Source organism: Lytechinus pictus, chromosome 10 (genome assembly GCF_037042905.1).
Source record: "Lytechinus pictus isolate F3 Inbred chromosome 10, Lp3.0, whole genome shotgun sequence".
NCBI lineage: Eukaryota > Metazoa > Echinodermata > Echinoidea > Temnopleuroida > Toxopneustidae > Lytechinus > Lytechinus pictus.
Window position 1 is genome coordinate 17,620,855 of NC_087254.1, and position 60,948 is coordinate 17,681,802.

General features: G+C 36.1%; 1 protein-coding gene across 2 annotated transcripts; it reads left to right on the forward strand.

Moving 5' to 3' along the window:
* Positions 1-16,542: 16,542 nt before the first annotated feature.
* On the forward strand, positions 16,543-58,873 carry LOC129269186 (centrosomal protein of 112 kDa-like). 2 transcript variants are annotated; one of them, XM_064105450.1, is made up of 27 exons: positions 16,543-16,658; positions 18,661-18,753; positions 19,112-19,178; positions 19,999-20,116; positions 21,222-21,403; positions 21,822-21,918; positions 23,793-23,894; positions 24,403-24,654; positions 25,316-25,415; positions 26,677-26,795; positions 27,663-27,806; positions 30,182-30,336; positions 31,883-32,012; positions 32,792-32,884; positions 33,887-34,026; positions 42,430-42,565; positions 43,613-43,720; positions 45,056-45,238; positions 46,598-46,741; positions 47,966-48,052; positions 49,473-49,535; positions 51,011-51,063; positions 53,385-53,481; positions 54,204-54,293; positions 55,760-55,825; positions 56,739-57,038; positions 57,223-58,873. In XM_064105450.1, the coding sequence occupies exons 2-26, from the start codon at positions 18,663-18,665 to the stop codon at positions 56,865-56,867; spliced, it is 2,946 nt and encodes a 981-aa protein (XP_063961520.1). In that variant the 5' UTR covers positions 16,543-16,658; positions 18,661-18,662; the 3' UTR covers positions 56,868-57,038; positions 57,223-58,873. The 2 variants fall into 2 exon arrangements, with proteins under 2 accessions (XP_063961520.1, XP_063961521.1); XM_064105451.1 differs by having other exon boundaries at positions 16,565-16,658; positions 18,653-18,753.
* The last annotated feature ends 2,075 nt before the right edge of the window (positions 58,874-60,948 follow it).

The window sequence follows — 60,948 nt, forward strand, 5'->3', positions numbered from 1 at the left end:
GGGGGGGGGGGGCGTGTGTCAAAGAGTGAGAATATGTCCGATCGTAAGTTTTTTAATGGTTTGCCATTTTAAGTTAATGCCTGAATCTCCCTTTTTCGTATGATTCCAGTTGATTCTTAAAAACTATTAAATGTTTGTAATGAGGCGCTGGTTGGGGAGCAAGGGGGGGGGGCATATTCCCACCCCAGTCCTGCCCGCAACCATTCAATCACTTTGTGCATGATTGTCAGAAAATTCTTGAGTTGCCAAGTGTTTCCGAGAATGGTTACCATTTTTTATTGTTGTATTTTGCTAGTCAAAAAAGTCTTCCGCCCCCCCCCCCCCCCCCCCATTCTGCTAATTCCTGGTAAATTGACCCCTTTTCTTTATATCTTGTAAAATTTCAATCTCCATTGGTTGGTGTTGATTCCAACTTAACTTCATGATTTAATTGATTGGCGTGCATTGCGAGTTGTAACTTTTTATTCAATGATAATTCAATCTCCCTGGTTTTGATTTGTATAAGATCTACTGGAGCTATATAACTGGGATCCATTTCATTATCCGAATATGGTAACGGGGTTCGTGCCCGGTTCGTGCTCTACAATAATCCACTTTTTCCCACGATATAAACAAATATTAAAGACTCACTATAAATCAGGCCATCTGGACAAGAGACGGATCCAACATTTTCCAATGGGGGGGGGGGGGCACATTTTTCCCGATGAAAAAAAAAAGTTTTCACGGAAAATGAAGGGTATTTCGTCGACAATAACAGTTTGTCCTCACTTTTAAGGGGGGGAGGGGGAGGGACATTACTGTTTTAACGGCATTTAATTTTCCATTTCAAATTTTAATTGTACCTCTCAAAAGAGAGGCTGTACCCCCCCCCCCCTGGATCCGCCAGTGATCTGGACCCCTGCAGTGGCAGATCTACCTCTTTGCTAAGGGGGGTGACAAGTTGGTTTGACACAACGAGCTGCGACGAGTAATGCGTCCTACCTCCCCCCCCCCCCCTTCTGTTCGCGCAACTGTCGTAAAGACCCCTCAAGAGTGAAAGGGGTGTTGAAGTTTGATCCTACACCCCCGGTCCTATACTCCGTTATTATTATTATTATTAGGTGGTCTGTCAACGACAGATCACCTATTGATTTCGCCAGAATTTTCTTTCTTTATTTATTTTTATTCTTTATTTATTTTTATTTCTTCCGTACACTTTTTTGTACACACGTTCATTCGAAATTGACATGATCAATTTCCTTCAAATTTCCGTCAGTCATCAAGCCGTATGATTTCTAGTAAAATCAACTTTTTCAAGGTCATTAGGTTATCGTGACGTCATCCAGGCGCCATTTTGTAAAATCACATTGTCGATCATATCTCCATTATCAATTATCAAAAATCAATCAAATTAACATCACATCAACTTCAGGTCAAAGGTCAACAAGTCATGTCATCAAAGGTCACCTGGAGGTCACGACGCGCGCGTACGCGCTCGTCAAATTTTTAAAATGCTCAAAATCACTTTTTGACCAAAGTAAAGTACGTTTCAGGTCATTTCAAGCATTTCAAAAATTTGCGCGCGCACACGTATGCGCGCGCGTTTCCGCGCGTAACGCCTTCAACGCAACGCAGAAACGCAGTTTTTTTTATATCATTGCATTTATAATATAATTCTGAACAATGTGATACCTTGATCAACCTTCTACGACAAGTAATAACGAAATTATCACCCGTTAAACTTTGCAGCACGTGTGCGCGCGAGCTCTCACTACAGGCCATATATGGGCAAAAACATGTCTATTGAAAATTCACTGTAGCTCTTTAAAATGTCCGTTGACCCCAATTTTTTTTTCATATATCGATAGAGTATAAGTTGTAGATTTGATTTCATGTCACCATTGTCCCTCAATTTGATCATGACGTCATCAAAATTGCGCCTAAACTGAAAATTTCATTTTTTCAAAAATGACGTCATCAAATTTATGCAAATTTGATCATAACTCCGTGAATATTGATCATTTTTCGCCCAGATTTCGATATGTTGTAGATTAGAATGTAGTCTTTCTCGTCAGTTAACATGAATTTTCATTTTGAAAAACGCATCATGGTGTAAAATTGCGATGAAAAGAGGCATGTCATTTTTCCTCATTTTACGTGTAATCTCTATGGGACATGACTTTTTCTCAAAACTAGATTCTACATTCCTCTATTTCGTGAGCTATATCTCCATTTTTTCTTGTTAGTTATCCCTGAGCTTTTGGTATGATGTAGCTGAGATTCTAAGCTTTCGGAAATGTGCCCTCTATTTTTCGATCAGATGCCAGGATCATGCCCGTTTTTCGCTTGCAAAATTGGATTTGTAATTCTCAAATTTGCTTACGTGTAATCTCTATGGGAACGTGTAATCTCTATGGGGAATATCGTCGCTCAATGGATAACGCACTTGACTTGAGTTCTCGGGGGCGCAGGTTCGAGTCCTGGGGGTGAACAAGATGATTATTTTTTTTTTCTTTCTTTTTACCACCTCGTACATGATCCTTTATGATAATTAAAAGGTATGAAAGTTAAAATTTAGCAAGATTAAACAGATTATAATAACTTTTTTCATATCACATGTATTTTCATATATCAAAGAGACCCTTTTCACAGTGCTTTATCATCTCCCGTCTTTCACAAGTATTCCATCCATAATGAACATTCCGTTGTCATCATGAAGATCATATTGATCTGCTTGAACATGGTAATAGTGATCATGATGGCGAGAATAAGGACAGACCACCTAATTCGTCCGCATGACGAATTAAAATCTAGTTATTATTTAGGTTAGCCCTGGGCTGGCCGCCACCCCCCCCCCCCCCAGATCCGCTATACCGCCCTGGGAAAACGCTCATTTTACATGAAGCCATCCTCGTATCATAATTATGTCACTCATTCATGCATGCCCCCATTCTGACCTCTACTCTCATTCCAGACTAAATGTAAACAATGGCCACCTGCATACTATCTTGACCGCCGGTCACCATGGTAACTGACATTCCAACGTATGCTCAGTCGAAGTAGGGTCCGTAGTTGAATGATCTCGGTCAAAATGAGCAAAATATTTAGAGACGGCTCTTTTGTTGGATTTACTGAACGGTAATTGGATTTACTTGGAATATTAGAGACGAAAAGCTTGTGGCTTGTTTGCCCCTCGTCACTTTGGATAATCTCTGGTAGGGTAAAAATTTGAGTGGACGGTTTTTCACGGGGGGGGGGGGGGGGTTCATACCTCTCAAAAGCTTATTTGAACATGCAGATACTTAGATTGTACATCAGGTGAGATACACGAAGACGTACGGGAAAGTGATGATTTTTAGTTATTTTGTGACCGTGACTGTAAGGGTGCAAGTTGGTGTCGAGGGGGGGGGGGGGGTGAATTTACAACGGTGCATGCGATCTGCATTGTTTAGAAATGCTCTTTTTTTAACAAGTGAAGTAATATTGACATTAACCAAAACTTTATTTAATATGGCCATCATTTTGTATTTTTTGAATAAAATGTAATTTTTTGTTCATAGCTGAGTCGGTTGCTCCGGCATCAGCGGATGCAGACCAATGGAACATCGCCGGCCGACTCTTCAATATTTTGTCTTGTGCAGGTACTTCCTTGGGCTTCCTTGGTATTTCACAACGATGGTTTTTTAATCATATTCTTTTCTTATTCTTTTGATAACATAAAATATCGTTTCATGTCAAATACCATTTCATTCTTATGAGAAACTATTCATATTTCAATTCCTTTTTTCGTAGCTGCATTGTACTGCTAACGTTACACATGTTCATACATTTTCAGCGCACAGAAACGCCTTGACAGCGATACGCGTTTATTTATTATTATTTATTTTTTTGCGTATTATTTATTTATTCATTTAGCGAGCTTTAGGGGTAATTCATGTAATTAATTAATGCACTCTTTTATAAGCCTGTATTATCTTCTTTTTTTCACCTCTGATACTTCCTCTTTCATTTTTATTCTTTGCTTATCTTTTCTTTCTTTTATTCGTTTCTTTTCCTTTTATTTCATTTCATTTTATTTTTTTTCTTTGCAAGGCGGCATCGACATGTATTTTCTTTATTTTTCTTTTTTTTGATGCATTCTCATTATTTTTTTTGGATGGGGCCCCTTTTCTCCACCGCGGCCTCATTTTTCTTTGTGCCGGTCATTGTGTTTGTAACAACAAAAACATTATGATCTCGGGAATTTCATTCTTCTGTTCAGTGCCGGTCCGCTGCTTTTCTTTTTTTTTTTTCTAGATTTCTTATACGCTTATTCAAAGCTTTGTCATCAACAACATTTCCTACATCAAACATCAAACATAAGCCTACATCGGCGAGAAGCCGCGAAAAATGCTTATATGAATACCTTGTTTTCGGGACCACCTATACAACTCGAAAGCAACACCATTTGTTAAATATTCCCATCCCATTTTGTCTTGATTCAATTCCCCACACATTGCCATCTGTAACTCCCCCTCTGTTCCCCTACACTGGTTACAGTGTTAACGACTTCATTAACGACATTTCCACCTTTACCACTCGAACACATTTTTCTCATTTTTCTCATTTTTCTCACAGGGTATACATGTAAAATCACAACACGAAATACAAGTACCGATGAATCACTGTTTATAAACACATATTCGTGAGTGAGAATTCCCACGTTAATTTGTACACAAAATTACTATAGCAGCACGCACAACACCCGCGACCTTTTTCGTATCTCGCGCCGGCTCTCACACGTGATCACGTAGCGCGGGAGTGCTTGTTGCTATGCGCGTCCATTCATTAGTCACGCCTCTATTTTCGATGCTCTTTTTGATGACGGGAAGGGTAATTTGAAATGCATTTTGTAAGTTGATCCCAGGGGGTTAGCGAAAAACTAACTGCAGATTCGTATTCTACGTGACTGAATCCATATACGTACACATGGGGCTGTTATTGTACTTTTCATAGTTGGTGTGAATGGAGGGTCTAACGATTGCTTTCTTTTGTACCATGGAATTTATCACCGTGATTTAAATGCCCCTGGTCGGTATATGTTGAGAAAATTTTACTCTTTTCGATTAAAACATTTTTATATTCTAAATTTATTTGGATCATGGTGTAAAATCACCTGAAAGTGTGATTTTACCCTGATAATCTTGACCATTTTCTTGAGATGCGCGATGCCATTGAAAATGCGTGTAGAAGAATGTCTGCGTCGCCGCGACCGATCCAAACCGCATTTTTAGAGTAAAATTCATTAAATGAAATGGAAATGAAACTCATGCTAATTTGGGGGGTAATTGTGTTAGTAAGGTCAGGAAAATGAGTGCTGTGCTTGTGTTTCAATTATTTTCTCAATTATGACTCTCTGTAAAAAGTTATTGTAAAATTACTGGAGGCATGTTTAATCTGTGCTGACCATTGTTATGCGCGCAGCAGTGCATTACCGCATATAGGCGGAAGTTTTTATTATGAGTCCGGACACCCTACTAGTAGTAGTAGGATCGATGGCACCCAAGGGTTCATTACATGCCGCCGCGCACAGAAAATTCAAGCAATAGAAGTCGTGTGTTGTGGACCCAAGAAGTGAGATCCCAGCACGCGCGACCCACTAACTAGTTAGAAATCCACTGCCAAACGCGGTTCGTGGTGCGAGGTTAGTATATGATGGGGGGACCTAAAGCTACGCACTTTGTTTCCAAATGATAAAAACTATGCCAATTGTAATATTTGAACAATTATTTTTCACTAATTTGTAATATTAATAAATATTCTAAATATCCTTAACCAAGAAGAAAATATCACAAAACTCACTAATACGAAAATCCCGCCGTGTTTTCCGAACACCTCTTAATTTCGCCGCCCGATGTAGAACTTTAGAAGGGGTCCTAAAGCTACGCACTCAATTTATCATGCAAAGAAATAGTATTTCCTGTGCCTCAATTTCTAAAATATGTCGTATTATTATAGGAAAATATGAAATCAAAGTGAATATAACTCCGAAATTCCAAACATTTGCTGGTTTTCTCTGCATTCAAGGATTTATTGCAGCCTCTGTAGAAAAATTGAATAGGGATCGTTCGTCACAGCTTCACACACAGAGCTAGAGTGCGCATTTATTTTGCCATTGGAATTGCATGCGCGATGAGTGGTGCGTAGCTTTAGGACCCCCAACCATATATGATGGGGGGACCTAAAAAGCTACGCACTTTGTTTTCAAACGATAAAAACTATGCCAATTTCAATATTTGAACAAATTATCTTTCACCAATTTGTGGCAAATATTCTAAAGATCATTAACCATGAAGAAAATAACGCAAAACTCACGTAATACGAAAATCCCGCCGTGTTTTCCGAACCCCTCTTGATTTCGCCGCCCGATGTAGAAGGGGTCCTAAAGCTACGCACTCAATTTATCATGCAAAAAATAGTATTTCCTGTGCCTCAACTTCTAAAATATGTTCACATTATTATAGGATATATGAAATTAAAGAGGGTGGATAGTTTTGGTAATTCCTCAAAATCGGCATGTCACCATTCTAATTAATTTGTATATTATATGAATGTGTATGTCCTAAAACAGTCATGATGTGGATGATATGAAATGAAAAGGTGTTTTTCATGATAAATTATGCTCTTACATGTGTGGATTTTACCTTGTCGGGATACCCAGGTTTTTGAAACGTAGCTGCATGCAGACACTCAAAGTGCGCACCACCGCCTCTGCCGTGCGTGTGCTACGCGAGAACGATAATGTAGTCCTCGCTACACAATTGCGTTGTCAATCAGTTTTACCATAGAGCTATTACAGCTCTATGGTTTTACGAAGCTCATAGTCGTAGATACATTGCCGTTTCCAGACTTTCCTTGCATGATTGCATCACATTACAACGAACGGCAGAGCAGACTTTAGATCTAAACAGCCTTGATCGATATTAGGAGTACGTACCTCATTCCTACCTTCCTTGAAGTTTGAACTTGCCCTTGGCTGGGGGCCGCTTGCATATAACAAACCTCGACCGTCCCATCTTTCCCATTAAAAAAATGCAACCACGATATTAGCTGTTGCAAATAAGTATCTGCTCTCTGATTGCTAATATAACACTGGAACAATTTATAAATCAGAATGAATATAACGTACAGCACAGAATTAGAATTGGAAAAACTTCTTTTTTTGGTTCTTCTCCGACTTCCCGCGTATTAGCCTCAGCTCATGTTGTTTCAGATTGACAAAAAGTTTTATTTTACGATTCTAATGATTCAAAAGAAAAGAAAGGAAAATGAAACCAACAGAAATAACCCTTACATTCAAAGAAAATTCCAAGATTGTGCATCCTGTTTATGTTTTGGAAATGCATTGATTTAATTCTCACTAAAATGATATATAAACAGTCTTTGGGTTAATTGTGTCTGAATTCGTAGACTAGTACAGTGTGCACGTTGGATGTATGTTCTGTGTATGCAGCAGGACTGGCCGGGAATTTCATTCACTTGTGCGTGGGTGTACGGTATGAGTGTGTGTGTTTGTGTTGAATAGTGCGTGTGGAGACGTTACGTAATAAGGTCAACGGATACATTGCATGCAATGATCTTGTATACCGGGCCTCCTAAAGGTCATGAAGAGTTCAGTTCACTGGTCATGTACATGGAGAGATCCTGCGTGTCCCAAGATAATTTGATTCAATCGAAACCATGGGCCTAGTATACAGCTCAGCATGCCGAGTTTCAGAAAACTGGCTATCCTATGGAATAAGTAATTTATTGGATAAAGTTCTGTAAATAATGTTATTCAGTTTGATCGTATATCTTTCCATAATATGGCCATTTCACATGGTAATAACCACTATCTCACTAACTAAATAGGCCTACCAAAAGAACAATAAAAATAATAATGTGGGTCGGGTGTAACGTCGATATAGGGCCTCGATATCATTTTATATATTTCCCCATAATTTTATTTTTTTTCCTGAATATGTGGAATAACCGCTGAGGATTATATCTATGGTTCAGTCAAGTTGGTCCTTATTTTCAAATCTCTAATTGAAATATAATTCAAACAAGCCAGGGGGGCGGTGGGGGCGGTCGCCTCCCCCCCCCCAAAAAAAAAAAACGTCCCCAAAAAGAAAAAAAAGAAAAAAAAGAGAGGAGAAAAGGAAAAGGGAAGGGAGGAAAGGGAAGAAAGGTAGCTTTGAGTTTTTTTTTTCTTTTTATTCTTTTTTTTTCTCAAAAGAGAAACTCCTTCACTCTTGATTTAGATTTATATATGAATTTTGCTTCCGCGCTGCGCGCGGTTAAATGACAATATTGAAGATCTCCATTGTTCCCCCCACCCTTTCTCTAACCCTGTTTTTCCACCTCAGCTATATATGTGTTTCTTGCCGGGTAAAGTTCAAATGTATACATTAGGGCATGGTTAGGCCGAAGTATATGAAGTTATCTTTTTTTTTAATTGATCGCGCAACTTCTGGTCGGGTCGGCTCCGGTTGGGTGAAATCTTTATATCAATTTCTGCCGTCACCTCCATAAAGTCAACTTCTCCCGCTTTTCAGCTCATTACTAAACAACCATAATTTTTGGGGCAAACAGGTTCCTAATTTAAAAAGAGGAAGGTATAAAATTCGTATCTTATTAAATAAAAAAGTACAATATTTTTTATCAAATTCTATTAAACTTCATGTCATTTCCCTGCACATTCATCTCCTGTCCTGTTTTGCGCCCTCAGTTTGAAATTTTGAATGACACCAAAGTTTCTTTATAATTCAAAATGAAGCGCTTCAGGATAAGTCAAAGAAATTAGGTATCCTTTTTATATAGTTTCAATAAATCACAGAAGTTTCAACTTTTTGCGCACTATTTTCCTTGTAATGAAGTTCAATAATCTTAGAAAATTAATTGAATTAGAGCCGATCGGGTATTGGAGATATCTGCATTTGATGAAACGTCTGCCCTTTGAAATTTCAGAGTTTCGTTGTTCTGCGCGGGGAGGAATATCTTCCTCCCGGCATATACACTTCTTCTCCTCTGTTTTGCGAGTTAAAGATATGCACTGTCGCTAAATTGTTTGTAATCAAATCTGATCTTTCCAAGGGAAGTATCCAATATGTGTTTGAGAATACCGTTTTCTCGGGACCCTTTTCATGGCAAAAAATTGATAAAACGCTTTAGTTTCCGCGCTTCGCGCGGGGTTATTATCATTTTAATTTCCTCCATTGTATTCCTTTTTTGTGCGTTCACAATCTTTTTTGAAAACAATGTTCAAAATCACAATATAGTCAACTGAATTGGAGCTGATATATAGGTACTAAAGACAAGAGAGATGGCTCCTTTTCATTTTAATTTATGAAACACCAAAAGCTTCGCAAGGGAGGGGGAAACTCCCCCTCCCTGCACCCACCCCCTAGGGAGCGCGCTTCGCGCGCTCTGTAAGTGTTGGCACGCTTCGCGTGCATTTACTGCCCCCTCCAAAATGAAATCCTGGCTACGCGGTTGGTAGTGATCGAGGGACATCATCAACTCTCATTTGCATAATACTGAGTTGTGCATATAACTATTTTGTGAAAAATATAGGCTATGTGAAATTTGGAAATGCCATACTGATTTACTCATTTTTACATCCAATTTTGATGAATTTTTCAAAATTATGCTTGTTGGATTTTTTTCTATTGATTCAAATCAACATTTTTTTTTCTGGGGTGGACTTGACCTTTAATTAAACATTGAACTGTGGGAGAGATGCAAAAAAAATGGCAGGGACAATGATTTACAAGCCAAGCACTGATCGATTTTCAAGTCATTATCAGAAAAAGGAGGTGAAAGAACGGGAAGGGGAAAAAATGCAATGAAAGAAAGAAATTATATAGAGAAAGAAAGAACGTAGGGGAGGGGGGTTGGGTGGGGATCGAGCTGCATGGGAACGAGTCGTTGGGAATTTGTCTAGTCTGACTAACTTTATTATTGCAATTCTTTGTTTCTAACTTGACAACCAAACGATACACGTCCCTCATGAATAACCGGATATATATTGTCACTCGGACTGTTATGAGTGAGAGAAAAGCAAAAAAACCCAAAACAAACATGTTGCGATATCGGCCTAAATTAATTGCATCATAATTCATAGTGCATTGAAGTAATATTATTTCTTCACGCACACTTTCTTGTGAAAATGCCTATTTGTTCAACTGCATGGCCTATCCCTTCCCCAATAGGCCTACCCCCCCCCCAACCTCACCAATCGCATAGGGTGGACAAAATAATACTGCACGAGCAAGTATTTGGCCTTCGGCTGTATAAAACGTGTAATTTTTGTTTGTCAACGAAACAAAGTACGAATCTCTTGTAATGAAAAGATCTCTGACTTCGTAATTTTATAAAGTCAAAACTTATTCCCAAAATATTTTATGAATGTGAGAAAGACCAGCGGTCGAGAATACAGCATATACGCCAGTTTTCCCATAATTTTTCTTTCCACATGTAAATTGGCGGATCAGGGCTGGGGGCGACCAAGGTATATTTTGAAAATTGCTCATAGACATACATTTTTATTTATTTACTTTAATAATTGTATGCATTTATTCATTCATTCATGCATGGTCATTTATCATATATTCTGTTTCATTTCCCCAGTGTAAGAGAGTCTTGCACAATAGAGCTAAATGTACGAAAATTGCCATTATAAAATATGGGCCCGTCTGTTTTGCTGTTTCCACCAATTTTTATTTCAAAATCCAAAATGATACATTTTCTTTTGTTCCACGTTCCAATAAATAAAAAATCTTACTTGACATCTAACACGAAACGAGTGACCATTTTTGAACTTTCTTCACAACGTAAAATTTTATAAGAATCTTTTTACTATAATTGGCGACCTTGCCTGACACAGTCCAATTCGATATTGCCATAAACTATATAAATCGCTCTTGTACCATGATTGGTATACCCTGGCCAAATGGCACTGGATGCATGATCAGTTTCAAGTTTCCAATTTGCACCTTTCTAATGAGTCTGAGCAGAAACACAAGTAAAGAACTGTATATAGCTCCTTTATAGAGGCATATTTACAAATGATATGTTGGGTACAGGGGCGGATCCAGCTTCGCTGATATGGGGGGGGGGGGGGGATTTTTCAGTCACATTTTCCACAATCGGCCGCTCGAAGTTGATTTATGTATGTTTATTTGAAGGGGTAGTCCATTAGCTGTATTCCTATAAATCAACATAAATATTTAATAATCTCATAAGCCTTATATAAATAGTTCGAGCGCGAAGCGCGAGCTAATTTTGTATTTGAAATTTTAACATTCTGGGCAATGTTTGTGAGCCTGAACGAATCGTGTATATATGCAACTAAATAATTACTGCGAAGCGTGAACAGAAATTTTAAATATACGTTTTGATCTGATCGAAAAGGAACCATGCACCTGTCAAGGACGTCTTGCAGTTAGCCATGAATGCGTTGCATATTTCAACAATCAAATAGAAGTACATTTTTACCTAAAGAAGGGAAATTCTAAGCTTTTTTGTAAACGTAAACAGGATATGTATATCACTGAACTATTGATGCGAGGGCGAAGCGCGAGCGTAAAAAAAAGAGATTTAGACTAAAACGGGACACATCATTCATGTTTTGTAAATAATGAAAAGGATGAGTAATTTGGGATCTTTCTAGATTAATAACATGAATAATGCGAGCGCGGATCCAGGGCGAAGTTTCCGGGTCCCTCTAGGAGTGGGGAAAATAAAAAAAGGGAAAAGAGAGGAGAAAAAAAGGAGGAAAAGAGGAGGAAGACAAATGAAAAAAATAAGGTGAGAAGAAGACTTGGAAAATACAAAAAAAAAAGGAATCTTTCATATCACTATATGAATTTTTCGCTCGCACTTGCATGTTTGATATCGAGATACAAATAATCCTCAATGGGCTGATATGGAGCTTAAAATATCACGTTGCTTGATTTACAAATTGATTTTTTTAATGTGCAGCCGTAGTCCGTTTATGGTCTGATCGAGTATCAATGCAGCTCGCGCTACGCGCTCGCATTATTTGTCAAGTACCCAATCTCTAGTCTTCGTATTTACAATAAATTCTCAAAATATTCTTATTCAGGTCTGATTGTCAAAACCTATCAGCTAGCGCTGCGCGCTCACATTTCGATTGGTTAGTTATTTATCTCTATAACAAACTATTTAAAATCCCTTTTCATGACAATTTATTTTAAAAAAATCGGTTCGTGATTTGCGCTCGCATTAATTGTTAAAGATATATCAACCAATGCCTTCTATTCATAAATAGAAAAATACTTAGAATATCCAGTTTTCAGAAATTGATATTAACAAATTTCTCGCTCTTATTGGGCTTATTAGAGTAGTAAATAAGATAATAACAATAACATTTCATGAATTGCTAATAACTATATTGTCTTTTTTTATAATTGAAAGAATTTTCATCTCGCGTTTGGGGACACTTAATAGGTAGATAATTTCTATTTTCATATGACAAAATGTCCTTAGAATGTTCCCGTCCTAGGTCAGAATAATTTCCGAAAAATATCCGCTCGAGCTTCGCGCTTGAATCATTTATTGAGTGCGATCCACATCCAGTCAGTTTCATTTTCAGTGTTTGAAATAGTTTTCAGATTAGAATTCTGCTCGCACTTCCCGCTCGCATTACGTAGGAAGATGCCTAATTACCCATCTTCACGCCTTACAAAACATGAACTAGTGTCCCGTTTTTAGCTCTAAATCTTAATTTTCCCCATCGCGCTTATCGCTCGTATTGTCTAGTTATATACCTATTCAGTTCAGGATTAATGCTTAGAATGTCAATTTTCTTGTTGGAATGTCAAAAAATGTTCAGCCCGCACTTCGCGCTCGCATTATTCCATTCTTGAAATAGGCCATCATAATTATATAGGCCTATGTATCGTCTTCATGGCTACTACAATCAGAACAGGTCCCTTGTTTATCAGGCCAGAATATATATGAAAAAGAAATCTGCTTGTGCTTCGTATTTGCAGTATAGTTATTAGTTAGATGTTTTATTTTCAGGACAAAATATGACATTTACGAAAAATTTTAACTCGCGCATCACTCGCACTATATTGACTAGTACGTATAGGATTATACATTTCAGGGGTCGCGGAAGCGAGGGGGGGGGCTCCAGCCCCTGCTTTTTTCCATAACCGTGTTCAAAAAAGTAAAAATGACCATTTGATTGTGATTTTTTGCATGGTCACCCCCCCCCCCAAAAAAAAAAAAAAACATTTGACTCAGCCCCCCCTCACTTTGAAAACCATTCTGCGGCCCCTGCATTTATGTTGTTTTATAAGAATAAAGCTGACTGTTAGGTCTACACCTTCAAAGAAAGAAACAAACAAAAATCAACTCAGAGCGGTCGATCGTGGAAAATAATGGGTGAAAAATCCCCCCCCCCCCCCATATTCGTGATATTGGCCGCGAAATTGATCTGCCTCATGTTAGCTCGTTCCATTCTTATTTCCTGCTTCCCTTGCCTCATTTGTTCTTTCTTTTCCTTTACTTGTTATCCTCTTTTTTTTACCTTTCCCTTTCTTCTTTTCTCCCTTTTCCCACTTCCAAATTAATTTCCCTTCCCCAATGCATGCGCTGAAATATGACGTGAAAGACATGAACACATCGTACACGCAAAACTGTGTATGAACAGAATGCATAGAGTTGGATAAAGCGTGAGAGAATGCAGGCCGAAGCGCCGAGCTGAGCGAGCGTGACCAATGTCCATCGCATCGCATCGCATGCAGCATGCAGTATAATGTATCTCGCAGTTTCAAGAACCATGAACCAATCTTGTCGCACGTGGAAATTTGTAGCCAAAATTTTGACAGACTCATCTCTAATACGTTTTCATGAACGTCAAAATAAACTACTGTAACATGTGAACTACAGGTTGGAGGGACAGCATAAGGGGTAAGTTAGTCCACATTTTTTAAAATAATTATCTAACCCATCTAACAAAAATTCAACGGTTTCCTGTGCTCCTCGCCGAACTCGCTGGGGGAGAAACTCGACGGAGGCCATGCTAAAACTAAGGAACAATGATCGACGAGCGACGTACACGGAATTAGCAGACTACGCTCGCAGGGATATTTCGGTTTGCTAAAAGTGGAACGGCTAGTGGGCGCTATATAAGTGCGCATAAATTCAGCGAACTGTCTTTGAAATTCAGCCGAGGAGAATGATTTTATTTCTCGGAGTTTATTTAAAATTTAATATTTCCAAGAAGAAATTCTGTCAATTTCGCATTGAATCATCATCAGCAATCGTTATTCAATAGGAAAGATCCATTCAACTGGAATTTTTGTATCCTTTACCAACACTATCCACGAGCTTTAAAGTGAATATAACTCCGAAATTCCAAACAGTTGTTGGTTTTACTCTGCATTTAGAGATTTATTGCAGCCACTGTTGAAAAAAAAATGAATAGGAATTGTTCGTCACTCTGCAGTCACAGTTCCACACACAGAGTGCGCATTTGCCATTGAAAACTGCATGCGTGATGAGTGGTGCGTAGCTTTAGGACCCGCGTAGCTTTAGGACCCCCTACCATACTAATACTAACCTCGCAATACGTGTGAGTGGATCGATGGGGGGTCAGGTGTCCGGACACTTTATATTTTTGAAGCCTTCTATTTTTGTCTTTGGATTACACTAAAAATACGAATTCACTAGTTGTAATCATCTTCTATTTTGTTCTCTATAATATTTCCTGACATTTTGTACTAAAAATTGATAAAACTTCCCTTGTAAGTTGTATTTTTGTAAATTTTTCCAAAATAACCAAATGACTTTCTAAAATTGATCGTCCGGATGCACAACCCGTCCGGACACACAACAACTGGGTATACGAGGTTAGTTACCTCAAGTCAAGTGATGTTCGTGGAGGCTCCACTTCACTACCGCTACACCTACCTGAACATCAAGGTCCAAAACTCGCTCTGTCACTCCCGAGTCCGAGTGGCAAAGCCAAAGGTGGGAAAAATGCATATTTATTGTAAAAATTGTACGTTGAAACGGCATCAAAAAAGAATAAAGGTGAATGATGGGATGACCATTTGCGCACATTTTAAAAATTCATAATGCATGGCAAGTTCCCCTAAGTCTGCGCTGTCCCCCTAGCTTGCGCATCCGCGTATCTGCCTGATTCTAGTAAAAGAAGATACGCGACGACCACAGACTTTTTAAATTACACATGCAATACATAGAAAGATATTCATCAAAAATCTGACTCAAAATGGTGGGAAAATAATGAATTTTGGGCATTTCATGTGAAGGCCTAAAAATGCAGCCTTTTTCATCAAAATCCCTGAATCATGCATGTCACGCCGTGATCATACGTACCTTTTTACATGTTTTGGGCGCACGCATGGTATCCACCTGTCATTCTGTCAATATGGAATTCCCCCCCCCCCCCCCGAGGGATCCTGTTCTTTGCTGGGACTGTTATCATTCTAATATACTTGTTATAAGGATTGCAGCAAATCCACCCCTACAAAAAGTTGATTTGAATATATAAAGAGAAGACTCCGACAATATGAACACTGGAAATTTCATCAACTTAATTCTGATTTAAAAAAGTTTTGATACTTCAAGTTTGGCTGAATTTGAAGGTCAAGTCCACCTCAGAAGAAATGTTGATTTTAATCGATAGAAAAAAATAAACCAACTGAAGCATAACGCTGAATTTTTTCATCAAAATCGGATGTAAAATAAGAAAGTTATACGATCGACAATTAAAGTTTTGCTTATTTTTTCACAAAACCGTTAATAAACACAACTCAGTGACATGCAAAATTAATGCGAGAGTCGATGATGTCCCTCGCTCACTATTTCTTTTTTTTATTGTATGAATTATACATTATTTTAATCCTTACAGATTTGACAATAAGGATTAACTTGACTGAACCATAAATAATACCAAATGTTCAGGTAGGAATAAAACCTTTATTCACAGGACAAGGGGATGAAAATTTGAATATTTCATATAATAAAATACAAAAGAATTAGTGAGTGAGTGATATGTCATCAAGTTCCCTTAATTATTTGCATACCGACCAAGATGTGAATATGTTGAATATAAATTAAGCAAAATTTTAAAATGTCATAACTTTCTTATGTTACATCCGATTTTGATTAGGATTTCAGTACGTGTTATGCTTGTTGGATTCTCCTTTTATTCAAATCAACTTTCTGTTGGGGTAGACTTTTCCTTTATAACAGAACATTATATGCACTGTACTGTACTGCGTGCTGTAATGTACTGTGTAACGCAATATGGACAAGCATGACTATCTGGTCTTTCCAAGTAAAAGTGGTCATTTTCAAAATTCTTAGGCCTATGGATTCAAATGCAAAGGGAGTGGGGGTCAGTAATGATCTTCTTGTAGTAGAATCTGAACTATATATATAAGTAACTTTTAAAAAATCTGTCGGATCTTTAACTTTAGATCTATATTATTTTTATCACCGGTACCGGGTACTGATCGCAAGTTAAGGCCGAGGGTAAACCGGCACCACCAAGTTTTCAACCTCCTAGTTTCAACCAAGTCCAAGCACCGGCTTTTTCAAAAAGAATAAACAAACAACTTGTTCCATTGTCATTGAGGCTTGAGCCAAATAATTGTCGAGTAAGTTAGGTATTATTAAGTTGCAGGATTTTGTCTGATTCGATTCGTCTTGAATGATATGAGTAAAAATCCGTAATTTCAAGTGGAAAACAAATATTAATTCGCCAGGCCAGGTGTGGCTGGCTCTCGATCGGCTCGACGCCCTTGACGCCGCGGATAGCTCCGGCAGACCTGTGACGGTACGCCGGTAGCACTCACACTAGTAGTAGTAGGATCGATGGCACCCAAGGGTTCATTACATGCCGCCGCGCACAGAAAATTCAAGCAATAGAAGTCGTGTGTTGTGGACCCAAGAAGTGAGATCCCAGCACGCGCGACCCACTAACTAGTTAGAAATCCACTGCCAAACGCGGTTCGTGGTGCGAGGTTAGTATATGATGGGGGGACCTAAAAAGCTACGCACTTTGTTTTCAAACGATAAAAACTATGCCAATTTCAATATTTGAACAAATTATCTTTCACCAATTTGTGGCAAATATTCTAAAGATCATTAACCATGAAGAAAATAACGCAAAACTCACGTAATACGAAAATCCCGCCGTGTTTTCCGAACCCCTCTTGATTTCGCCGCCCGATGTAGAAGGGGTCCTAAAGCTACGCACTCAATTTATCATGCAAAAAATAGTATTTCCTGTGCCTCAACTTCTAAAATATGTTCACATTATTATAGGATATATGAAATTAAAGTGAATATAACTCCGAAATTCCAAACAGTTGTTGGTTTTACTCTGCATTTAGAGATTTATTGCAGCCACTGTTGAAAAAAAAATGAATAGGAATTGTTCGTCACTCTGCAGTCACAGTTCCACACACAGAGTGCGCATTTGCCATTGAAAACTGCATGCGTGATGAGTGGTGCGTAGCTTTAGGACCCGCGTAGCTTTAGGACCCCCTACCATACTAATACTAACCTCGCAATACGTGTGAGTGGATCGATGGGGGGTCAGGTGTCCGGACACTTTATATTTTTGAAGCCTTCTATTTTTGTCTTTGGATTACACTAAAAATACGAATTCACTAGTTGTAATCATCTTCTATTTTGTTCTCTATAATATTTCCTGACATTTTGTACTAAAAATTGATAAAACTTCCCTTGTAAGTTGTATTTTTGTAAATTTTTCCAAAATAACCAAATGACTTTCTAAAATTGATCGTCCGGATGCACAACCCGTCCGGACACACAACAACTGGGTATACGAGGTTAGTTACCTCAAGTCAAGTGATGTTCGTGGAGGCTCCACTTCACTACCGCTACACCTACCCGAACATCAAGGTCCAAAACTCGCTCTGTCACTCCCGAGTCCGAGTGGCAAAGCCAAAGGTGGGAAAAATGCATATTTATTGTAAAAATTGTACGTTGAAACGGCATCAAAAAAGAATAAAGGTGAATGATGGGATGACCATTTGCGCACATTTTAAAAATTCATAATGCATGGCAAGTTCCCCTAAGTCTGCGCTGTCCCCCTAGCTTGCGCATCCGCGTATCTGCCTGATTCTAGTAAAAGAAGATACGCGACGACCACAGACTTTTTAAATTACACATGCAATACATAGAAAGATATTCATCAAAAATCTGACTCAAAATGGTGGGAAAATAATGAATTTTGGGCATTTCATGTGAAGGCCTAAAAATGCAGCCTTTTTCATCAAAATCCCTGAATCGCGTGCAAAGTGAATGGGTGCGCAGACATGGGGTACCATTTTTTGGTTCAATCTGAAATTCCACCCGAGGTTTATTTCAAGAAAATCATATATTTCTTTAAATTTTTATGAGATAATTGGTACACTTATGATAAGGAACATTATCATCTCAAAGATTTTGGGAAATAAAAATAAATTCATGTTAAATCTTAACTCAATTCGTTAGGTGCGCAGACTTGGGGACCACCATCATATACAGAGTAAATGAAAGGTGAACTTGCACTAAATATGTCAACTTCCAAGTTCCAGACCTATGTGTATTAAAATTGTTAATTCTCTGGGATGTTCTTCAGGTGTTCAGCAATGGCAGATGAGAGTGAAGTACTGGACAATGAATTTGATGGATTCTTGGCTGAAATGAAGCCTTATATGCTCAAGTTGCCTAATAAGTTAGGTGAGTTTATCTGGTATATGACTTATTTTTATTGTAGGCCTACAACAAATAGATTACAGGAAAAGTATTCAATTCTAGATGATGTTGTTTGTTTCATTTACAATTTTAAAGGAATTAACATTATCTTGTTAAAAATATTTTTATTCTTTCCGTTTTCCCACATCAAATTAGTTTCTTCTCCATTGCCCATCTTGTATATGAAACTATGATGATTTCCGCTGTTTCAATACGATCTTTGGCACTCCAACCCAGAAAAATAAATTGGAGTGCAGATTCATTTCATTTACAAATTATCTTATGCTCATGGTTTTATTTATTAATCACTACATTGTGATCTTTTGGGTAATTAATATTTCAGAGAGACAACGATGTGCTTTGTGGATCAAGAAACTTTGTGAAGCTCCAGGCCATGGGGTTGTTGGAAGGTAAATAATTAACAAGACTCATTCATTGAAAATTGATATGTTTTTTGGGGGGTGGGGTTGAAGAGTTCAGGAATATTTTTCACTTGTGAATTATTTGTTTCTGAGTGACAAAACCTGCTCCTGCAACATGTGCTCTGGTCTATCTCAGAAGATGTTAAGAGTTAGGATTGTAATAGAGTCAGAATAATGTAAAAAATTCAATTATGGTTTATTTAGTGTTGAAGGTTAGGTTTTATGTGCAAATTTTCCATCAGAGCAAATGTCATGGAACTGTTGTATTTATGTAATTACATTGTACAATTTTTGTATGTTTTTTATGGCCAAATAAATAATAATAATAATAATAGTATGATGTAAAGTTCTAAAGTAGAATTCATCACTTCCTTTTACATTCATATTGTTCAAACAGAGGAATAAACACAAACATGGAGAAATAATTACCCAGTACATATCTGAGTACACAGAACAAGCAGGGCATAATATAGAAATAGCAAAGATTGTAATGGAAACTACAATACTTTTTTTTTATTGTTACCTGGAATCAAAAATATTCAAACAACCTTGAAAATGTAAGAAAGAGTTAATAAGAAAAGAAAAAGATGTGACATACATGTACATATCATCTGACATATTTTAAAAAGTTAGTTTAATAAACACATACCAGTAAGTGTCTTAAGATGATCCCTCTCTTCAATAGCTTGTTTCATTTCATTTTGATACATTTTTATACGGCTAAGTGAAGTAGGTGTAATATAATAATTAGTATTAATGTGATCATTCATGGCTTTGCAGACTTTTTTCATGTTATTATTTTTTGCAGGAAAAATCGTAATATGTACAGCAAGCTACTTCTCCATATGCTGAAGAAATCCTCACTAGAAGGACCATTCAGCAGTCGACCAGACCCTGGCTCTTTGCCTACTCTCCCATCATACACAGTAAGAATAATGTTCTCAACTTTGTCTGATAAACTGTCATAATTAGTTATTAGTTAGCGTGTGTGTGATAATAATATTAACTGGATTTATCCCTTTTTGCCTGAGGATACAGTGTTGTTGATATTTTATTACCATGGTTCTTACTTGAGCTACCAATTTTTCAACGGCGCTTAGAATTAATTCTGCGAGGTACCAATTTACAGTGGTGCTCAAACTTTTGTGAATCCCACCAGAAGATGAACATACTTAAGGTATTCAAATTCTATCTTGTTTTAATTATTTAATTGTGAAGTCAGGTGATAAAATATTTCATTCAATAGAATTTGTTTCACCGTGCTCTCCAAACATTGTAGTGGATTGTTGATGTCTATATTCAACACTCAGCATGAAAAAGTGCATTTTGTGTTGGGGTTCCCTAACTTTTGAGCACAACTGTACCCTCACCTGGGTCAAGTGCAGCACAGTGTAGATAAATTTGTTGCTGAAGGTTAACACACCATGGCTAGGACTCAAACCCGCAATCCTCTGAAAGGTGAGAGTCAGAATTCAGAACCACTAGGCCACGATGCGCTCAGATGTGTATTAATCAGAATAAGATATTTATGTCTGGGGCCAACCTTTAAAGCAACTGCCTGAAAGACGAAAGGCATGACAAGGTCTCAATCTTCAAGACTGCATCTTGTAACTTCCCCCATGTATAGTGCACATGCACCACAACATCCATCAGTTTCTGTGATCCTCTTTAAAGGTGCATTTCAGAAGGGGTTGCATGCAGTTGATATTTTATTTTCAACATACTTGTGACACTGCTTAAAGTCAAATCTCTGTTTGGATCATAATCTCTTGGGATCATAGGAATCTGTTAAACTAATTCATCTTAGAACTAAGATGTTACTAACACATGTATATTCTGGTCTGAAATAATGGTTCCAGTTAGGCGATTATTGGGCTTATGGCAGGTTAACTTATTCAGAGTCTACTACAATTCCATTTGAATTTACTCTGTTGGGTATCAAACTCAGTTTTTTAATTCTCTAATTAAGGTGCATTTCAGAATGTAGTCTATGTGGGAGACATGTTTTCATCTCATTTTCCCTCTGTCTAGTCCATCTATTTTGATGAGCCTTCTCAATACAAAGCATTGAGGCAAGATGACATACATGTAGGAGTACATTCCCTACCAGACTGGGTTAGTGGAGAGCTATGGTCAGCTCGGGAACCATCGGTCAGGTCAAAGGTCACATCGACGAATGTTTTGCAGGAACGCCATACAAATGCTGACACAAGGTTTGACCGTTTCTTATAGTTTTTGATATTTCACCAACATGTAGGGATTCCAAACGCTTGCTTACACACATTATTGAGTATAGAATTGAACGTAGAAGAACAATTAAACTGTTTAATATTTGATTTTGCATATCATCTTTGTAGAATGATTTGAAGAAATGCTCTATGTCAATCTTACCCCTGATTCAATACAACTAAAACTTCAGTTATTAGGAACATGAAATTTTATTGTCCTCTAACGTGTTCACGAAGCCACCATCCATCTATCTGAATACCGGATTCAAACCGGAAAGACGCCATTGGAATTGAGAAAGAAACTTTCTCACATGACTCAGCCCTAATAAGCAATAAAAAAATGAAATCAAAATTAGAAATCAATAAAATCCTTATGTTGTTTTTCTTTTTCATAATTCTAAAGGCAACATCAGCGTAAACCAGGCAATGAAGGGCAAGGTGATAGAGTACAAATTGATGTCCCGTCCTCTACATACCAGTCACATCTTGAGGCAGCAAGGGTGAGTATATCCTCACATTCAAACTTTGTCCATCCATTTGACACCCTTTATAAATACGGTTTATTTCCAATTGGTCTAATGCCAATTCATCCAATTACCAACTCATCTACTATCATTTGGTCTACCATCAGTTCGTCCATTATCCACATGGTCTAATTGCCATTTCGTCCACTCACCATTTCGTCTAATAACCAGTTGGTCCAATAGCCATTTAGTCCATATACCATTTGGTCTAATTGGACTTAGTGTTAATTTGGTGAAGTAAATGAAAATAAAATGGATATGAGACCAACTGGTTATGAGACGAAATGGTAATAGATGAATTGGTGATTAGACAAGGTGATTTATTGGACCAAATGGTTATTGGACTGAATGGTTGTTAGACAAAATATTGATGGACGGAATGGAATTAAACTAAATGAAGGTAGACCATGTGGTGAGTAGACGAGTTGGCAATTTACCATGAATACATATATCGCCAATAGATTAGTATGTAAATGGAGAATTAAAAAAGTTGGTATTTGTTGTTTCTAGGGTTTTGTATTCTCTCTCTCTCTATTCTAAAATATCAATTCAATATCAAGGCAGTTCAAAAAACAGTTAATATAGCTGACAAACAAAATATATTTGATTTGTAAACTTGAGAAGACGCTTTGAATTAAATTCCTGTGCAACCAAGAATTTCTATGTTTTCTCCTATTATTTAAAATGGTCAAATTATTTAAAAGGGTATTAGTTAGTTGTTTTAATGTAGAAGAAAACAAAAATCAAGACAAGTATAGTTTTTTTATTTAAAAAGCCAGCAGCTCCCAATAATGGTGTTATATAAATTCAATTTTTTTAATGAAACATGATGAAAACAAATATTTTCTTATAGAAGGGGATATGAAATGATGTGTCTGATGATATATCCACCACACAAATAAAATCAATCTCTTTTTTTAAATGAAAAAATAGCATTTTTGTCTCACCTGCATAGCAGAGTGAGACTACATGTACATGTACATTTATAGGCGCCGCTTTCCCGACGGCGGCGTCAACACCAAATCTTAACCGAAGGTTAGGTTTTTTAAATGACAGCATAACTTAGAAAGGATATGGACCTAGTTCATGAAACTTGGACATAATGTTAATCAAGTATTACTAAAGATCCTGCTTGAGTTTCAAGTCACATGACCAAGGTCAAAGGTCATTTAGGGTCAATGAACTTTGGCCAAGTTGGGGGTATCTGTTGAATTACCATCGTAACTTTGAATTTTTATGGATCTGATGAATGAAACTTTGACATAAGAGTAGTCAAGTATCACTAAACATCCTGTGTGAGTTTCAGGTCACATGATCAAGGTCAAAGGTCTTTGAACTTTGGCCAAGTTGGGGGTATTTGTTGAATTACCATCATAACTTTGAAAGTTTATTGGTCTAGTTCATAAAACTTGGACATAAGAGTAATCAAGTATCACTGAATGTCTCATGTGAGTTTCAGGTCACATGACCAAGGTCAAAGCTCATTTAAGGTCATTGAACTTTTTGGAGGTAATTTTTAGATTGCTGCATAACTTTCAAAGTTTATAGATATTTTAATAAAATGTGGATATAGGGTAATCAAGTATCACTGACAAGTCTTAGGTCACATGATCAAGGTCAGATGTCATTAATTGTCAATGAACATAGTATTGTATCATTATATGAATTGTGTTTTTTGTGAAAAATTATTTTATAGTAGTTTTCAAAGTCAGGACTGCTACTATAGTGAATTGCATGATGCAGGTGAGACTGCCAGAGGCACTCCATAATATGTTGCAAAATCAACAATTTTCTTTATAGAGTAACGCTATTCTATTCAAAACCAAGCCATGACTTGTAATTTATTTTAGGTAGAGATTCGTAACAGACACAAAGTATCTTTCACATATTCATCAGATGAAGAAGAGGATCTTAATCCAAGGAGGAAAGAAGCAAAATCATCTGATAATAAGGTAAAATGACATTTCACAATTTTGGAACATTGTGGCCCAGTGGATTAGTCTCTTGACTTTGAAACAGAGGTTCGTTGGTTCGTATCCCAGCCATAGCGTAGTTTCCTTCAGCAAGAAATTTATTCTGTTGTGCTGCACTCGACCAAGATGATGTAGATAGGTACCTGGTAGGAACTTATCCCTGCCATGAGTGTGTGTTCTGTAAGTAATTACAGTGGCCAAGCCATATTGTAGAACCCGGGTAATAATATCCAAGTCCTTTGGAAGTGCATAGAGACGTTATAATCATATGTGCTATACAAGAATTTTTTTTTGTCATTATTATTGTAATTATTATTATTGTTATTATTATCATCATTATTGTCATTATTATTATTACTATTATTATTATTATTTTTATTATTATTATTATTGTTGTTGTTATTGTTATTGTTATTATTGTTGTTGTTGTTGTTATTGTTGTTATTGTTGTTGGTACTATTCCGTAGGATTATTATTATTATTACAGGTTCCTCTTACAAACCAAAGATCACCTGTGTTTGATTGGCCCAAATTGGAACTCAGTCCATTGGCTACAAGAACCAATCAGATCACAATCAATGGAAGACCAAATATGACATCATCAGCAATGTTTAATGATGTTGCCATGGAAACCAGACAAGAGAAGCAGCATCTTGAGATGAGAACTAAGCTTCTAGAAGCAAAATTTCATGAAGAAAAACTTCTCATCCAACAGAGACACGATGAAGCTATCCAGAAGGTACTGTTAATTTCAAAATGGTGCTAAAAACCACCTCTAATGAAGTGTGAGATCACCCGCTGTATAAATCTAAAGAAATTGATCATCAGAATGTCACTGAAACCACTTATGATGAAGTTTGAATTATCATTATTCAACCATTATAATGTGTATCAATCAACTCCTCAATATAAATGTAAAGCAATAGCATATATTTTGAGAGTGATTGTAAAAGTTGCACTTCATGTCAATTGTAAGCTTTCTGGTAAATTTCAACTATAAGCCGCATTTCTATATGGCACAACAATGTTCAACATTTTTCATAGTGTTCATTCAGACCAATCGTATCACTATTATTAGTAAAAGTCTTTTAAAGAACAACACTCTGAAGTTTGTCAGACAAACTCATGACGTCATGATATCATTATGATGTCATGAGTAACATTTCTGTTGTATGATGTTATGATTTTCAGACCTAGTACGTCATCTGAATGCAGTCACATTCAATGTGACTGTTTTATAAACTTTATTATTGATATCAAGTAACAAGTTACTGTTTAAAAAAGCTACTGATATCATATGATTTAATTCATCAAAACTAAATGTCATACATGGCTAGGAGTTGTTATTGTAACAAATATTTGTTGAAGCATTGCCGTAATTTTCTTCTCTTTTTTCTAAGATCCTTGACAGGAAGAATACAGAAATGGAAGAGATGAAGCTTCATTACAGAACAAAAGTTTCAAACTTGGAAGAGACTAACTCTAAGTTAGAAAAGAAATGTAAGTGATTAATACTAGTGTGAAATTAGCCTATTCACATCACACTTCGATCAAATGCAACTGAAAAAATAAAGTGTGAGTCATTTTAACACTTTATTTTCTTTAAACTGAATTTATATCTCTGTACCTTTCAAGATTAATATGTTTCCATTGAGAAAAGATATAATCATATACTAGTACATGCAATCAATTGTAATTTTCAGAATAAAAACATTTTTATTTACTTTCTTTTTTATCCTCATTTTTAATCAGTCATGATTTTGAATTTAACCCTATCTAGGCCGGGGTATTTTAGGAGTTCATATGGCCCGGGTCTCAGCCGTTTGCGCGTTGGCTGCACGATCGCGCCGAAAATTGGCACACAGGTTGTCTTGGACATAATCTACAAAATTGTATAGTAATTTTTTTCATGCAAATTACTATTAAGCAATTATGCTAATTTATGCATAATTAGTATGCGAAATCATACTTTTCCCTCTAACTCCCTAAATAAATCTCCAAACATTTCAATTTGTGGTATAAAAACTCTTTTTGGTGTTCCTAACAAGTGTACATGAAAAAAATTGTGATATCAGATCAATTTCTAATGTATTTTATTGTCATTTTGCAATTTCTTATGTATTTCCTTGTTTTTTGGACCTTTTGTTTTTCATTGTTTTTTTCTATGAAATTTGTTGGGGACTCTTCTGAGATCATAAACAGCATAAAATAAATACATTTAGACTAGCAAAACTAAAAATAATCATACATTTCTGAATTTCGTTGAAAACACAATTTGCATTGACTTTGTACACAAAATCACGGTTTTGAGCAATTTTTGGTCTGACATGTACTTACATAATATTGCGTAAACCGCATACCCGGGTGACGCAAAACTGGTCTCAAAAGTTGCACATGACTTAAAAGTAAAAAGTCAGCGAGCGGCACGGTAAAAAAATGTCGCGCGGCAAAAATATTGCGCGATTCGTTGAGGAGGGCCTCCGAGGCCCCCCCCCCCCAAACCAGGATAGGGTTAAACACAGTGTACTAATTATACATGTTTGCTGTAATTGTTACACTTGACCATCCACAAGAATGTTTAATCTTTAGACCTTGAAATCTATGTTGTGTTTGTTTTTTGCAAGAAATGGCAATTTCATACCTAATCAAAGGGTTCAGGTAAATTTTGAGGGTCAGATTTTTATTTTCTTTGTTAAATTAAATGTACACATTTATCCTAACATGTTTGATTAAAATCCTTGGAATTTTTTTCAAATTTCAGTACAAACACTTAGCAAGGAGTTCAGTCATGCGAAGGAGAGTAGAGATAAACAAATCTCTGAACTAAGAAAAATGGTGGAACATAGCAGTCAAACAACTATTAATGATTATGAAAAGAGGGTAAGTAATGGTTTTATTTGAAATGTGTATATTTCTAGACTAGCTGTTTTAACATTATAGATAACTCAAATGAATGTCCCGTCATATTTATGAAAATTTTATTAATGAATGATTTATGAAATAAGTATGCTTAAAATATTATTTTTGAAAACAAAACAATGAAAATATGCAAATTAAAAAAAACTCTTGAAAATCCAATTTCTACTTCCTATCATTGCCATGTTCCAAACAAGAGAGAACAAATATGAACCTATTAATTTGTACTGAAATCAAAGACAGTTGTGTTGAGATGGGGAAAAATGAGAAGAGGGAGCGTTTTATTCATATTCCTGAGGCTGCTCATTTCACTTTACCCTTTTATAATGAACACGGTGTGAAAGTATGGGGGAAAAATAGCTCTCTGCAACCCTGTAATTTTCCCGCTGTAGAGGGGGAAAAAATATTGAATTTCTTGAAAAAAGAGGAAAATAGGAGAATGAAGAAAACAAAAGAGGAAGAAGGATAAAGAAAAGAAAAGAAAGAAAGCAAGATATAAAAATGAAAGAAAAAAGGGGAAAGAACAATGAGAGGAAGTTTGAAAGAAGAAAAGGGGAGTTAGAAGGATTTACATTCTTAGCAAATGTTCGATAAAATATTGAATTTGAATGATTAAAAGCTGTTTCACTATTCAGGCATTTTATTATGTCACACATAGAAGAAATGATCCAGATAACATTATTGATATCTCAATACCTGCTTACATTCAACCTTTCATTTCAAGTTTGGGGCTACACTATGCAAATTTCAGATTGACCAACACTGAAATGTCAACACCAAACTTGAAATCACCCAGTGTATTTTTTTTCCATTGACATCCATTTGTTGTAGCTTCATGATGCAGTAGCAGACTTTGAACAGGATAAGTTTGATATGCAGAAGAAACAAACCAGTGCTATCCAAGACATTTTAGAAGATACCAATATTAAACTACAGAAGATGGAGATGGATTATAATACACAGGTTGAGAGTCATGTAAGATTTTTTTTATTTATAATCTTTATCCCTCACAAAGCGAAGTTTAAAGGGGCTATAATATAGGAATCAGTGTACAGTCTGTCTGTTGCAAATATTACGGGTTGAACTACTTCCTCAGTTCTTAACCAAGTCTTGTGAAATTTGGAACACAGATGGGTCTTGGGGTAAAAATGAGCAAGGCACATTTTTTTGCATTTGTTTGAAATTGTGTTGCCATGGTATTCCCATGGTCACAACATAATATGTGGCAAAGTATTAGGTAAAAATCTTGCGTTTTGAAATTCTTTATCAAACCAATGCTAATGAAATATGTCTCACATATTAGTCTTATCGTAAAGCTGGGCAAGACATTTTTCCAGAACATCGTGCAGATTGTACTTTTTCATTTATGACCTATGCTCATGAAATTTGGCACACACATAGGTCTTGAGCTGAAGAAGTCCAAGACACATCTAAGCATTTTTCAGATCTGTTGTTTCCATGGTAACAACATATGGCAAAAAAATACATGAAAATTCATTGTGGATCAAACTTCTGCCTGAAGATCCTGTTCCAGTTTCAGGTCACATGACCAAGGTCAAAGCTCACTTAGGGTCAATGAAATTTGACCTTGTTGGGGGAATTTATGGAGTTGTCATCATAACTTTAAAATTTTATGGATCTTGGTCATGAAACTTACATGTAGACATAAGAGCAATTAGGTATCCCTGAACATCCTGTGCGAATTTCAGGTCACATGACCAAGGTCAAAGGTCATTTAGGGTCAACAAACTTTGAGAATGTTGGGGGTATTTGCGGATTGTCATCATAACTTTGAAAGTTTATGGATCTACACATGTAATTCATGAAACAAAGACCTAAGGCTTGTCAAGTATGTTTTGCACATGGTCATTTTGGGTAAATGGACATAGTATTTTGTTATCATATGAGTGTTTTCTTTTGTGAATAATTATTCAATAGCTGTATTAAAAGTCAGCAATGTTGCTATAGTGAATCGCGTAAAGCAGGCGAGACAGCCAGAGGCGTTCTATTTGTCTGATATATTTATATATAATACCCAAATATTTTATTTAAACTGTTCACATGAAATAATTTTTCATACATACCGTAAGTAACGGTCTATTAACCGCACCTTTTTCTCGGCGGGATAGAAGCAAAAGTCGGGGGGTGCAGTTTATCCACGGTGACGGGTCTGAGTCAGCCCGTCGTAACCCCTCCCAAACATGTAAGACATCTGCCAGTTCACAACACATCGAGTGGCCGGGCGTAGCCGCCCAGGGCAATGTCGTTTAGAGGGGTATGAGCCGCCCGTAATGGGAAGCGATTATTACGATCGTAATAAAATATTGTCCATAACAAACGCACCCAACTTCATGACACTAATTTCGACTTTATTCTCGATTCAAAGCAGCGAAGTTCCCTGGCTAAGTTCAAAGAGACGCCAAGCATAATCGGTAATATTTTGTCACATCTGAGCGAGAGTTGAGTGATCCGAGAGCGCTGCTTGCGTTGTATTGTGGTTATAGTGCGACTTAAGCTGGCGCTATTCATTTTAACCCCTCTCCAAAGTCCCGTTTCGCGCCAGCTTATTTTTTCTTTCCCGTTTGCTTTTCATAAGATACCATATACACCGTGCACCAGGCACAAGAGAGACAGCACGAAGCCGTAAAAACAACTGGAAAAAATGCAAATTTCTTTGTTTCTTGAACCTTCCTGTAATCCCGTATCCAAAATTCATGCTAAGACATTGAATGCTAGACAAATTCTGAAAGTGATTGTGAGGTTGTGATGCAAGAAATGTGAATTTTTCATCCTCCTACGTCGGGAAAGACACAGATCATAATTTGATAAGATGTACTGGTACCGTATCGTAGTTTGCAATGTACAAGAACGGCAGTGCTGTGTGTGTGTATACTGTGACTGTGAGGTGAGTGAGTGTGTAAGTGGCCAATATTGTCGGGACCTTTCTTTCTTGCTAACATTTGTAGATGAATTGATCAAGAACAGCAGATTTCGGCATACCCGTAATCTCTTTGGATACTTTGAAATCTTTAACTTAGTGTTGTTTCTTCGTAACTCAAATATGCATGTAAATGTGAGAAGGATTTTTTTTTTTTTTTTTTTAGTCCAAAGGTTGGGGTGTGGTTAATCCACGGGTGCGGTTTATAGTCCGTTACTAGTTACGGTAATCACAAAATATATCAAAATATCTTTTATTTAAAAAAAGAAAAAAAATCATATCCTTCACATCATGTTATAGGGCATACACATTCATATTATTCTAGCAATGAATTTGAATAGTTACGATCACTTATGGAAGATTAACCAACAGTTAGATTATGCTTCAATTACTATATATATTTTTGATTTAGGCTGAAGTGATCAGAGAACTTGAGGGTAAGCTACATCAACTAGGTCTAGAACTGACCAATCAGCAATCAGGACAGCAACGCATCACAGAGGAGAAATCAAACCTGGAAAGACAAGCACAACTTCTCAATGTAGAGCTAGAGAATGTTTCTCAGAGGTAAGTATGAGTTGTTTGAAACTGTTTTCTGTAAGTTGTTAGAAATATTAGTGAAATTCAACCATGTTTCAACATCAAGGTATTTTATGAGCTAGCTTCATAATCTATTCAGACTTCTGATGGGAACAAATTTGTAAATCATTTGATTACAATGCTTTCATTCTCTTTGCATTTTTTTTCTTGAAGTAGTGTAATGGTGTCACCTTTATGTCATTTTCATCTTTTCTCAATTTTATTCAATATCAGTGTCACCATGTTAAGAAAAGAAATTCATTGTTTTCAAGATTTTTAAAGGAGAATTGAAGAAAAGCAGTATACAGTCCGACCTCTCTAATCCGGCCTCCCCTTATCCAGATCTATCTATTATCCAAACGCACACTTGTCAGAATTTTTTTTTTAATCTAGTACATGGGGAAATGAGATTTCAATCTAAATTCCAAATTCCTACGCAACCTCACTTTGATTACATACATTTTCCAATATAGTCTACCTACAACCACATTATTTTTTTAATGAAAATATCTTACCCAAATCACCAAAAGAACTTAGACAGGATAATTTTCCAGTAAATCAGGCCAGATTTAGGGCACAGTGCAACCATTTTATCCCGCTTTCTTTTTTTTCTGTTTCTTGAAAAAAAAAAACATGTCTCGCTAGGCCTCATCTTGCTTTATGGACATCCCCATCTATATTTGAGCCTACAGTTAGTATAACAATGGCTGACTTTGTGAAGCTGCGATGCCTGCTGCGATGATCCAATATTCAAACTTAGTTTCATTGAGTCACTCTCTTTCTTTCGAGGTATGCTCGATGTATTCCTCAATCATTTCAGCAGGTAAATTATCCAGGAGTTTTGGCAACCAATCAATTTCATTTCCTTAAAAACAAACCACCTATAATTTGCACTGACACTGCAGTGAATACTGTCTGTGTGCGCCCACTACAATGGATTACGTGTAGCTTCCATTGGGGAGGCAGCTGCATGTATTTAATATGGGGTCTCCCAGATCTGGATAAATCCCTTATCCAGATTGGTGCTGGTCCCAACGTGTCGGGATAAGAGAGGTTAGACTGTAGTTTGAATCTGTATATTAAAGTAAACCCTTGTTTCTAAATAATGCTTGTGACATCTGAACCCATTACATGCTGGAAATGGATGGTCCCCGTAGTACACTATGGACTGGTGCGCCGTGGTCTAGTTTTTACGACTCCTGTCTTTTAATCAGAGGGATGTGGCTTTTAATCCAAGCCATGCTGTTTTCCTTCAGCAAGAAATTTACCCTCATTGTGCTGCACTCAACCCAGGTGAGGTGAATGGGTACCCGGCAGGATTAATTCCTTGAATGCACCGAGCGCTGAAAGGCAGCTCGAGCTAAAGCCATTGTAATAATAAGAACAATGCGCGCCTCGGATTAAATTATTTATAGATAGATGGCACTATATAAATACCTATTATTAATACCGGTATCATTTTTTAAAGGGAATAACATGCTTAATTCAGTAGTCGAACGGCTTAAAATGTACTGTTTGTTATAATTTGATTCAGGTACATAGCCATGCAGAAAGACTTTGACATGAAGAAGGTTGACTATGAGAGAGAACTGAAAAGTTTGAGAGGGAAATCTGAAGCCAGAGTTGATTTCTTGAAAGAGGAGCATGCTTCTACTCTCGCAAAGGTACAGTGATTACTGGTGGGTGTTTCATAAAACTGTTCATAAAGTTATGAACGACTTTGCGCACAACTTAACCCACAACTGGAACATGTTCTCAGTTACTGAATCAGCTAGATGGGGATCACTTAGCACAAGAAATGGTCACCAGTTTCGTGTAAAGTAGTTTGTAACTTACAAAAAGCTTTATGAAACACTCGCCTACTGTCTTATGATATAATAATAATATGAAAATATGAAATTTGGCCCATGATAAATAGTGGAGATGTCGTGCAGATACATCATTTTTGCATAAACGTAGGACTAATGTGGACAGTTGGATATTTTGGCTAAATGCTGTATCTACATAAAAATAGTTATTTTGATGAAAAACAAAAGTTTAATGTAATAAAAACTACTAAGGAAGATGAATTTAATGACATTCTTATAAATCTAACTAAATTCAACACTGGGAAATTTTCTTTTGAAGAAAGACTAAAGCTATAACTTCAAAGTGATTTTTCTTAGAATGTGCATTTTGCAGATACATCGTTTTGCCATGTAACGACCGAGTCACTCTTAAGTTACGAACAGCTTTATGAAACGACCCCCAGGTAGTGAACGTTGATGAAGTGGAAAGAATCTGGAGACAAGAAAGAAGGATGTATTTGTTTTCACTTCACTTTATTTCAAAAAAATATATACCAATTTCAATGTTACACATCTTTCTGTCTATTCCAGTGAGATTAATTTAAAATGAAGAAATTAATCAATTTGGGGTGTTTTGTTCTATTCTCCCTGTACAGATAACAGAAAGTAATAAAGATTATGAAGATAAAATACATGAATTAAGACAGGCATTACAGGATAGTGAACTCAACAGACAGAGACAAGTCAGAGTAAGTAATCAGTTTATCAAATCGGGAAGGACATACATGTAGTATAGTAATGGTAATGACATCTATTTTCCTACGTTTAAAGCTGATACAGATGTGTTATTTGGTAAGACATTCATCATGTTCATTAGAGAGGAAGACTTTATTATGTAGATATTGGAGATGTTATTTCAAGGGCAAATTCATACTGCTTTCATTGGCAATAGCACACTATATTCCACATGCTGAAGATCCTGCTTTAACATTCCTGATTTTATAGCATTGGTCAAATTTCTATCATGTGACTAAGTGTAATTTCCCAATCATTCATATTGATGATATTGATTTTTTTTTTTAAAGAAAATCTTCATTTCTGTACTGAATTCTTTCTTGTATAGAAGTATATTGTTTTCTTTGTACAGTGTATATAGTTAAATGGTTTCATGCATGGAATGTGAAGTAAGTAATCACCTCCTGATTTCAGGTGACGAGACAAAACATCACTTCCACAGAGATCTAGATGTTTCTGTTTCTGTTTATGGTAACTCCCGCAGGAACTCAGCAGGACAGCATTTTTTGCTGGTAAACGCCAAGCTGGTATATAACCAATTACCTAGGAAACATTTTACGTCTAGGTTAATCAGTCATAGTGGCTGACGTTATAGACGACAGATATCACTCTCGGGCCTTTTTATCAAAGTGGAGACAATGGCAGAGTAGGGATTCGAACTCACAACCTTGCAATTATGAGTCCAATGCTCTAACCACTGGACCACACGACCCGTGGATGTACATGCTCTTTCCTCAGCTTTGCCCTAGAAACAGAGCTACATCCCCAAAAGTAATATATTTCCCATCACTTTCACCAACCGTGATAATTGGATTAAAATTGAATTTTTTATTGAGGAATTAGATGAAATGCTAGGTGAGGTTTTGCCAATAAGCCCAAACTTGCCGGTTATACTAGGAATGAGATTTTACCATGTGGTAATTCACTGCTTCTTTGTGATTTGTCTTATTAACCAGGAGCTAGAGAGTGAACATAAACAAGACAAACTTCATCAGGAGCAGCTTAATGAGAGAAAACTACAAGGGCTTCGTTCACAGATGGGCTTGGAGAAAGAAGATGTAGAAAGACAACTCAGACAAGCTCAAAATAACAATCAGTATGTACCTCTACAAACATTCTAATTGTTCATTTTCACTTAATACAGAGCTTCCAAGTCTCTCGGATCCTGCGGGAGAATACTGGATTCGATCCAATCTCCCGTTCTCCCGACCCCATGCCAAAATCTCCCGGATAATTGTGATTTTTAGCTGTTAAATTGTAAAATTCATAAAAACGACTGTTTTACGAGTCTAGCAAGTTCAACTCCCTGTACACCCACGTGGAAACTCCTTATCACATTTTCATTTTACCCAGTTACTTTACCAGTTTTTGTATAATCGTACATTGATTTCCAATGTAAATGAAGATAATTTTACCGAACGACTGGTGAATTAGTCTAACAAGCAATTTTTTTTTTCTGGTTCTGCAATGTGCGTGAGGGAAACACTTCAGCGGCACTCCATGCACATGCCCCCGATGCGCCCCGGTGCGGCACTGCCTGGTCTCCGGCAGACTGCGCCGCGGCAGGAGGCTATGCGAGAAGGGAAGTCCGATGCATTTTTCGGAAGCTTGTCTGCGCTTTATTCGAGCTGAAACTGTGGATCAACGATGGGTTACTATTATAATTACACCCTGACTTTTAGGAATAATTTTATTGACAATCCTGAAGAACAGAAGCAAAGTGGAGATTTTTTTGCCTACTTTTACTTGGGTAGATCGGATTCGAACATTTTCTCTTTCGTGAGTGAGCTAGCCTGGCGCTGGCTGGCTGTGCGTGCTTGCTACAAAAAGGCAATTTTCACAGGAATCCCTCGGCCCTCTTTACAGGGCCAGGCAAGCTCATCTTCCACTACTGCAGCCCTTTCCCCCTCTGGACAATAAAGGTATTTTCATGTTGAATGCATTCTTTTATGAATCATTTTAATATGTTCTACTGTATTGTCTGAAGCTTGAACTTATTTTTTAGTCAATGACAATTCATGATACCTCTCTAATGTGCATTTAATCTAGACTATGTGCCAAAAGTTTTGATGGTTTACTTAAGACAGCTGTCGGATACTATCAAATGTTGTTTCTTAATGAGTTTTGCTACCCAAAACTCCCGTCCGTGGGACATTTCGCCGCGCGCTCCCTCACAAAATCATACCTCCGCGAAATCTTCTGGATTCTATCATCCCAATGTTGGCAGCTCTGTTAATATACAAAACAGTAGCATTGTGGCGTGAAGATTTTTTTTTCTTTTTATAATGCCTGTCATCATAATAAAAAATTATACATATCATCGATGGCATTTGTAAAAACCTATGCACACCATGTACCTTTTGATTAGTCTAAACACATGAGGCATAGCTGAGGGTATTTGGACTGTGTCAAACACATGTGTGGGTATTTATTATACGTAGTGCCCAAACAAAATGATGTGTATTATTTGTTTTATAAGATAGTGATATGGATCCTTATTTGATAAACCATTCTCATTTTAAAACCATGACCAGTCCTTTTACTTGACCGCTCGTAATTGATTATGGTCATCTATGCAGTAGGACAAGTAAGTGACCGGTCACATACATGCACAACCTATTGTTTCATTAGGATCCACTTTATCTTATAAAAATATCTATTAAACTTTTATAAATATATTTCATTGTACATTTTAAACTAAAGAAGAAATGATAGTGGAGCGGTTATGTGACAAAAAATGGCCAAGATGCTCGGATCTGGCAGAAAGTGTGAAATTTGGCATACAGGGGTATTTTTGGGCGCTGATTTCAAAAATTGCCGGCCCCAAGCGATTTGACCATCGGGTCGGCCGCCATTTTGAAATCCAAGATGGCCGCCATGAAATATCATTAAATGACAATTTCTTGAGTTTTACATGACATGTGACACTGAAATTTGGCATATAGTGGTATTTTGAGGCACTGATTTCAAATATTGCCGCCCATCAGCAATTTGACCATTTGGTCGGCGGCAAAATGGCCGCCATCTTGAAATCCAAGATGGCCGCCATGATATATTATTGCAATCATTTTCTCGAGTTTTATATGAACTGCGGTATTGAAATTTGGCATATAGGCTTAATTTGGGGTGCTGATTTCAAATATTGCCGGCCCCAAGTGATTTGACCATCGGGTCGGCCGCCATTTTGAAATCCAAGATGGCCGCCATTTTGAAATCATTAATGTCATTTTCATGAGTTTTACATGACGTGTGACACTGAAATTTGGTATGTTGGGGTATATTTAGGCACTGATTTCAAATATTGCCGGCCCCCAGCAATTTGACCACTTCGTCGGCGGTCTTCCGAACCGTCGTATCCACATACGACGGTGCAAACCCATTTCAGAGAAAATCGACTTCAAAGTTTACTATAATTTTCACATTCAGTTCCCCAGCCTTAAAACATATTCATTGCTAGAAAAATACATGGTTGGAAAGACCAAGACAATTGCTTGACAATGGTATCCTTATTTTTACACAAAAGCAAGGATCAGAGAAAATATCGCAAAAGAGCTACATGCTTGTAATTTCGGTTGAGCGGTTTAGATTTCCCCCGTACAAAAACGCCATAGGGAATTCAACAACCCTGACCGCGACTTCAATGCGCGCGGTCAGTCAAAACGTCGTATCGCTTTTCACGTGCAAAGTCAATGCAGTGCAGGTGGCCGATACGACAGTTTGGCTGACCGCGCGCATTGAAATCGCGGTCAGTCAAAACGTCGTATCGCTCTGTTACAGTACACGTTTCCAATGGGATTTTCGCATTTTATTAAAAAAATGTATGGCATCGCCGTGAAAATCCTCTCATATCTCAGAAAATAAAATAAATTGCTGCCTAGAAATTTAGTTATGAATAGAGTAGGACTTGAACTTTAATTTTCTGCAAAAATCTCAAAAATCTCAAAAAAAAAATTTGGACTAAAATTGACTGATACGACGGTTCGGATGACCGCCGACGACTTGGTCAGTGGCTAAATGGCCGCCATTTTGAAATCCAAGATGGCCGCCATGAAAAATCATTAAATGTCATTTTCTTGAGTTTTACATGATATGTGACACTGAAATTTGGCATATAGGCTTAATTCGGGGTGCTGATTTCATATATTGCCGGCCTCAAGCGATTTGAACATCGGGTCAGCCGCCATTTGAAATCCAAGATGGCCGCCATGAAAAATCATTGAACTCATTTTCTTGAATTTTACATATGTACCCCTGAAATTTGTAGTATATCGGTATCTAGGTGAGTTCATTTAAAACATTGCTGGCTCCAAGCAATCTGACAATTGGTCGGCGGAAAAATGGCCCACATCTTGAATTCGAAGCTGGCTGCCTTAGAAATATTGCAATTATTTCGTTGAGTTTTATATGATCTGCGGTATTGCACTTTGACATATAGAAGTAGTGTGGGGAGCTTATTTCAAATATTGCTGGCCCTCAGCGATCTGATCTCCTGAGTCAGGGTTATACGGGCCAAAGATATTCATTCGAGCCAATTAACCCATTTAATTCTCAATTTTTTATTTTGATATTGCTGATTGACAAAAATGAATGAATATGATTGATAATCAAACACTGATTCTAGGGAGGGTAACTTTACTGAACTTCCTTTTTTCAAATTGGGAAGAAATATCGCCACTTTGGAACCATTTTTATACTGGCGGGAGAAGTATTGCCATTTTACTGTCGCAAGTGATGAATTTGATCCTGTCAGGTGTAGTCTTCATAAATGCCGATTTATTTTTTAAATGAGCTGGTCGAGGTACCCTTTTCTGGTCAGATATGGAATGTCAGACATATATCCTATCCACTGGACAGGTAGTAAACATTCAATTCTCGAATTTCATCCTTATTTTTTTAGAGCGTCTCTTTAACACACGAGTCTATGGGAAATAGTTTAGGCCCGTGATACCTCAGCTGCAAAATGGCAGCCATCTTGAAATCCAAGATGGCTGCCATAAAAAAAAATCATAAAAAAAATAAAGTATCATGATTATAACGTAGGTATTATTTTGAAATCTTGGGGTATTGAAATTTCCCCCCCAGTAATCTGTCCAATATATATACTGCAAAATGGCCACCATCTTGAAATCTAGAGAGGATCGACCATCATGAAAATTCATTAAAATAATTTTCTTGAGTTTTAAATAAGTTGAGGCACTGCATTTTAAACATACAGGCAGGTTTTGGCCTGCTGGTTTTAGAATATTGCTGCCCCAGTGATTGATCCACCGGGTCAGCTGAAAATGACCGCCACTTTGACATCTAAGATGGCTACTACGAAATATCTTTCAAATTTTTTCCTGAATTCTACATAACCTGTGACACTGTAAATTGGTATTATGAAGCAAAAACTTGTATTGAATGTTAATTTCAAATATGGATAGATAATGAACATATAACACTTAACACACTTTATCTGCCATTTTAAATTCCAATATGACCCATCATGACACAAAGGACATGATTACCTAGCTTAGTTCTAAATATTGATCATTGTGGGGGAAAATAAGTACAATATGATAGCACGAATCAAAATTCATGTATGGTATAACTGATGGTAATCCATTTATTATTGCTATCAATCATTTATATGCTAGGCGGTTGACAGTGAATCTTACAGATCTCCAGGAATTACTTTGAAACGATTCAATTGATAACCATTGTGTGTTCGACAATCTGACAATGGGAGCATGTTCGCCTCACAATCGGGAGATCAAGCTCCGACAGCATAAGACCAAAAGATGTTAAAAGAGGGGAGTTGCTTCTACCCTGTTTGGCGGTCAACGAATTAAAGGGGAAGTTCACCCTGACAACAAGTTTATTGAAACAATAACATAATAAATAATGAAAACAATATTGAAGGTTTGAGGAAATTCCATCAAATATTTAAAAAGCTATTGGAATTTCATTTAGTGTATTTGTGACGTCAGATGCAAGCAGTTCCCCCATGTTTCTTATAGTACAAAACTCAATGAAATGTAGCCTCCTAAAAAAAATGAAAATGTTTTTTATTGAACCCTCAGTATATCAACAAACAAATGATTTCACACCCGCTCCAGAAAGAAAAAAATTACCCATGATGAACCATTTATGCATTTTGTATCACACAACATAATGGGGCAGCTGCTCGTACAGTATATGACGTCACAAATCAAAAACTTAAAATTCTGATATCTTAGATGGATTTACCAATATCTTTTTTGTATCATATTTTCTTGTGTTTTTACAACAAACTTTTCTCCGAGGTGAACTTCCCTTTTTAAGGGATAGAGCAACGTCCGACGTGGCGCTGCTAATTTGCTGCCGGGCTCACGATCTACAGGGTATGGGCAAAATAAATTTTCGGAGCATTTCTGTTACTGAATTCTATTTTGAACAATAAAATATGTATTATTATCATTCATCATTAATATTAATTCATCATCATCATCATCATACCACTATATAACTATCAGTACTTCAAGTCTGGAGCAGTTTTATCTTCATGTCGATTTGTAATAAAATATCACAATTAGTGGAGCAATATTCTGAAACAAGCAGGCCAAAAACCTGCCTGTATGTCTAAAATGCAGTGCCTCAAATTATTTAAAACCAAGAAAATGATTTCAATGAATTTTCATGACAGTCGATCCTCTCTAGATTTCAAGATGGTGGCCATTTTGCAGCATATCTATTGGACAGATTACTGGGGGCAATTTCAATATCCCTAGATGCCAAATGTTGAAATAATACATTACGTGATACTAGATAAAGTGATTTTTTTTTAATGATCTTTTTTAATGGCAGCCATCTTGGATTTCAAGATGGCTGACATTTTGCTTCTGACTCAGGGGATCAGATCGCTGAGGGCCAGCAATATTTGAAATAAGCACCCCGCACTCCGTCGATATATGTCAAAGTGCAATACTGCAGATCATATAAAACTCAAAAAAATAATTTACAGCCTCTCAACAGAAAATGATTCCGGATGGTTATTATTCAACCAAAGCCACTTCAAATGTGGAACTGCAGAAGAAGCTAGCTGGTTTTTGTATTCATGGTGCTTCATACTTACGTAACATCTATATCAGCAATTAAGGGTGCCAAAGTTGTGGTTGTGTTGGATTTGTTTTCAGTGCCAATACAACGGGTTTTACTCACCATTATAATGTTGTACATCATTCAAACTTGGTAACCATATTTGAATTCAAAATAGCATATATTTAATATGTTTTTTTTCATTGATCAAGGATGCAAAGATCAAGTTTTTCTCCAAATTCAAAGTGTTAAAGGCAATACGTAAGACTTGAGCAAATAATCTTTCATGGCGGCCATCTTGTATTTCAAAATGGCAACCAAACAGGGGTCTGACAATAATCAGTGCCTAAATATATGCCTATATGACAACTTTCAGGGCCAGAGTTCATGTAAAACTCAAGACAATTATCATTGCTTTTAATTCATGGCGGTCATTTTGCCGAAACTGGGTGGTTACATTGCTGGTGGCCGGCAAAAATCAGTGCCACGTACTTCTGTATGCCAAAGTTTGGTGTCATATATAATGTAAAATCCAAGAAAATTATTTTGATATGGTTTTTCATGGCAGCCATCTTGCCGCTGAACTGATGGTCAGAGCACTTGTGGCTGGCAATATTTGAAATCAGCACCCAAAAATAGGTACTCTATTTGCCAAAGTTCAGAGCACATGTAAAATTCAAGAAAATGATTTTTAGTGATTTTCATGGCGGCCATCTTAGATTTCAAGATGGCGGCAGACCTGGTGGTAAGACTATTTGAAATAAGTGCCCTAAACTACACCTACACTGTACATGCTAAATTTCAATACCATAGCTCATACAAAACTCGAGAAAATTATTGCAACGATATTTCATGGTGGCCATCTTGGATTTTAAGATGGCGGCCGTTTTGCCGCTGACCTGGAGGTCAAATTGCTGGGGGGCCGGCAATATTTGAAATCAGTACCTCAAAATACCCCTATATGCCAAATTTCAGTGTCACATATCATGTAAAACTCAAGAAAATGACATTTAATGATTTTCATGGTGGCCATCTTGGATTTCAAAATGGCGGCCATTTAGACGCCGACCAAATGGTCAAATTGCTGGGGGCCGGCAATATTTGAAATCAGTGCCTAAAAATACCCCTGTATGCCAAATTTCAGTGTCACACGTCATGTAAAACTCAAGAAAATGACATTAATGAATTTCTCATGGCGGCCATCTTGGATTTCAAAATGGCGGCCGACCCGATGGTCAAATCACTTGGGGCCGGCAATATTTAAAATCAGCACCCCGAATTAAGCCTATATGCCAAATTTCAGTGTCACATATCATGTAAAACTCAAGAAAATGACATTTAGTGATTTTTCATGGCGGCCATCTTGGATTTCAAAATGGCGGCCATTTAGCCACCGACCAAATGGTCTAATTGCTGGGGGCGGCAATATTTGAAATCAGTGCCTATAAATACCTCAACATACCGAATTTCAGTGTCACACGTCATGTAAAACTCAAGAAAGTGACATTAATAATTTCTCAGGGCGGCCATCTTGGATTTCAAAATGGCGGCCGACCCGATGGTCAAATCACTTGGGGCCGGCAATATTTGAAATCAGCACCCCAAATTAAGCCTATATGCCAAATTTCAATACCGCAGTTCATATAAAACTCGAGAAAATGATTGCAATAATATATCATGGCGGCCATCTTGGATTTCAAGATGGCGGCCATTTTGCCGCCGACCAAATGGTCAAATTGCTGGGGGCCGGCAATATTTGAAATCAGTGCCTCAAAATACCCCTATATGCCAAATTTCAGTGTCACATGTCATGTAAAACTCAAGAAATTTACATTTAATGATTTATCATGGCGGCCATCTTGGATTTCAAAATGGCGGCCGACCCGATGGTCAAATCGCTTGGGGCCGGCAATTTTTGAAATCAGCGCCCAAAAATACCCCTGTATGCCAAATTTCACACTTTCTGCCAGATTCGAGCATCTTTTTCACATATCTACTGGACTATAGCAGGTAAGGAAGGAGGAGAATAAGGGGAGAAAGAGGTATTATAAATAGTATAGTGGAAGCGCTGTGGTGTAGCAGTTCTGACTCTAGCCTTGTAATCAGAGGGTCGTGTGTTCGAATCCCCCCATGGCCTAGTGTCCTTTGGCAAGGCGTTAATCCACACTTTGCCACTCTCCACCCAGGTGTTAAATGGGTACCCGGTAGGATGTGAAAGCCTATATGTAGTATGCCTTGCAATTGAGTCTTGGAACTCTTGTTGGAATGCTCCCCAGGAAGTGGAGAAGGTGCATACATTGTATGCGGGCATGCAAGGATCCGATGACCGGGGTAATAATATTCTGTAAAGCGCTTAGAGACGTCGTTCCGATGTATTAAGCGCTATATAAATGCGGAATATTATTATTTATTTATTTGTTATGATTGTCTTGAATGTCGACAGTGACAAGGAGGAGCAGATAAAACGACTGAAGGAATTACAACGACTACAAGCCAGGCAAGCTGAGAGGGCGCTAGAGGATTTTAAGAATCAAGTAGAAACCAATTCAGGAAGAATGTTTGATGACATGAAGACACAGGTAATAATTCAACTTGAGATCAAGATGGATCCAACTCCACTCCACTAATGGGGTGTTGCAAGATACTTGCGATCAATCGGAAGTCTATTTTTGGTCTGTAAATCAATATGTCTTGCAGTTAATTGCAAATTAGTGATTGATTGCTAATCTGCTCCTTGAAACAAATAGTTGATTTGATTTGCTACAGCTATCGTTGATCTATCAGTTATAAAATTGCAACAGAATATTTGCAATTGATCGCAAATATTTTCTTGCAACACACCCTTAATCAGTAGGAAGCTTTCTGAAAGATGATGGGTTGATAATGTGTAGGTTTTTTTCAGATGAAAATCTGTGTGAGAATGCGAGGCCCGAAATACCCCTTCATCCTCTTCCCATACACAATAAATCATGCTCCCAGCTACATACATGTATATACTAATATTTATCGATACTTTAGATATTATTGCGCATTTTGATGGGTCAAATGTCAAAAGCCATGGCCTTATCATTTCTTCTGCATGGGCTGTATATGCGTGCATGCATTAAACCAACGTAGCACCTTTGCAGGTCAGGTTGTTTTGGGACTTTGTTTTACTACTTTTCTTCTTTTCACAATCTTCACTATTTCCCCTTAGATGAAATAGGAGTAATTTGAGATCTGCTCATGGGTTCTTTTTGTGACAATAGAGACTGTTATCAGCACAAATACTCATACATGAAGGAGGGCTTTTAAAATGAAATTCACTTGCTTGTAATTAGCTGTGCAAAGGCAACAAAGCTTAATCAACAGATATGTTGGCCAAAGCATTGTGATGTATTACTGTGGGTAGTGTGTATTTTTGATGATTTTACTTTGGATGCATAGCATGTCAGTGATACATGTATGTAGGCTTGTAAGAAAACTAAAACTGGCCAGTGGAAAAAGTTGAATAACCACACTCTATATTTCCATGCTATGTACAAAACTTCAGTGATGTGCATTGACTGTTCAGAACTTAGTTACTTTGGATTATTACAGGTCTTCTTTTTTTTTTTTTTTTAAATGATCATTTTCTTTTTGTTTAGATGGCAGGAGTAGAAGCTGATTTGACTAAGTCAAAGGAGTTAAGAGAGAAGCAATCTAAAGAATATAAAAGACAGAGTGAAGAGGCAAGGAATACACATCAACAGCAGGTTAGATAGATATGGCTTTTATCTCATCTTTAATAATGCAAGGTTTTGGTTGCATGGAACTTTAGATATTTCTTTTGGTTCATTTCTTTTCAGTGATTAGAATTTATAGAAAAAAACGTCTAACTTCAAAGTGTGAAAGTTACTAGATGTTTATCTCAATAATCTATATCATTCCTGTTGTATTGATACTGGAGGCCATTTTATAAAGATGTTCGTAAGTCACAAATGATTTTATGCATGACTGGTGACCTTTTCTCAAGTCCATCTCAGAAAATTATTGATTTGAATAAATAGAGAAAAATCAAACTAGCATAATGCTTAAAATTTCATCAAAATTGGATGTAAAATAAGAAGTGTGGCTTATTTTTCACAAAAACATGTTATATGCACAACTCAGTGACATGCAAATGAGACAGCCGATGGTGTCCCTCACTCGCTATTTCTTCTGTTTTTTATTGATTGAATTACCGGTATACAACATTTAATTTGTTACAGATTTGACATTAAGGACCAACTCAACCGAACCATATATTATTAAACAATGCCAATTCCACATGTTCAGGGAGGTATTAATTGTTGTTTCACTTGGCATTGAGTAGAATATTTCATATTTCACATAAAAGATACAAAAGAAATAGTGAGTTGGTGATGTCATCAGTCCCCTCATTTGCATACCCACCAGGATGTGGATATAACTATTTTGTGAAATTAAGTGAAAATTTGAAATATCATAACTTTCTTACTTTATACCAATTTGATGAATTTTTCAGTGTTATGCTTGTTGGATTTTTCTCTTTCTATTCAAATCGACTTTCTTTTTTGTGGGGTGGACTTGTCCTTTAATAATGCAAGGTTTGGTTGCACAAAAATTAAGGTTATTTTTTTGAGTGATAAGAATTTAAAGAAAAAAGTGTCTAGCCTCAAAGTGTGAAAGTGACTAGATGTTTATCTCAATAATCTGTATCATTCCTGTTGTATTGATACTGGAGGCTATTTTATAAAGATGTTCGTAAGTCACAAATGATTTTATGTACGACTGGTGACCCTTTCGTACGCTACATGATATATCCTGTTGTAGCTCACGTAGCCCTTAAGACCAGATGAAGATGAATCATATCAGGTTAGTAAACTGGATCTGAAATCATCTGCATCTCTGCACCCTTCTTTCCTCCCAACAGTGTCCATTCTGAGACCCTCTTTGACCACCTTTCTTGGTTTGTCATTGGGTGTCATGTCACTATATTTGCCTTTCACTCTTGATATATTTTATTTTCTAGTTCATCTTTCATAATCCTGTCCCTCAAATATTTCCTTTGAAAACCAACCCCCTTCCAGTTATCTGAGCTGGAGCTCTCTCATCAGAGGGAGAGGGCTCGGATCCTCGAGCAATGTCAGGAGGAGAAGGATTGTCTCCAGGAGGAGCAGCAGGAGCTCTTGGAAACTACTAGGGAGAATCTTGAACAAAAGATTAGAGTATTGGAATCACGATCCCAGGAACAACAGACTAAAGATGCCAAGGTATGAAAACTGTCTTAACCCTATCTTAACTGGGCTATCTCGGACCAGTATATACTGAGGGGGTCATTTGACACCCCCCCCCCCCTCAGATCTCGGCTGCTGATTGCGCGATCGCCGCGAAAATTTGCACGCACGTAGAGCTGGATGTTAACTACAAGACTGTGTAGTAAAATTTTCAAGAAATTAATTGTTTATATTTTTTAATTAATTAATTATGCAAATAAGCGAATGAAATTTGCCCTTAATTTTTTTTTATTTTTTTTTATGTTTTTGCCTTTAACTCAATTTATATAGTTAATAAAATGTTAATTTTTGGGGGTGAGTATCAATTATTACATTTCTAACAAAAATCTACAAAAACATTGCAAAAATGTAATTAATTTCTTATGTATTTTTTTTTTTTAATCTTATATATTTCTTTGTTTTTTCAAACCTTTGTTTTTTATTGTTTTTCTGATGAACTTTGTCGGGGCCCCTTTTACGATCATAAATTGCATAAAATAAATCCATTCAAACCAACAAAAGTAAAAATAATCATACATTTATGATTTTTGGTTGAAAAACACAATTTGCATTGACTTTGTACACAAAATCACGTTTTTGAGCAATTTTGGGCCTGACATGCACATACAAAATGTTGTGTAATTTCGGAACCGCGCACCTGGGCATCTCAAATTTGGTCTCAAAAGATGCACAAGACTTGAAAGTAAAAAGTCAGCTAGCGGCGCGATCAAAAAAATTTGTGCGACGGCGTAGTGACAAAATTCGTCGAGGGGGGGTCAAATTGACCCCCCCAGTTTAATAAGGGTTAATCATTACAAACTCTTAAGGTCCCAGGAAGCACAGACTAAAGATGCTTAGGTATGACAACTGTTTTCATCAATACAAACTCTAAATTGACAATGAAATGAAAACAATGAAATTTTGTTTATTTGAAAATGCAAAGTGGCAATTTTTTGTTAAAATTTTGCTTTTATCATCCATATCCAAATTTGACTTTTCTAAAGTTATGAAAATTAATATTCCCATTTCACTTAAGCTAATTATTACACACTTGTCAGCCTAAATGGGTCAAATGAGAAAAAGTGATGTTTCGTATTTATTTGCCAAGCAAATCTATTTATAACATATTGTACCATGAGATTACTGAAACATTTACATTTTGATAAATGAAAATTTTTGCTTGGTAGGGAATAATTGAACATTACTATTCTCAAATTCACTGTTTGTTTGTTTGTTAACCAGAATACGTGTAGCTCAAAGTTTTGCCCAATAAATCTGTGACATGAGAAGCTCATGCTGAGATGTTTCAGGACTTTTTCTTTTGTGCTAATTAGATTATTTTTCTGTATTTTGCAGATTATCTTTGATCTAGAGCAGCAGCTTCGTGATTTAAAAGAAGAAATGTTACAGGGAGATTCATTAAGAAAACAACAATTAGTTGAACTTGGTCTGCTGAGAGAAGAAGAGAGAAATAAAATACAAAGAGAACATGAAGCAGAGGTTTGTATTTAAGACAATTAGTAGCCTTGTTTAGGATTCAATTAAAATCCTTGATTCAGATGCTTATTCAGACAGGAATGGCTAGAGCTTTACAAGTCAAGCAGACCTTTTTTTTTTACAAAATCGTAATTTATTGAGAAAAATCATCTCTATATGTCTCTATTTCATAAAACTTACACAAATATGGTTATCAGATCAATGTAATTTCAGGTAACTTTTTTTTTTCAATCATTTTGTTAAAACCAGGGTGAGATATACAGAAGTTTAAATGTTTTTTTTTTCTTCTGCAAGAGCAGTGCGCATTTTAGCTTGCATGCAGCTTGAGCGCCCCGTTGAGCGAGTGGGCACGCATTTTATTATGAAATACACTTTTTGGGAAAAAATACACTTTTTTAATCACAGAATACAATTTTTCATTCCCAGAGGTTGGCAGGTCTGGTCAAGTGTTGTGTTATTAATCAAGTTATATACAATTTTGAGATTTGGGTACCACATTGCAGGGGATCTCTTTTCTTCATATGTCACTGTGTTGGACCACTGAGACCACTGGATGCTCCCAGCCAAGGTGTATGGCAATATGTTATCTGAAAATTTCCCATGATGCTGGTAAGCAAGGAATCACACTTTAGGTGTCCCTGTATCTCTGTGTGTTACAAAATCTCCAATTAAATCTAATTTGCTGATGTGGTTTACGGTACACCATGTGGAGTGTTATAGAAACAGTGGATAGAAGAAGAAAAGAAATGGATAGGCGAGAAAGTGGAAATTTGAGAGTAGAGTAATCTTTCTTGAATGTAGTCCTGAAAAGGACTGTAAACCAGAAGAGATTGATGAGTTGAATACAGCTTGAGTAGTAGGATGGATGAGGAGATGCTGGCTTGAGTCTGTGAGTAGAGATGATGAGTAGAAGCAGTAGAGAGACTCGACGTTTCGGGCAGGTTGACTGTCCGTCTTCAGGAGACTCAATCTCTTCTGGTTTACAGTCCTTTTCAGGACTACATTTAAGAAAGATTACTCACTCTCAAATTTCCACTTTCTCGCCTATCCATTTCTTTTCTTCTTCTATCCACTGTTTCTATAACACCCCACATGGTGTACCGTAAACCACATCAGCGATTGTACATGCCACTATGCAAACCTTCAAACAACAAATCTAATTTGCTTTAAAAGAGCTTTAGAAAGTGATATTTGAATGAAATAAAATTGGCTTTCTTTTATTGATAGGTGAGACAATTGAGATCTGAAATGGACCAATACAGGACAACATTGCAGAAAGAAAACAGTACAAATATGGAACAAGCTATGAGACAAGTAAGATAGTAAAGATTCAATGTATGAATGTAATGGTTGCAAATATTATGCAAATATATCAGGCTTTGAGAAAGTATAGTGGGAATTATTCATCCGCGATTGGACTGGCAATTACTGTTTATCCTGAGGTTCGCCCTGAGGGGAAAATAGTTACATTGCCAGTTCAACCAAGGATTAATAATTCCCACTATGCTTTCAAAAGAAACGCCTGATATATTTGTTTTAAATCCCTCTGTAACTTGTGGACATAGCCCTTTGCTGATGTTTAACCAATCTAGACCAAATCGAACGTTGCTGGACCTAGTCCTACTCTAGGCCTGTCGAGCTAATTGCTAGACAGTTCATGAGTAGGCTGTGCGCGGCTTCTATCCCACTGCACTTGATGAGAGGTCCGCTGCGCTGTGTTGGCTGTTGCAGTTGCACTCAATATGTAAATAAATATGTGCAGGCTAAATATTATTAGTATCAGATCTTGACTCACCTTGTTAGGTATGTTTATTTCAAATCTAAGGATCTTGAATGAATGGCTGTCAGAATTGTAATCTAGACCCAATTCCACAGTGTTTTTTCAAATTGTAGGTAAGTAATTTGAGCAAGAGATTGTATTTTACTTTATTTGATTGCGAATGATTTGGGTCAAGTCAGAAAAAAAAATGCATGTGCAGTTCAGCGTTGAGAGAAAATATTGAGTGTGAGCATGCGCAGTTCTCCCCATGAAAGTATATCGAAAAATATACGGAGCTACAATAAAACTATACGGAGCTATTTGCAGCGATGTGTTTTCCTATTGAAATTATACTTTGTCACATGATCACGAATTGACCATTTATTTATCTAGAATACTCATTAATATTCATGAGAGGGATATAATACATGATAACTTCCGAAGGTAGGGGATTCACATTCATTGTTAAATTTACTTTTATTGATTTAAATTGATTCTGGGTAAATTTCATGAGTATGTAACAAGTGTTGCTTTAAATTTACCCACACATTGCTCCTTGATCATTTATGTTGTTGTCAACTGGTTTTACAAATGGGAGAATGTAGTGTAATAATAATATGTTTATTTATATAGTGCAGTTACTATGTGCATATGCTCAACTGTACTTTGATAACTTGTTATCATATTATTACCCCGGCTGTAGCTTAATCGCCATATCGGCTCTAAAGCATCAAGGAATAAATCCTACCGGGTACCCATTCATCTCACCTGGGTTGAGTGCAGCACAATGTAAATTTCTTGTTGAAAGAACACACAGCATGGCTGGGATTTGGACCCACGTCCCTCTGATTGAAAGAAGAGAGTCGTAACTACTAGATAATGTCTTATAAAGGTGCCTAATTATAATAAGTTTTTATAGACCTAGCGAAAGTGTACTTTCCTTAATACAACATATTCATGTTTGATTCTATTTAGACCAATGAAAGATTAAAGGATATTGAGAGAGACTACACCACCAGACTGGAACAAGCAAACAAGGTAAAAGTTAATAATATTGACTGGCTTTGATAGAGATACATGTATGTATGGCCGATCACCCAAAGCATAGTCACCGCTCATTCAAGACAAGTCCATTCTATAATCAAATATGGGACATCTTTAGAAAATTCGTAACAAATTTAGAAGTGTTTACAGTAAACTGCATATACAAAGGAGACATCTTGTTTGTCAACAAAACACTTAAAGGTCCCCTGACATACAATTCATGTTGTCTTCACTTAATGTGTATGAGTCTCTACTTCACTCATTACCTCTTGAATTCTGATGTGCATCATATAATTTCAATATTTTTATTTCATTTTTCTTGCATTTACTGCAGTATACTAAGCCCCGCCCGATTAAAATATATATAATTTTTTGCCTATTGTGATGTCACAGGAAGCAGAAATAAGCATAACAATACACAATGCTATGCAATTTGCCATATCTATATGCCATTGCTACCAATCACAAGTCTTCAAACAACACTAGGGCCTGCATAGCAACCATTCAAACTGTCATTTAGTTACTGCTTGTGAGGTGGTATTTTATGAAGACTTGTAATTGTTAGCACTGGTACATAGTTATGGCAAGTTGCTTTGTGTATTGTTATGCTTATTTCTGCCTCCAGTGACATCACAAGAGGCAAAAACAATGATCTAGTGGATTTTAAGGAGGCGGTGTATAGTATACTGCAGATAAATGCAAGAAAAATGAAATAAAAAATATTAAGATTATATGATGCACATTTAAACCCAGCAGGACATGATTTGGTGAAGTAAAGACTCTTACACATTAACAGTAAGTATTCTGTATATTCATGTCAGGGGACCTTTAATAGCTTGGCTCCAGATTAATCAGGTAACTGAATTCATATACTAGAGACCAGCCCTCTCCGCTTCAGTAACTTGCACATTAGAACAATTACTTTGTCAGCTTCAAAATACTATAGCAATGTGCCACTCACAATTGTGCACTTTTGATTAGTGACCATATTCTGAAAGACAATTCAAAATTTATCTCTTTAGTAGTTTGTTTGCAGTTTTGAGATTACATAAATATACACAGCTTGACTCATTGTAAACACTCTTTGCCTAATTGGAAAAAGTACCGGTAATGATAATAACAATAATATTGATAATTTATATCTCATTGCACATGATAATATGCGAATACTGTGCTCATGCATTAATTGAATTGAATTTATTGATTGTTTATGCATGCACAAGATTTCATATACAACGCAAATACAAACATAATATGAACTTATTATCTGACTTCAATAATATTTTTTAACATCATAAGCTTATATTCTTCTTCCAGAGTGAGTGCAGCCTCACAGTTCTGAAGATTAACATACTGGTTGTATATATATATATGAGGAGATTTTGTAATATGTGTATTTTGTTTTATCTAACTCTACAATTTATATAGGATGAAAGTATATGACTCTGTTCTTCTTGTTTTGTTTCCAGACTATTAAAGATCATGAGGATACCATTCATCAACTGAGAGAAGAAAATCAGATGTAAGTATTTCATCTGAGACTGTGAAGTCTGGTGTACACTACACAATCCGACTATGCCGTGATAGAAAACATGTCACATTTTGCATGAAATATGAAAGGTCAAAGAAGTAAAATTATTTTATTTAAAGTTCAGCATTTTGCTAGGAATACTAAAATCAGCATCCTGCTTTGCTTCAAGCCCTGTAGTCGGGTGAAGTCCAAATGGGTTTCAAGTCACAGCTAATGATGAAGACATTACGATTTGGAATTAAATTTCGTTCTTTTTTTGGTCTCGCCTGCATAGCAGAGCGAGACTATAGGCGCCGCTTTTCCGATGGCGGCGGCGTCAACATCAAATCTTAACCAAAGGTTAAGTTTTTGAAATGACATCATAACTCTGAAAGTATATGGACCTAGTTCATGAAACTTGGACATAAGTTTAATCAAGTATTACTGAACATCCTGCTTGAGTTCCAGGTCACATGACCAAGGTCATTTAGGGTCAATTAACTTAGACCATGTTGGGGGAATCAACATCAAAATCTTAACCTAAGGTTAAGTTTTTGAAATTTCATCATAACTCTGAAAGTATATGGACCTAGTTCATGAAACTTGGACATAAGGGTAAGGAAGCATTACTTAACATCCTACTTGAGTTTCAGGTCACATGACCAAGGTCAAAGGTCATTTAGGGTCAATGAACTTTGGCCAAATGGGGGGTATTTGTTGAATCACCATCATAACTTTGAAAGTTTATGGATCTAGTTCATTAAATTTAGACATACATGTAAAGGGCAATCCCGGGGGGGGGGGGGTGGGTGGCCAGTCAAATATATTGCTGTACACACGCATGACCAAAAGACGCGTTTAAAGGTTGTTTTTTTTTCAGTTTTGGACGCAGGCAGCATGCACTCGTTACGGGTATCAAAAACACAGATTTTCAAAAATAAGGGTGGTTTTGCAAGACTTGTCAATGGTCAATCGCGGGGTCAAACGTATTTAGGTTTTTTTTTTTTCCAAAGCTTTTTCTCCAGGGCTTTTTCCTCCTCATTTCTGAAAAGTGTTCAGGTTCTTCCTGATTGTGGTATTTTAACCCTAACTGCACTGGGGATATGCAATACCCATGAATATAGTTTTGTCTATATTTAAATATATTGTTAGCAAGAAGACAAAACTTTTTAGGGGTCATATTCTGGCGACAACTTGTTTGGGGCCAAAATGTGTTAATGAAGCTCGCGATAAACTTGTTTAGGGGGTTATTTTGCACACAGAGAAAAAATCCTTTAGGGGGTGTTTGGAAATAATTTGGCCACGCATGTGTACAGTAATACATTTGACTGGCCCACCCGGGGGACAATCAAGTATCCCTGAACATCCTGCGCGAGTTCCAGGTCACATGACCAAGGTCAAAGTTCATTTAGGTTCAACAAACTTTGGTTATGTTGATGGTATTTATGGAATTGTCATCATAACTTAAAAAGTTTATTGATCTAGCTCATGAAACTTGGACATAAGAGCAACCATGTATCTCTGAATATCCTTTGCGCATTTCAGGTCACATGACCAAGATCAGAGGTCATTTAAGGTCAATGAACTTTGGCCATGTTAGGGGTATTTGTTGAATTGGCATCATAACTTAGAAAGTTTATGGATCGAGTTCATGAAACATAGACACAAGGGTAACCTCGTATGAATGATTGTTTTGCACACATCTTAGGTCATATGATTATGGTCAAAGGTAATTTTGGGTCAATGGACATTGTATTTTATTGTCATATGAATGTTTTCTTTTGTGGATAATTACATGTATTCAAGAGCTGTTTTCAAAGTCAGTACTGCTACTATATCGAATTGCGCAATGCAGGCGAGACTGCCAGAGGCGTCCCACTTCTTTTTAATTTAAGGAGGATAGAAATGGACTGAAATTCCAATTTTAATTTTCAAAAATTTTATTTTTTCGATTTTGTAGGTCGGAATGTTCATATCAAAAAGCTATAATTTCTTTAAAAATCGGATCACAACAAATAATATAGTATGCACTAGGCCTAATATAGGCTTCTGTTATGAATGTATGTATTTCAAGTTAGATTACAGGTTTGAAGATTGTCTGTCCAATACTATGTTTTCAGTATGCAATCCATAGTATGATCAGATGCCTTATTTGATTGATAGAATCACATCTTTGCAAACTTAACAGAAATTAACCGTTAGCTATTAAATGAAAGATTATGATTTGTGTATTTTCCTTACAAATCATTTGATAATACTGGACTGATTAACCTACCATTTCTTTTTCTCAATTTTTGATGAATTTCTTCTCTCTTTTTTTAATCACTTCACAGAGCTAAATCAAACATGGAGTTACAACTGACTGAGACAGTATCAAAACTTGAAGATGAAAAAGAACTTTTAAGAAAACAACATGAAGCTTACAACAAGGTATACAATGTTTGATTTGTTCTACTGATCCAACTATATCATGACTAAACCATCTTAATCTACTATCTATTCAGAATAGATAGTAGATTATGATGGTTTAGCCTTGATAGTGTTGGACCAAGTGGCAGACGCTCTACCAACTGAGCCAACTCACGGGTTAGACTCACTTAATTTGAGTCTCATTTAGCACATTGCCCATGTTGTCATATTTCTTCTTATTATTTTGCACTTTTCAAATGAAAGTTTGATTCATAAACAGTTCATCTCATCAGTAAACTAAGTGGTATAAGACCAAGATATGAGTTTAGCCTAACTGGTAAATACATGTAGGCTTAATAGAAATTACACCAAAATGGTTGATAAACAACCTGATCAATATACAAGCTAGGATGTTTAATGAGATCAAAGTTAAAGTAGACCAAGTGAGTGTATAACATGTGAGAAGGAACCCTAAATTCATCTGTCTTGTTTAGATAATTGATATACATGACTTATTCACCAGTGCCTTTACATACAAGTATATTGGAAAAGCATGGTATAAACAAAAAATTATAATAATGCACATGATCTCTCAATGCCATACTCATAACATGTAATTGTTCCTTATTAGCAAATAATAACCCAAAGAAAATTAATGAATTCTTATTTTGTTGATCACAAGTTATGTAGCCATAGGAATATCATATCTAATGAAAGTGATTAATCTCATGTTTATTTGAAAGGCTGTTCAAAGAGAGCTTGGTGACCAAAGACATAGGATTAAACAACTTGAGAGAAGACTACAACAAGAAGAATTAAATCATCAAGAAAAGGTACTTATATTGATTGATTGATTGATTGATTGCATTTATTCTTTTTCATTCCAAAATTTAACAAAAGTTACAATGTATAGCAAAACACAAAAAATATAATATACAGAAATGAAAAAAGGGATCCCACTGGAAAGCAAAGCTTGTTAGTATGGGTTCCCTGCAATAAATAGTTAATTAAAGTATATCTTTGATCAATGGAATTAAATTATATTGGCCTATGTCTTTATCAGATACTTTGTACAGTATTCTTCATTCTTATCACTAGTCATTTATGCATAATATCTATTTTGGCCCACTACAGAAAATATTCCCTGGTGAGTTTTCTCACTTTTGAGCCCAGTTGTCACATTAATATTAAATTCCCCAATTTCCTGCAAAAACAGAAAGCATGGAATTCATGAAGAACATGAATCCACAGAATTGCACAGAAAACGCAATTTTCAGATTAAAAAAAAATTGAAGTTATGAAAATACACTGCCAACGGTGAACCTTAAAGAGAAATGCCAGTAGTTGCAGTACACACTGATTTCATGAGAAAGTCTGTAAAACCAGGCTTAATTGTCAGTATATCATCGAGGATCTAGATCTGGTACAGTTACATAAACTGAACTTTGTGAAATCTTGAAATCTACGCTGAAAAATGTTCACACTGAAGATCACCAACACAGATAAGCGCACGTGGGACAGTGTATTATTATTGCTTTGAATGTCGGCCCGACGCTTGACCTGAATCCTGTGCTTATTTGCTAATTTCTCAGCAATTACACAATTTCTTCCAGAATCCTTCGGCACATATTTTTATTTATACAAACAGACACTTTGGTGGTCATTTCATTGGATTCTGTACGAACTCATTTTGATATAGTTACCACAACTGGCGTTTACCTTTAAAAGTAAAATCCAATGAAAAGAAACTATGCATCATGAGGATAAGCTGCTGATCAAATCTTTTTGCAGTGTTAAGCATTTGTTCATTATGTAGTGCATATACATGAATATAATGAAAACAGCACTTTATTGAGTTTTCACTATTACAATTGAATTATCATACGTTTATCCATGTCACAGAAGAGCACAGAATTTTATATTTAGAAAAGGAGAAACTGGGGACTTCATGTATATGTGACCACCGAGCTCAAATGTGAAAATAATTCACCAGGGGAGGTACCCTTGAATGAGCTGAAATAGATGCTTTGGCTTCAAAAATTTGCAAAATTGTTTTATCTCAAAGAACACAGGTTAACTCCTTCTCTACTGACTGTCAAAATTCATCATATTCAACCAAATATTTTTATAAGAACTCCTTTTCAGACTGCAATGAATTCAGATGTAGAATAGTAATCATCTTTTGGATATTAAAAGCCATGAAACATACTGTCACTACCTAGACAGTACATATTTTTCATTACCGAAATCATGTTATTTGCTTATTATTCAAGAATTTGATTGTTATTTTTTATCTTAGGTTTTACAGTTACAACATGATTTTGAGCAGAGGAATCGGGGACTCCTACCAGCAGCTATTAAAGATGTGAGTTCATAGCCCCTTGCATTAAAGTAATAGACCAACAAAAAAACTCATGGCTTTACAAAGGACTTATTACCCTTTCTTCTGCTAAATGGTTTACCCCAAATTTTCCCTATTTCAACACAATGGGAGTAAACTTTCTACAGTACATGTACTAACATCACTGCCTTACTTTGGTGAAAGGAAGCAAGTTACAAAAGTACCATTTGTTGTAAATGAGCAATGTGTGTTCGTCATTTACATCGGCGTCAATGCAATTTAACCGCATATTTTCTTCAATATCTGTCAACAGAACAATCATTTCTTCCCCAAATTCTGCCTGAACGTGCAACATGCAAAGGGTATTTCAGAATTGGAGCCCATATAGTCCTTCTCCATGCAAGCACCTTTCAGCTACTAGTTCATAGAAACAAGCTATTCTATTCACCAGCTTGTTACATGTATAATCAATGAAGCTCATATTAGAATTCAGTCTACATAAAATGAATGTTGCTACGTCAGGGAAGCTTTAAGAGTTTTCATGCCAGGGGGTGTAGATTTTATTTTGAACAGCCTTTGCACATGCTCAGATTTATCAAAGAAAAGCTTCTCATCATGGCAACATTACCATACTGCTATGTTTAAGATATTTTCCACAAAATTACCACAAAAGATTTGGCATCAGTTTGCTCTTTTTAACGGAAATAACAATGAAAACAGAAAAAAATTCCATCTTATTTGTGTGATTTATTTTATAGATACTGAAAAAAACAATGGGGGGCAGGAAACCTCTTTGCAAACTTGCCTTCAAACTGATGTTGTAAGGGGTTCAGTTTTAAATTAAGATGGATATGAAATGTGGTATATCATATTTGACTGTTTCTTCAAGTAATCTGTGATTTGCTTATATTTAATTTGGTGATTTTTTTCCCCACAGGAATTAGATGCTACCATCTTATCACTGAAGTCTCAAGTAAATACTCTTCAACAAAGACTCTTAGTCATTCAAGAAGAAATTGATTTAAGGAATAAACATATTGCCAAATTCTCACCAACCAGAAACTGATGGAAAAATGAGGAGTGTGATTAGTGAGGTCACCTGTGGGTTCTGTTTCATCAAACTTAACAATTGTTTGTCAAATGATTTTTTACAATTGATTGCATCAGACACAATGGTGAAGCTTGTATTATAGACCCTAAAGCAGACCTGCCAACCAATACGTTTTAGCCGTATTTAGTACGTTTTTGCAACCAAAATACGGCAGTACGTTTTTTCTTCGAAAAATACGTTTTTTGTATTAAAAAAAAAATATATATATATATATTTTTTTTTTTTTTTTTTTTTTAAACTAAATCGTAATTTATTGAGAAAAATAATCTCTATATGTCTCTATTTCATAAAACGTGCACAAATATATTAGATCAATGTAATTTCAGGTAACTTGTTTTTTTTTTCAATCATTTTGTTCAAACCAGGGTGAAGATATACACATGTGTTAATGTTTTTTTTTTCATCTGCAAGAGCAGTGCGCATTTTAGCTTGCATGCAGCTTGAGCGCCGCAATGAGCAAGTGCGCCAAGCATTTTATTATGAAATACACTTTTTTGGGGAAAAATACAGTTTTTTTTATCACAGAATACAGTTTTTCATTCCCAGAGGTTGGCAGGTCTGCTAAAGGCTGTTTCATAAAACTGTTTGTTAGTAATGTACAATCCTAGGAACAACTGAACTATGGCAAGCCAAAAGGGTGTCTTCATTCCCATTTACACCAGGATGAAAAGATGCAGATCCAAAAAAATGGATTTGTAACAAATGCTAGTACCCTGATGGCATCTTAACTCCAGACCTTGTGGATGACAATCCAAGGACTAATGCACTGGTCCACTGTGATGACAATGATTGTGGGACAGAGACCCAAGTTTTCACCAAAGCGTGCACCAGAGTTTACTTCTTCATTTTCAAGAATTGATAGACATCGGCTGAAAAAGGTTTTGTGTTACTCGAATATCAATGGCTGATGCTTTATAAGATGTCTAGAGTGAATACTAATTAAATGATCGGTTTAAAGACAGTGCTCACGTGACTAGGCAGTTTGATGCTGTATAAAGCCTGTCAGCTTTGATAAAGAGTCAGAGTAAATTGAATTATACTCGTGTATCATTGGGCGATGAATAGTTTTAGGTATCTAGTTTCCTCTCTCTGTAATGTTTTTTTTTTACAGATATTAATTCAATTTTAAAGTATTTGTAAAATGGGTGAATTGGACAGAATTTGATGAGTCCCTCCATGAAAAGCAATTACTTCAACCTTTTATTATTAATAGTAACATCGCCGAGAAAAATTCAAAGTGACAACGATCAGTGACAAAGAAATCACTCAACTGAAGCTTTATTACTCTTGTCTTTTCTATTGTGTCAAATTTATTGCAAAGCGAGGAGTTGCTCGTTAGATCCATCTAAATTTTGTTTGTTCAATTCAATAAACTATTAATATCAATCCTCCAATTTTTAAAGAAATTAGAATAAATACACTGTCTGTTATAGAGATCATCAAAATGGTACAAATTCTAGGATTTACATTCATGGATTAGATCTAAGGTTTCTCTATGGAAAACCAAATGTAGTTTGTGTTTTAGAGGAGGTAAACATTTTAACAAATGCTTTGGTTTCTCATATTAGTAAACACGGGAATGATGAGTACAATAGGATTTTTTTTTTTCCATTATAATACTTTTGGCAATTTTTCTTCCCATAATCACAGGTGTCAGTCATGGCTCATGATATCACAGGTGTACAAAGTAGAGATACAATACAATACAATATTGGTATTCATATTGCACTCTTTACAATGACTGTATCACAGCGCTTTACAAAAGAGCAATTAGAAAATTTGAAAATTAGAAAGATTTAAAAGAGATGCCAGTCTTCAGGCCACAAATAACTTCCCATTTCAGGTATGTTGAAGGTTTCATGTTGTGGTTCTTCTGTTCAGACCAGTGAGTTCAATTGACTGGCATCCCTGACAGGGATTAATATGGGATTTAAAGGGGAAGTTCACCCTGAAAAAAAATTGTTATGTAAAAATAGCAGGGAAAATATATATTGGTAAATTTTTGAGGAAAATCCATCAAAGATTTAAACAGTTATTTACTTTTTATTTTTTTATGTATCGTTAATATAAAAAATCAATTAAATGTCATTTTATTTTTTTTAAATGAATAAAAGGGTTTTTATTGTACCTTCAGTATATTAACAGACAAATTATTTCACACCTGATCCTGAAAGATTTTTTAGACATCATGAACCATTAGATGATTAAAATTCATGCATTTTATATTTATATTTACATAACATGGGGCAGCTACTCGTATATGAAGTCACCAATCAAAAAACTTAAAATTCTAAAAACTTTCTTTGATGGATTTTCCTCAAATTTTTCACCAAATTTTTCTTCTTTTTTTAAATGGTATTTTACAACAAACTTGTCCTCAGGGGAAACTTCCCCTTTCAATCAATCATTGAGTCATTTTTATTCATTTATACTTTAGAACATACAGGATAAAAACATCATCAGCAGAAGCTGTATTACATCATGGTGCTGTTTTTATATGGACTTTTAAAATGTAGAAATTATCAATACTGTGATATGAAAGGTATATTTTATTATTGGTAGCCAAATGTGACACGTATCTCTAACAGTATTTTTAAATTTATTTATTACTATTATTATTTAGATATTCCAATTTTTTAAAGACTGATAACTGAATAGGTTCATTATCCAATGGCATTCACATTCCAGTATATGGTTTGTTTTATATCAAGAAAAGCCTTACAGCTAGATCAAATAACAAAAAAAAAATAGAAACAGAACTTTGTTTGCAAACAACCAACTTAAAATAATTGGTCATATATCTAGCAATTTCCAATGCAAATTTGGTTGTATTAAAATGTATATGTGTATTTTTTTATTAAAAGTAATAAGCAATAATACGTAATGTTACTTTTTATAGCCACTGCCATTTTGTTTCTGTAAAATATATTCATACTTCATGTATGTTTTTATGTTCTTTCTTGCTATGGATTTTTAATGTGAGTGTGTCGTGGTCTAGTGGTTACGGCTCCTGTCTTTCAATCAGAGGGACCTGGGTTTGAATCCAAGCCGTGGCATGTTTTCCTTCAGCAAGAAATTAATGCACCAAGTGCCTTTAGCAGCTGGAGCTACATGTACAGCTGGTGTATACTGTGCCATTGAATATGCAACTAGATAATCAGCACCTCATAAATGCTTTGTATTATCATTGCTGTTGTCGTTGTTATTATTGTTATTAGTGTTAATATGTTTAAATGTAATTGTTTAACTGTAAATGCTGTTAAATTGTAAATATTTTCTGATTCCCTCTTTTCTATGTAAATATGCTGTGCATTCCATTTTTAAATTTCATTTATGTAAATTGTAAAGAAAAACTTTTATGAATGTAAATTACATTCGTTTGCAATTTTTTAAAGAATTTGTAAATTTATAAATATATTTATTGTCATCTTAAAGAAACATGAGCATTTTGTTGTAGTTTTGTTTGTTTATTCTTTATATTAAAGAAAGAATTTTTTTCCAGTCAAAGTCCATAACCGATTTATATGTATATTATTATAGAGCACAAATTATCTATTCAAAATCAAGAAATCTGTGAAAAATATATCACATAGTAAAACAACATTCTTTGGCAAGGTCAATATATGTAAAAGTATGTCTTATGAAGTATTGGTGATCCATCTTATGAATATTGATCAGTACTATTATCACCAAACTTCAAAATGTGAAAACCTTGGCAGCATGATATTATGTGTGCTTGCTATAATAACTAAGATAAAAGTTCAATATTTCAGTGGGGGGGGGGGGGTTGATCCCTTTCCACTCCTATTTTCAAAGCCTTCAAAAACAATTGTTATTATTCAAAATTAACCCTGATCCAATATGCTAATGTGTACAGTTGTGTCCACTAGTAGTTTCCCCTAAAGCATGAATAAATCGTAATCTCTGCAATCCTTGTCTTATATCAATCTTCCAAAGCAAAATCTAAAATGAAATTGAAAATAAAAATGCCAAGGGCATCTAAGATCATTTCATTAGATATTTGTCTTCATAGTAT

Coding starts and splice junctions, on each gene's coding strand:
- LOC129269186 (XM_064105450.1), top strand. CDS start 18,663: ATGGCAGATGAGAGTGAAGTACTGGACAATGAATTTGATGGATTCTTG. Junction 18,754..19,111: donor CAAGTTGCCTAATAAGTTAG/GTGAGTTTATCT, acceptor TTAATATTTCAG/AGAGACAACGATGTGCTTTG. Junction 32,013..32,791: donor ATGCTTCTACTCTCGCAAAG/GTACAGTGATTA, acceptor CTCCCTGTACAG/ATAACAGAAAGTAATAAAGA.